Source organism: Passer montanus, unplaced genomic scaffold, assembly GCF_014805655.1.
Source record: "Passer montanus isolate IOZ18808 unplaced genomic scaffold, ASM1480565v1 scaffold174, whole genome shotgun sequence".
Lineage (NCBI taxonomy): Eukaryota > Metazoa > Chordata > Aves > Passeriformes > Passeridae > Passer > Passer montanus.
The window spans coordinates 354,725-415,672 of NW_024364715.1; the positions used below are offsets into that span (position 1 = coordinate 354,725).

Consider the following 60,948-nt stretch of genomic DNA (forward strand, 5'->3'; position numbering starts at 1 on the left):
CAGAGAAACTGGCTGCACGCAAAGCGTTGTCACAATGTTTTGACAAAACCGACAAGGTAAACAAGCGAGTTCCATTTTTATTCCTGATTCCTTCTGCTGTTGCCATCTTCTTTGCCGCTTGCAACAATGAAAGAGAGTTTCTGCCCAGAGCTTTTTTTTTTTTTTGTGGTTCCTTTTACTCTGCTTGCTTGCACATGATTTAGCTCACTGGCACCGCAAAATGTGCGTGGGTTGCGAGCGTGGCAAGGAGATACGTATATAGAGTTTAAAGCTAGTTAAGGTTAATTTAAATGGACTTCCAAAATTATAACCTTTTTTAAAAGCTCGTATTCCCCAGAGCCTAATCGTTGGGCCTGCAGTTCATGGTATTTTTTTCTTCTCTGAAGAGGTGCGTGTTGTGCTGGGATGGCAGAGGGCGATGGCACAGGAAGGATGCTCCTCTGGTGTGGCAGCTCTCCGGAAGCTCCGCAGCTGGAGCCGGGCTGCCTGCTCTGCTCTGCTCTGCCCCCAGCAGAGGCTCCCGTTCGTGCCAGATGGTCCTGGGTCCGCTCTGGGAGTTTCTCTTAGCCTGCCTATCCTCCTTTGCTTGTCGTCTTTCCAAAGCATTTCAGTTACCGACGGGGTGTGTGTTAGCAGCACTGCCGTCTGGGAGAAAGGCAGCTCACATCAGGGTCTGCAGGCATCCCACTTCTTGTGAATTACAAGTGGGCCACGAGGCTTTTCTGGGCTGTGTGTTGCTTGTTGTTAGTGCAGAACAGCTGCAGATAGCAGAGAGAAGTAAAGGCCAGATCATCCATTTGCAGGGGGTTCACAGGGTTACTTTTCCAATGGCATTCTGGATATTTTACTGCAGTTTGCTTGGCATAGAAGTTGCTGCTGGAGGAGTACATTAGAAGGGAAAGGATGAGCAGGTTGGTGTTGGGGCAGGCGTGGTGCTGTCACTAACAAAAGCATTTCCTGAGCCGGCAGACTAAGCTGGGTGAGGGAGTTTGACAGGGGAGGAGCTCCCAGCAGTCCCAGCAAAGGTGTTCTCTGTCTGGAGGGTGGGAAAAGGCTATCGGAGCAAGGTGGGAGTTGGGATGTGGCAGAGATGGATGGCCAAGGTACACCTGGGCTGCCGTGCAAGTGCTTCAGCATCAGCACAGGTACGGCACTCAAAGAAGCCCTGGGAGCCTGATGACAGTGGCTGTGTGCCACAAGCAGCTGCGGGGTGTCAGGCAGCTGGTCCCAAGGGATCATGGAGCAGCAGACCCTCAGCTCCCCAGCTGGGGTAGCTCTGCTGGTCCCCACTGTAGCAGTTTGGTGGCTGAAGCCAGATGAGCATTTTGTGTTTTGGAAGAGTCAAAGCATGTCACTCCCACCTCTATAAAAGTAGTAACCGGTTGTGTAGCCTGTTTGAGGCAAAATATCACAGGGGAGGGAGAGCTAAAGTCATACAGCAAGAAACGAGGCGTGTTTTCACAGAAAAATGTCAACTGGAGATTAAGTGAAAAAAGATAAAGATAGAGGACTTTCGGCCTCACTATCTGTCTTTTGAATGTTTACTGATTAAAACAAGACAGAGTGAATGGCTGGATATCCCCAAACAATGCTTCACTGTCCCCCTGCAGATCGATACTGCTGGCACTCCTTCACCTGGAGATGGGATCTGGTCCTGAGCTTTCTGCTCTGGAAGGCATCATGGCCAGCCAAGGTGGAGTCTGCTCAGGCTGGCCATGGGTTTTGCCTGCATGTGGGTGTTGTCTTATTTTGGGGGACCACAATCACTTGGGCTGTGGCAGTACCTCTGCAGCTTGAGCTGGGCGTGTGGTTTGGTAGGAAATTCTACTGTCCCTGTGTGAGGTACCTTGGAGCAGCCTAAGAGCACAAGCCCTGATACAGTTTGGGTTTAATTAAGACAAGTTTTACCAACCCATGGGCATTAGGTTTATCATGATGAGCTAGAGCTTGCAGGAGAGTGAAATATCCAAAACACGGTAACGTAGCTGTCAGGTCCTGAGCAGGGCCTGCTTTGCTTGTGAACTTGGTGACCCTGGCCATTTCCACACCTCCTCTTGAGGCTTGAGTTCATGACATGTGGTGAACCTCTGCTCCTTTCTGGATCAGCCTTCAGCTAGGAGGGTTTTTGGTTTGAATGGGAATCTGCTGGATCTCCCCAGCAGGAACTCAGTCTTAACTCAGATAATTCCTTGGTTTTGTTGGTGATCAGTTGGTCTGCTGTCCATCCTGACATTAGCTTTGCAAAAATATGCACCTTAGCCCTTTCTGAGTCTTGGGCCACCCAGCAGACTGAAGTGCAAAGAGGATTGGCTGCAACACTGGCAGTGGGAGTTTCTGCTGAGTCTCCCTGGCTGTGGCATTGAAGCATTTCTTTATTGAAACACTATCTTGAAATATGCAGGAAGCAAGAAAAAAATATGCAGGAAGCAAGAAAAACCAGCTTCATTCTTTCTGTCCGAGACTGGAGAGCTGAGAGGTGTGGATTTACATCTGCAGCGTGGAAGGATGTGCCCCTCTTGGCTGGGGAGACCTTGGAGGGAGGTGGCTGCTGCGGGAGCTGATCCAGTGCACGCCGCTGGGATGGCAAGTGCATGACTTGGAGAGATTTACATAGCTTTTTGGGAAAACCTCCTTGTGCTGAAATGTCATCCCAGTCATGATGTTGATTTCAATGGAGAATTGCTTGTGAAAGTGCCTTGCACGCTGTGTCTGAGGGCCCGTGACCGTGCTGACCCCGGTGGGTTTGGCTGTGTTCCTGAACACGGTGCAGAGACGTGCAGCAGCCCCGTGGGTGCAGCCTTGGGGCAAGAGATCGTGTCTTACTGACACATGGCAGCAGTTTGGGCTGGGAGGTGTTGCTGTCATGCTTGCAGGAAGGTCTGGGAGCTGAGCCTGGCCTCTCAGGCATCATCACCACTGTGCTCAGGGTTGATGCACGGGCCAGCATTGGCACGGGGGGTTTAGGGGTGGCTGCTGCAGGGCTGACCCTCCCAGTGTGGTTTGTGCTGATGTGGCTGGTGTTGAGATGAGGCTGGAGGAGGCTGTGTCCATACCATGGACCTGGGTAGTTTCTGTTGCTGGGAGTTGAGAGTCAGTAAATGAGCAGTGGTTGTTTTTTCTGTTACTGGCAAATGTCTTGATGTGTAACTTGGGCTCAAATTGATGTGTGCTCATTGAGGTTGGGCCATTAGAAGTTTGGGGGGTTTTGTTCACACTCTGAGTAGAAGGGCAGCTTGTCAGAGGGCAGGACAGTGGTTGTGCATTGGGCAGGACTTGTCTGTTGGGATGTCTGGGAGCAGCATTGTCATTTGAAAGGCAGCCACCTTGGTTTGGGTGTGTCTGTCCCCCGGCTTGTGCTTCCTCTAGTGTCTCCCTAGGGAATGCATTTTATTTCTCCGTGCTCCATCCTGGTTGCACAATAGTGAGCACGATGTAGGCTGCTGGCTTTATTGCCCACAGTCTGCTGAGGTTTGGAACTTGCCTGGGCTCACCTTTTGCCCAGGCATCTCATATGGGCAGGGGAGCTCAGACCAGCAGCTCCTGGGGAGTGAGTCTGCATCGGCACATCGGTGTCAGCCGGTCCAGGCTCCTCAAAACTCACCTAGGGGTCGAGAGGTGAGTGCTGGGATTTCAGGGACCAGCTCTTCTCTCTGCATTTGTCCAGCAGAAGCAGGTCCAGCTGGCTCACTTTTGGGCGAGCTGGGAAGGCTTGCCGATCTGTCAATACTTCAAGAAATGCCAGGGCTAGGAATCATGGAGAAAGGGTTTTGTGAAGTCTGGTATTTAAACCTCCCACTCGAGTGATGCTGAGGAGAGCTGGCAATGTAGCATTGGCTTATCAGAAGCTGTGTGGGCAGGTCAGCTTAAAAAAAATGTTGTGTGAGCAGCACCAGAGGTGAAGGAAAGAAGCTGGTGTCTTGTCAGGTGCAGAGTTTAAATGGGGTCAGAATTTCTTTTTATTAAAAAGATTGTTTTATTTAAATAATAAATGACAGTACGTTCACTGTTGCCAGGGGCTGCTGAAGGGCAACCAGGCAGGTCTGAGCGAATTAGGGACTAAAGGCTTTGAATTATTTTCTGTCATTAATAACTCTGAACTGAGCACTGCAGATTCATGTAAAAGCCATCTCTGCTTTCATGCATGTGAACAGTTTGGTTTGTGGATAGATCTGCTGCGATCAGAGGCTCATTCTATCTTTAAAAAAAAAAAAAGTTGGCTTCTGAGCTTCACCTGTCAATAAAAGTCCTGGAAAATGAGTCCTTGCAGGCTTCTGCAAGGCCATATGCAACTTATCTTGTCCAATGCAAGTCTCTAATTGGCGGTTTAAAGTCGTTTAAAAAAAAGAATCTGTTAACGGTCAGTCTATTTTTGGTTTAAAGATGGACTTTATATGGTCATAAAGTAAAATTCCTAGCTTAATTATGGGAATCAAAGTACATTGGCTTAATTGCACAAAGAACTGCACACAAGAGTGCAGAGAGGACACGCTTTACAAGTGATTATCTGCTGATGAAATACTATATGGAGCAACAAGTGAGGGCATTCCAGGCTCCAGAAAGCACCCTGAGGCCAGAACTGCTGAGCTGCTGGAGGAGAGATGGCACCAAATCTTTGTCCAATCGAAGAGAATTGGACATTTCTCTTGTCCAATGTGGACCAACTCTATTTTTGGAAATAAATAAGCATGGTCAGGGTTCATTCCCACCACAGCACTCACCGCCCTGCCTTGTGGAGAGTTGAAACTGGACAGGATTGAAGGGGTGATTTATAAGCAAAGCCTTGGTTGAGGAGTTGATTTGTGTTCTGGAGATGCTTCCAGAAGCTGGAAAAGCAGCTGTGGGAGGTCTGAATGGCACAGGATTTGGTGATGGGAAATGCAAGCCCCCAATGATTAGGAGATCCATCAAACTATCTCCCTGTTGATTGGACACAGAGACCTTGAAAGGTGTCAGAGTGCTTGGGGCAAGCCTGCATGCTCGAAGCTGAGATACCTGGGAAGCCAAACTGGGTGTCCAGGAAGGAGACAGAATTTAGGACGTGGCAGTGCCTCTTCCTAAAGTCTGCGTGTGTGCCTGGGAAAAGGCTGTGACAGGGAAGTGAACTGAAGGGCTGTGACTTCACAGCATTTCCACTCCAGCCCAGGTGTCCCCAGCCTGGTGGCACAGGGCGTGGGCAGGGTTTGGGGAGGACAGAGGCTGGGGGGAGGCTGAGGCTGTTGGGGCTGGAGGTTGGGAGCAGAGTTGTGTGCACAGGAGGGACTGGGCTGGAATAAGGAATGGGCACATCTGCACAACAGGGTGGAAACAGGAGACAAAAATAGTTGTTGTAGACTGCTCAGTGGTGAAAAAAGACCTCGTCACAACTGCTCTGATTGAAACATGGTGGGGGTGATGGAAATCAATAAGATACTGCATTACCTGCCATTGTAGCAGGTATGTTAGGTCATAAAGGAGGAACACTACATCTAAAAGGTTGCTGTAAAATCTGAGGAAATTGGAGTACTGACAATCAAACAGCCACATTTATGTTGGATATAAATTCTGTATTTTAATGACATAGACGTATTAGGAAGTTTTCTATTCCAGACAAAAGGAAAGTTGAGGATTTCATGAGCCCTGGGAAAAAAACCAGGCTCATGCATCTTCATAAACCTGTTAGAAAAAGTGAGTTCTATTATGACCATGCTACCTGGCCAGATTGTTTGGGAGAGAACTGGCTAACATTTTGGTGTAGCAAATTTATTGATTACTTAAAGGATCATTTCTTGTAACAGACTGATCTAGAGTTAGCTTTTGTTTAGGACTAAAGCATAAGATCTGATTCAAAATACAATTACAGCTGAGTTGTTAAGTAGCAGTGACCACATGGGGGTCACTGAATTGCAGGTTCAGCATTCTCAGGGGTAGAAGGTGCTGGACTAAAAGTGAGTCTTTTGTTCCAAAATATTGCATGGGAGAAGATCAGAAAAATGAATTCTTAGACTTCCCATAGATACCTGGGAAGGGTACTGGCATCCAGGTGAGGCAGAGCTCTGTCATGAAAGAAAGAAAGAACAACCCTAAAACTGTTGTTAAAAATAGTTATAAAGGAAGGGACTTCTGTTACTGGCATCCAGGTGAGGCAGAACTCTGTCATGAAAGAAAGAACAACCCTAAAACTGTTGTTAAAAATAGTTATAAAGGAAGGGACTTCTGGAGTTCAGGAAGATTCCACCCAAGGACAGAAGTCCAGCTCTTGAGGAGCAGACAGGAAGAGCCATGTGGAAGGGCAGGTAACCATGATTGGGAAATGAAGTAGTTTAGGAGGGGCTTTGCAGAGCTGGGGGCTTTGGGGAGCCAAATCTGTCTGAGGGACATCAGAGACGAGGCTGGGGAGAAAATCTGGCTGTGCAGGACTGAAGGCAGAATTCTGAAGGCAGAATTCACTTCCTGCACTACTTCTTGCCACTGAAGTGACTCCTCCATGTCATTCTGGAGCACAGGGCACGTTTGAGAGACTGCTGTCCTTTTGGGTGGAATAAGGAGCCTTCCTCTAAAACTCAAGTGAAGCAGAGATGATGGAGTAAAGTAGGAAATTCAAGTGGAGGAGCAACAGCTGTATCAAGGGGTTTTAAACAAGCTTGGGACTGAAATACTTAAAGGGACTAACAAAAACAGGGCTGTCAAAAAACAGCTTAGTATTCTCCATGACTAGATAATGTCCTAATGTCAGGTTATTCTTTTTTTTTTTAATTAAAGTATTCATTATGGCACTGGGAATTGCAGATCAGCAAAAACCCTGAACTCCAGTTTGAGAAGGTGAAGGTGAAGTGCTGCAGTTCTTCAGTGTGTGAGAGTTAGAAAGCAACATACTTTCTGCAGAGAAAGGGGGTTGGACCAGGTGATCCCTTCCAACCCAATCCATTCTTTGATTCTATGATCAGTCTGGTTTGCTGGGGCACCTACCAGAATGTCTGAACCCATTGGCAAACAACAGGAGAAAAAATAGGCTTGTAATGAGAAGAGAAATACTGCAGAGCCCTTCTTTGGTTGCAGTTGCTATTTGTCACTTGGGAAGCAAAAGGTAGACTAAAGTCTAGTTAGACAAGGTGATTAAAGGCTTCCAAGACTGCATCTTCAGCCTTTGAGCAAATGAGTTTCATTCAATGGTTTCATTAAACCCAAAGTTGCAAAGAAAGGTTGGTTTTCATGAAACATTTCTGGTGGATACCACTAGATCCAGGTTTGAGGGGAGAAACAAGCCCAGAATACTGGGTGATCTAGAGAAATCTAGATTTCTCCTGTAAAGCAACACCTCCAGTTCAAATTCCTGCCTTGAGCTGGACTTGCAGGTCTGCCAGATCCCAGACTGTGCCTCAGCAGCTGATATTGTGGCTATGTTTTGTTTTCTTCTTACTAAGAAAAAACTCAGAGGTCTTTACTTTTATAATGGGCAGAAAGGGAAGGAGGAGGAACAGAGGTCTGGGCAGCATCTTCCAGCTCTTGCCTAGGTCTGTCCTTGAGGGGGCATTGTTGATGTGTGCACATGCAGACTTGTGTTACCTCTCTTCCCAAGAGACCCAGGAGAACCCACAGGTAACTGGTGTCAGCCAGAGCACCCTTTTGCTGCTCTGGCTTAGTTTTAGGCTTCTTAAAAGTCCAGGAGTTATGGCAAATACCCTGGCTTCCCCCACCTTCCCTGTCTCCAGTAGATGATGGTACCAAAGAGTGAGTGTTTTGATAAGTCCTTGGAGTTTGCAATAGAAGCAGGATAACTGCAGGCACCAGGAGGTTTCAGTCAGAGTTTGTATTTAAAGACAAGGAGGAGAGTGGTTGGGCTGTATTGGAGAAGTGACCCCAGCCTGGCTGTGGCTGGAAAATTGAGAAGAGCATAAGGTTTGGTGCAGTGAGCATGGGGCTGACCTTGGGACGTGTGAGGCAACAGGCAACAGGGGGGGAAAAAAGAGTCATTTTTAATGCTCCGTCAGTATGCCAGGCTGTAAGTGAATTGTTCATCCAGGAGGAAGAACTGTGATTGTGGTAGCAGAGCAAATGAAGGGAAGGCGTGTAGCCTGCCACAGGAGTCCTGCACATTCCAGGTGTAGGTGCAGGTCTGGGAGGATGCTGAGCAGGAGCTCCTCTGTACCACAGCTCGTCAGACCCCCACAGTGTCCCTGTGCTGCTCTCCCTGGTAATCAGGTGGTTGTCACTGGCACAACCTTTGTCCCTACCCCTAGAAATCCATTAGATTGCTCACTTCTAGTTAAATTATACCAGCTGACTTTGAAGTTACTCAATATAAAACCGTCGTGGTATGCTTGCATGATAGTGTTTTGATGTAAGACAACAATTTCTTGTGCTCTCTCTTTAGGGATTTGGGCTTTGAGTTTCACTGGGGTGTGTTGTACGTACCCAACTGCACAGGATCAGGCCCATCTCTGTTTTCATATTTCACATCTGCGATTAGAGATGTTCTAGGAAACAAATTAGGAGATGGAGTTGTCTGTCCCAGGCTCGGGTGATCATAGCGACTTGTGCTAAAGGCTCTGTCCTCGTAGAGACCTGCACGGCTGCTTTGTGTAACTGCTGTCAGAGCTCTGGTTCTGGTCCTAGTGTTTTTTAATAAATGTACTGAGTATACTCGCCTTTAAATCCTGTTAGGTACTGATAATTATCGCTGGCATTCTGTACATTAGCTCTGTACTAGCATTCACATTGGACTAGGCTTAATAGCGTCAGTGTCTAAGATGACTTGAAAAAGGAAAATTAGTTTATACCCTTTTCGTGTGGTTCTACTCCATGTAGTGGGTGGTTTGTAGAAGTACCAGAAGTGCTACAATTGTCTTCCCCCTTTTACTTGCTGATTCTCTGCAGCAGAACATACAGATCTAAGTCTGTTTTTCCATCCTTTGGAGACACTGAGATATTATCAAGGTGAGGTCCATGGAGATACCCAGAAACCTGGGCCCTCACACAGACATAAGGCATCTTTTCCATTTGGTTGTTTGTTTTTTTTCTTCTACTGTCCATTCTCTAAGTTTTTGTTTGGTTTCTTTAAATGTAAAAAAGTTATTCCCTCACCTGTCAGTGCAACATCCTCTAAGATATTTGTGATCTTCCAAGAAAGGTAGACAGGATTGGAATAACTAATGCCAAAAATTGCCCATGGCAAGGGAGGGAAATCCTTGTTTTCAAGGCAAACCCCATCCAGACTTTTTTTAGCACACCACAAGGGTATAGATCCCAACTTTTTCTTTTCCAGGTGATCTTTAAGGCCAAGTAGCAGAGGGCAGCGTTTTGCCCTCCGGTGGGGTTCCGGTGCCGTGTGGCACCCGCGCTGTCCCGCAGGTCTGAGCCCCCGGCACCCCGGCATTTAGGGAACTCTGTGGGGTTGGCTTTCACCCTGTTCTCAATTTGGATCCCCAGGGCAGAAAAATTAGGACTTTCTCAGTTAAAGAAAAAAGCAAAAGTGAAGCAAAATCTCTGTAGAGTTGTGTTTCCCCACAGCAGTGACGGCCCCTCAGCACCCACTTCTGTTCAGCCAGGACGCCCGGGTCAGTCCTGCTGGGTTTTTAGCCATCTTGACCTCATGTTTGCAAATATTATTGGTAATATAATGCTCTATGTACAAATGTCTGTGTGGCTCATGTGTATGTTTCTGTGGTTCAAGTCAGCCACAGCCTTCTGGAATTTCATTGTACTTTGGTTAAATGTTGGACTTTTAACTCTTCTACTGTATGGCTTCTTGATTTCTCTTGTCCAATGTGGACCAACTCTATTTTTGGAAATAAATGAGCATGTAAATAAAATGAATGGGTTTATGCCACTTACAAGAAAATGCTTTATTTAAAATATACACTCAGTCTTGTATATTTTATGGTATCTCAGGGAGCAGCTGAGGCTCAGGCCCTGGCAGCCTTGTGCTGAGATACCATATTATGTACAAATTCACTTCCAAGTGCTTTTGGAAGCAGACTTCCCATCTCCTGAGCCAAACCCCCGTAGGACCAGCCTTGCAGAGGAGGGAGGGGGGAATCCAGAAACACGTAGTTTAAGGGGAGTAAAGGAAACAAACACGACTTTCCTCTCAACACAAGGCTTCTGGTTTGAGGTGTCCAGGTGCCAGAGACACTGCTGGGTGCAGGGATGCCATGGGTCGGTTCTCAGCTCCCACCTGGGAGCACAATGACATCTCTTTTTTTTATTTTTTTTTTAATTCTCCATATAAACCAATATTTACCAGTAATCCTGTGTTTCTGTTTTTGTTTTTTGGCAGACTTTTACCAGTAAATATCGGTTTATTCCTGAAACCAGAAGCCCTAAACATACCTTTGTTTATAAGGTCAGTTGGCATTTTGTCTCTCTCATTCCCCACTCCCCCCCAGTACAACCCAGCAGGTGGTTGAAAGGTACCAAGTTCTCTTTCTAGTTTTCCTGCTCTGCATCTCTGGGAACTGGAGCCCACAGGACCTAGAGCCTTCTATTGGTAATGTAGATCCGAGTTTACAAATTGTTCTTTTACCATTTTAAATCCTGCTTTTAAGGACAGAGGTCTTCCCACCTGCCCACCATGGGAACTGGTAGAAACCCCTAAATTGCTCCTCCTCTCCAAAGCCTGCGGGTAGGTCTCTCACTAGCATCTTCAGGCTTGGGACTGAGAAAATAATTTATCCCAAAATATACACTAAAAACTGCCATTTCTGGTTTACTGTGAGCAGGACCGGGGGAGGGAAGGGTGGGAAAGGAGTTTGAAACTTACTTTTCTCCCCCTTTTTTCCTAGAAAGCAAATGTGACATGGGGAGGAGGGAGAGAATGTGAACATGGCCCTTCCTAAACTCGTTGTAAACTCCTCCTCCGAGGCTGGGAAAAAGGGCAAGTGAAAGATCTGATCCTTAAAAGGACATCACTGGGTGTCTGAGACCCCAAAAGCAGCTGGCAATTTTTAAGGACTCAAATTGCTTTTGGTTTATCCCAAGACAAATTGACATGGGAATGCTGAAGCCTCCTTTTTCCCCACAAGTATTTGCCACCCAAACACTGCACGTTTTGGTAATACCCCAGAAACAGAGAACCTGATGAGGGATAGAAAACGAGTTTACTGCACAGTCCTGACCAAATTTTTTCTCCCAAGCAAACAAAATGCAAAAAAAATCCCCAAACTAAAGCAAAGCCCTGACCCTCCCCCAAAAAACCTCCTAAAAAAGCAAGTCCAAGAGGATCTCAAATGCCCAGTCTGGTTTTGTCCTACATGGCTGACAGGGGTGTTTTGGCATAGCTGCAGCCCAACCATGTCCCTTTAAGGAGCACCGTGGCTCGTTTCCTCCTCACGACCCCGAGCTGAGGGTTTTGCTGTTCCTGATCAGAGCTCCTGCACCTTAGTTGGAGTCCAGAATGAGGGGAGCCCTTCCAGCTGTGCACTTTGAGCTGAAAACTACCTTTCCTCCCCTTTTGCAGCCTGGGTGGTTCTGATTGCTGGCAGTTCTGTAATACAACCTTAATCTGAGCAGTTGAGGCTGGTCCTACCTTATCTTCAGACGTCTTGCGGAGGACTCCTGTTGCCAGTTTGGTACTCAAAAGCTACACCCCACCACCAGAAGTCACTTTTTGTTTTTTCCAAAGGCAGTGATAGCTCACCCTCTCTAGCTCTAATGGAAAACCTGATAATTGCAATGCAACTTTCTAATAAATTGTTCATATATTCATAATTCCGTTGCAATCCCAAATTGGAGAAGAGATCTGTTAAAGGTATATATTAGTCTAGATTTTTCTTATTGTAAATACTGTAATTTTATAATACTGTCAATATTTTATTAACTTAGAAATATTTAACAGAGTTTAATCTATGGTAGTTGATTCATTTATAGGTTTATGTTGCAGCCAATTACATTCTAATGTAAGATTAACTTTCAGCATGTAAACTTTGAGTGAATATATCTTTGGAAAGATTAAGAGAGAAAACTCTCACTCTTAATCTGTAGTATTTATCCCCAATTCCCAGTTGGGAATTATTTAACGAAATATTAGGAGGTTTTGAGAGCTCAATAATCTAATAACTGCAGTTGGATTTGAAAACTTGAATTTTGAGATGTACCTGGCTCTTTGACCCTGTGAAAAGTTCGTTTCAGTACCTGACCTCTCTAGCACAGAAGTCTTTATTTTGAGCAAAGGGACACTGTCAGATCAATTTTAGTTTCTTGCTTTTGGGGGGAAAAAGAAACCACAAAATGCAGCCCTGTGGCATGCGTGTGAATTCCGTTTGGATCGCAAGGGGAGCAGCTCCTCTCCTGGTGTTTTTGTCCCTGGCCAGGGCACCTCCATCCCCGCGGCCGGGCAGGGCCGGCGCTCGGGAGATGGAAAAAGTGCACAAAGGCTCAAACGTGATGATTTTTGACCAAAGCGTTTGCTTTTTAAAAATTGAAATCTCTCTCTCTCTTTTCACCTGATGGTGTCCCTTTAGCATCATAAAGATGTTCATGTTCTCTGAAAACCGTGAGAAGTGATTTTCTTTTCAAGGCAGGGGAGAATTGGTCTGTCGTTACAACTTGCATAAAAAATACCAAAAATATCTTGAGGGTTTTCACAGGTGTTGGTATTTTTTGAGTGTAAAAGTTAATCTTGATTAGAGATGTGCCAATCTTTACTGCTTTCCTGTAGTGTTGTTACACTTAGGCATTTCAGTTCACTTACAAATATATACTGTAACAGTATACTTTGTACAGATTTATTTAAAATTTATTTGAAAACTGAAATAAAGTAGGCAGAAAATAAAGATATTTATTTTTCATTTGACTATGTAAGAAGGTATCATTCTTTTGGTTTTAGTGCACTGGTGTACCAAGCCTCAGAACCACTGCTTTCTCCAGCTCATAGGATGCTTTTCCAGACTGTGGATACGTGTATGTGTACTGCTGTGTTGATAAGTAAATGCCAACGATGGAGTTCGTTGCTTTTATACATCCCAAAGAGAAGTTCTCCACCGTTCCCTGTCTGTTTTCTGACCGAAAAGGCGTGTGTTTGTGAACAGTGTTCACGCCAGCTCTGCCATCCCACCCTCACATCAGCTCACACCAATGCCAGGATGGGAGGAGTTGCCTGCGTACCTTCCCCAAACACCCCGGGCCGCAGTGGCATCGTCAGGGAGCAGTTCAAACCTGTGTCCTTTGGGCTTTGTGTAAAGCAAATGCAGAACAAGAAAAATCGAGATGTTAAATCCATTAGAAAACCAATTCCTTATTGTACAGTAGTATGGAGATCTCTAGTCAACCTGCCATTAATAATAGATTCTTATTTTTTGAATGATCTATTTAAAAGAACAGCAAGCATTGTATTTGCTAGTAAATCTGAAGTGTTTACATGGAATTACTAAATAAATTATTTGATCTAAGATGGCTCTTATCAGTGCTGATTTTTAATAATGGAAATTCGGTTTGGCAGCTGCTTTTTTAGTTTGTGCTGTTCTTTAAAATCTTCCAAAGCAGTTTTTTGGGTTTTTTTTTTTCGCTGCATCCTTGTGGTTCAAATTAGGTTCTGAGGAAGAGGCAAACCACGCCTCTCCCTGCAAGGCCTGACAGGAGTGCTAGCTCATGTTTTCCAACCTCTTCCATGAGGCTTTCCCTTCACATCCCAGCCAGCAGGATGCTCTGAGCCCAAAGCCCTGCAGCACTCGCTGCTGCTGCTCGTAGGGCTGGGGCCTGGAGATGCAGGATGGGGGTTTTACAGCATACAGCTTTGGGATAGAAGTAGAACATCCTCCTGTGAGGTAATGAGTTATCACACTCAGTTCCAGCGAGACTCGGTCCTGCTTCCTGCCGCTCCAAGGCTGCTGGAACACCCTGTGCTCCCTGCTCAGGGGCCCTGGGTCCGCAGAAGCAGATGAAGGCTTTGGATCATCAGCAAAGCCAAAGGCAAATTCAGGGGCTCTCACCCCTTGCAAGCCCCAAGGGCTGCTCTCTGCCTGGGGAGCGGGCTGTGCAGCCCCCAAGCTCTCTGCAGCCCCGGGGCCGGGGCCGGTGCTGCCCTGCCTTGGCTGCAGGGGCTGCAGGTGCACAGCGGCAGCAGGGAGAGGCTGCATGCAGCAATCCCTGTGCCAGGAGCAGCAGCAGAGCAGGCAGGCGTTGCAAATGCCGAGCGTGGCCACACCGTGTCCCCCTGCAAGCGCCGCAGCCGCCGCTGTTCTCCCTCCCGGCGCTCGGACGTGGGCAATGAAGCCATCAATAATGCACCTGTCCCCGCAGCCCCGCTCCCAGCCCGCCGCGGACCAGCGCTGAGTCACCCCATGTTTAATTCAGCGCTCTCAGCCCTGGCTACAAACCCAGCCAGCGAATACATTATGCACTAGCTGAAATTCTTGTTGGACATGGATTTCACGCTTCATGTTCGGGGCAGGATTGCCGGCGCACCCCACGCTCGCTCTGCCGGCTGGGGAGGGGGGAGCCCGGACCCTGCTCCGTGTACATGGACAGTGTGTCCCCCAGCCTTCCCCTGCCCCTTCCCTCGCCTCTCTTTCCCTTGCTGGTTTGGAAAGGGTTGAAATATCCATCCCTGGGCCCTGCAGCACCACCCCAGCTCTCCCTGGGCTTTTCACTGCAGCAGCTCACCCATCAGACCACGCTGTTTCCACCAGAAATTATTCTGCTCTCTCTTACTCCTCTGAATAGCATATTTACACACATCTCTATCTCCTTTGTGAGCTAGCCCACGGTTATTATGAGCAGTATATTCCTAGAAATTTGCTTTCTGGTTTGGGGGGAATAGAGCACTGATGAAATTGCTCCATTTGTCTGAGTAACATCAGGAAACTTACCTGGGCTTCTCCAAGCTGATACCCACTGGCCAATGGTGGGTGCTTGAGAAGAAGCAGGAAACAGCTGCTCTTTACCTTGCCAAGCTGTGAAAGGCCCTTATTTTGGAAGAAAACACTTCCTCTTTAGCTTAATTTCCCACTCCAAACCAAACTCTCTATAGCACACGGGAACGACCCTGAGCATTGATCCCACTGCTTCTCATGTCTCCGCTGCTCATTTTATGCTTAAAACAAAAACTAAACTGATATGTCAGACAAAAACTCTGGTCACAAAGTTTTGGGGTTAGTAATTGTTCAAATTTGTTTTCAGTGGATGGGGCAATGCTCCAGTGACTCAGATATGGAGCATCCTGAGCTGGCCTTGCCTCACAGGATGGCTCCCAACCAAAGCAATTCCTTCCATGCTGGTTTGGTTGGCATTGCAGAGAGCCTGAGATTTTTTCTGGGAATTGGCTGATAATAATTATTCAAGATAAAAAGAAATGCCCCAGGGTGGCATTCCTGACCTAGGGAAACACAGAAGGTATTTTTGCTGCTTCCACCACTTCTGCTGACATGGAGAAGTGACTCAAAAGCCAACTGGTAGCTGCCCAATCCTTCCCAGTCCTGCCATGCAGGTGTTGGGAAGAGAGACTGCTCTGGATTTCCAGGAATGCGTATTTGCAATCAAGAGGCATAGACATGAACTTGATCCATCTTCTAAGAGCTTCCCTTTCAACCCAGCAGAGCATGGGAACTGTGAAAGGAATACTTGAATATCTCATCCTGGATTTGTTTCTCCAAGTCTAAAATACAGAGATGCTGAAAGTGGGGAATTTTATAACATCCCCAATATTCAAGTTGGCCTGGGAATCAAAAGCCAAGGCAAGGACAGAGGGTGATTTCTGCTGCCAGGCAAGGAGCAAGGCAGCGTGACTCCTGGGGAGCCATTGCTCTGCACGCCCTGGGCAAGCTGGGACTCAGATGGGGCCAGCTGCTCCAGAGCCTTTGGGGGCAGCTGCTGTCCTCAGACTGCTGTCAGGCAGGGACTGCTGGGGAAACTGTCTCCAAAGCTCGGTGCCAAGGGATGCCTGGAAGAGCTTGACCTGCCAAGGATGCCCTGGGAGAGCCACAAACACAGTGGGAAGGAGGAGGGGACTGGTTTTGAGCAGCAGAACCCAGCTCAGCTCTACTTGCCCTACAAGGGACGTTGCTTCTCTGTGCCTCTCTTTGCTCTTCCTCCCAGAAGTGTCTCCCTGAGCCAGCCTGCATCCATCAGAGCCAGAGCAAACATTGCCAGGACTGACCAGAAGGACTGAACCCTACTAAAACTGGAAGCAGGAGATGCCCACAGTGCCTCTCCCTGCCATGTGAGACAGTAACAATGCCTGGAACATCCAGCACAGCTCACAGCCCAGGATTCCCAGCTGAGGCTGTTCATCTTGGTCTTGGGTTGAACCTGCAGAGCATCTCCCAGGAATGGTCATGGAAAAGCACCTTGCCACGCCCTGCACGCTGCACTGGCTGAGGGCTGGAATGACATCCTGGCCATCACAAGGACAGTCAATGGCCCAGTGTGGTGCTGAGCTCCCACCAGCACAGGAGGAGCTGCTCCACCCCAGAGCAATTCCTGCTCTTAGAGGGTCCCTGAGGGAAGTCAGATTTGCCCCCACCCCTCGCTTTGCCAATCAGGGAATCTATCCCAAGATAATCTAATGCAGCTGAAAGATCCTGTTGCTCCTCAAAAAAAACCAAACCTCTAGCAGCAATAGAGCAGTTGTGGCTGCCCCATACCTGGGAGTGTTCCAGGCCAGGTTGGATGGGCCTGGAGCAGCCTGGTCTAGAGGAAGATGTCCCTGCCCATGGCAGGGAGGAGGAGCAAGATGAGTTTAATGTCCCTTCCAAACCCAAACCATTCCATGATTCCATGAACAGCAACAGCTTTCCCTCCAGCTGGTGGTTCCCCCTGACCTGAGGGAACCCTGCTGAGGGTTTGCCCTGGCTCACAGCAGACACCGAGGTCCCCACAGACTTTGTGCCCAACACAGTGCTTTGACCAGAGGCTGCAAGACAGGAGTGTGCCCCCAAAACCCCCCAGCCCAGAGCTGTGGTGGAGGCACAGCACGAAGGGGCTGCAGACACCTCCTCACTGTGCTGAGCACTCTGAAATAACAGGGTGTGCAGGAAGAGCTCAGGCCCGTGGGGGAGCAGCAGGGATGAAGGGAATCCCTGTGCCCAGCTTTGATGTGCCCTGGCCCTGCTTCTCCTTCCAACAGCCCGTGGCACTAAGTGCTCCTAATCTTGCATTTTCTGTGGTGAATTTCTCTTCATTTTCAGCCTGCAGCTTGAGGATTTCTCAGCAAGCTGCTGCTTCTCTGTGATAGAATTAGTGACAGCAGGGACAGCAGTAGTAATTATTCAGTGACCTAGAAATGACCTTTTGATTTTAAAAATCCATGGCTCTACTAAGGGCTAAACATTCACGAACCTAAAGAAGCTCCTGAAGCACCAACATCTGGGCAATAGCAAAACACCTGGGAAAGGTGATCAAGGAGGGAGAAGCCCCAGGAAGTGTCTCAGTGAATGAAGGATCCTGTTTGGAACCAGGACATGTACCCTTGAGCCCTGCTGGTGGCACAGCCTGTGTGCCTCCATGGGCTGTGGTGACCCCTGGCTTTTTGGGAAGCAGGAGGCATTACCCAGTCCATCCCCCAGAACAGCTGTGGGCACATGTCCCCTAGATGTGGAACTGCTGGTGGCACCAGCACTGCCCCATTTGTCAGTCTTACAGCCCCAGACCTTCCTGCCCGTGTGCTGGCACACAGCTGGCACCAGCCTTGGCTCTGGAGGAGACGCCATGAGGAACAGGCAGAAAAAAACCTTCTCACCTCTCATGGTCTCTTGGTCTGCTCCCAGACCTCCAGCTCCCCGTGCCTCTGAACAGGGCACACGTTGGGTGTCCTGAGCTCTGCTGGCCTTCACCCAGACTCACTCCCTACAACGTGGGCTTCTGCCCTGCTTTGGGCCATGACGGGCAGTGGGATGCTTGATGAGCTTCCTAGGAGATCTCCTAAGATCTCCCAACACCTTAAACTCCCACCTGCTACCTGAGCCCCTCTGGGGAGGAGGAGATGAACCTGGGACTAGGGGCCTGGTGATCTGTGTGTCCCCAGCTGTTCAGCCCCTGCTGGAAGGGAAATCTCAGTCTCCCAGGGATGAGTCAGGAAGCCAGATGAAGGATAAAAATTTCTAGTGCTCTTTTTCACTTTCTATCACAAATGTGCCCAGTGAGGCTTCTTGTGGGCTTCTGGGCCAGCACCCCAGCTCACCTCTAAGGCTCAGCCCAGTCCTGCCAGGAACACGTGCAGGTCAGGTCCTGCCAAGTGAGCAGAGCTCCCAAACTCCCTTGCAGGTGGTTGGAAAGGTGCAGCCTGAGCCTGGTGATGGGCAGACACACACAGACCCTGCTGGGAACTGGGACTGCTGGAGATGAGTGGGGCACCCAGATCAGCTGGGTGAAGCTGGATGCACCTCTCAGCTCTCCAGAAAGCTGAGCCTGAGGAAGAGGAGCATGAGGAAGGCAGTGGAGTGCTGAGTCCCTCTGGTGTAGAGCTGGGTTGGGGCCCCACTTCAGTCAGAACAGAACTGGCTTTTTGGCTTTTTCACTTTCCAGTTGTGCCCCCTGAGGTCTTTCTGCCCAGACAGATCCTTGACAGAAAATGGGAATCAATGATTCAGAAAAATACAAACCATCTGTGCAGCAACGTCACAGCAGAGACCACTTCACACGTGTGAGCCCTCAACAGACCTGCTCCCCAGGGAAAAACAGAGTTAGCTGCAATTTTTTTAATGACACTGCTATTTTGAAAGGAATAACTCATATAATAATAATAGTAATTGCTTCCTGTGCATGCCCAGCACGTGTGCTTTGAGCTCAAGTAGAATATTAATAGTAATTAATTAGAGCCCCTCTGACAGCAGCCAGTGTCAGGAGGGGACACCCACTGGTGTCAGCTCAGGAAGCAGGCTCTGCCTCTGCCCTGTTCTCTCCATACCTATATTCACCAGCCAAGCCTGTGCTCAGCACCTTTCCTTCACCCCAGAGGTCTCCAGGGCGATCCTGGGGCTCAGGGACTCTCACTCCATGAGGCTGCAGGAAGCAGCCCAGGGTGGAGCCAAGTCCCAGTATCTTACAAAAAAAGCTTGGCTACTAAACGCTTCTCTGTCTATTCTAGAAAAGTTGATTTCCTGTTCAAAACAATGTGGTGAATCTCACCTAATGTCCCCACTGGAACGTTTGGCTTAAACAGCTTTGAAATTTGTTTAAAAGCTGGTTTTCCACTCATTTTAGCAGGCAATCCTGAGCAAGCCATGTGCAAACCCAGCACTCCTAAGCTCAGCTCAGGGAGCCCCAGGAAGATGTGGAGAGGAAAGGAAAGGTTTGGGCTGGGGGGTAAGAGGAGATGGAGCCCACCAGGGGCTTTGGCTCTCCCAAACATCAGAGACCAGCAGGTCTTGCCCTCCAACCCCTGACAACCTGCAGGGCTCCCTGCTCTTTGCTCCTGACCTTTGGCAGCTGGATCTGGCTCTCCTGAAGTGCCTGTGTCTTTTCTGACTCTGACTCCTTTCAGCTTTTTTTAAATCCTTTTCTTTTTTCCTGCATTTTAAATCTTTTTCTCCAATTTCAGCATCTCTAAAGGATGAGTGAAGCCAACTGCTGTGAGTTCTGCTGTCAAACAGCTATTTACTAAGCACCAAACCACACTGTTGTGAGTATTGAAAAAAATACATATCAGAGCTTTTCAGGTCTCTAATCCAGCCAAGCACAAAGGATTTGGGGATTTCAGCAGTTCCTGGGCAGTCCTGGGCTCTTCTTCCAACCAGACATACAAAACCATGAGCGTAAAGATCCACCAAAGTTGTGTCCAAACCCAACAGCACCCAAATAAAACCATCACCTGTGCCTGTTTCCCAACACCTCCTGACAGGAACAGGGCCTTCTTTCTGTTTCCCAGCTGATTTTGGCTGGCACAGAGGTTTCTCAGCAGTGCATGAAGACCACACGTTCTGCCAAGGCTTCAGCCCATCAAAACACCCCAGCCCAAATGCAATGCTCTTTAATTCTGCCCAGAGCTCCCTGACACATCGAATGGTTGTGAGATTAAATTAAATGCTTGTTTTTTAAAATAAATCCCAGAGAAAAGTACAAATCCATTTACAAGATTTATGTTTGATTCAATCAGGCTCCAAGCCTCGAGAGGTGGAGGTGATAACACTTTCCTGTGCAGCCTATTAGATTAATCAGCTATAAAATATTGTGGGTTTAGTGGACAGTTCTCTAGGGGTTGGATTGGCATTCACAAAATCCAGGTTCTTCTCCCAGAGGGTGGTGGGCACTGAACAGGCTCCCCAGGGCACTGGTCATGACCTCAAGCCTGGCAGAGCTCCAGGAGCTCTGGGACAACGCCCTGAGGCACAGGGTGGCATTGCTGGTGTGTCCTGTGCAAGGCCAGGAGTTGGATTTGATGATCCTTGTGGGTCCCTTCCAACTCAGCATGTTCTGTGATCCTATGATTCTTTGAGGTATTATTTTCACAATGTTTTTTTACATTCTTCCTGGCTGAGGGCTCCTCTCTGTCTCTCCCAGGCTTGCTTCCAGGGAAGCAGGCCATCTCTCCCAGGAGCACCCTGTCCCTCTCACTGCCACCCCAGCTCGCTCCTGCACAGGGTGGGACAGCTTTAAATGTTTCTGTCTGCTGAGACCTCTCCTGTACCCACTCCCAGCAGGGTTTAACACCCTGAGCACCTGCAGGGCCAGGAGCAGGGGCAGTGCCAGCCACTCTGTGCCCACCAGCCTCATGGCTTCAGCCCCCTGACGGGCTTGGGATGGCTCCAGGGGGTGGGACAGGCCCAGCAGTGCCCCCACAGTCCCACTGTGCCAGCAGTGGTCAAATCCATAACATCACTCTCAATATCTGCTTCTGGGGAACAACCACAACAGCCTGGGCAGCACCTGGAGCAAGGCAGGAGCCCCCAGGACAGCACCAGACACCTCCTGAACGAAGCCCCTGTGGGCAGGTCCCCCAGGAGAGCAGCCTGGAGCCCCAAATTCCCCCTCTGACTTCTCTGCCCAGAGCAGTGGAGCTGCCTCAGGAGGAAATGGGCCCAGCAGGCAGCGTGACAGGGCAGGGGGAAGCAGAGACAAGGCACTGTCAAAAGAGACACTAATTAGTGCTAATTGCAAATAATCAGCCAAACCTAGGAGCGTGAGGGAGCCCAGTCCTGGCACAGGCAGCAGCCCTGGCTGGAGTGAGGAGGGCACGTGCCAGGCAGGTTGTGATGGGAGAATCCCAGAGATGGGGACCCCATTGCCTCCCACCCCATCACTGCTCTTCCCACACCCCACCCAGCCAGAAATTCCCACGTGCTGCAGCACGTGCTGCACTCTAACTCCTCTCCTGTGTCCCCTGAAGCAATTCCCAAGGACAGAGTGTTCATGTTACTCATCTTGGGAGACCCTGCTGCAAAGCCCAGGATGGGCCTCTGGCTGCTCCACAGGCAGGGGGATTTGCTGGAAGATGATCCCAGGAGAAGCTGGGAGATGCCACATCATAAAGCGAGCCTTGTCCCTGTCCTCCCACCACCCTGGGCTCACCCAGCTGGGATTCTCAGGGCACAGGGATCCTCCTGTGAGCGGTCTTTTCTCCCTGCAGAGTTAAACCCATTTTCTCTAGGTATGTGCAGGTGTCACTAACATTACAGCACAAGCTTTCTGCCATCTGCAGTCAATTTTTCCTCCCCAGAGGCCACCCTCCTTCAGTTCTCCATCCCCTACACCTGCAGCACTCCCAGCTCCCACTGCTTTGGCCCTGGATCCTCAGGAAGCTCTGTGCTCAGAGCGGATCTCCAAGCATGGCACCAAGACCTGCAGCTGCCCTGTGGCCCTGGATAAGCTCCCACATCCTGCCCCGAGCCCCAGGGTGCCTCTCTGAGACATCCTGGGTCCTGCAGAGTGCTGTGACAACACCAGCATGGAATTTGTTCTCCTCCATCCTCGTGAAGTGCTTCTCCATCTTCATTACCTGGCTGTCCTCACCCCTGCAGCCCATGGCTGTCCTCACTCCTTCAAGCTTCGTTTGGCCCTCACCCAAATCCCACACGCTTCCTTCCTCACCCATTCCCTGCAGATTTTCCCAGAAGACACAGAACGCCTCCATCCCTGCCCAGCTCTGGAATACAAAGCAGGGCACAGGTGCTCCAGGGGAGCAGCAGAGCAGGGTCCAGCCGGGTCCTGGCAGGGCTGTGCCTCGTGTCTCAGCACTTGCAGCGGGCAGCAGCCAGGACCCTCCTGCAGCGAGCGGGGGCACCGCGGGCTCTGGGGATGCTCCGCTCACCCCGCTGCACCCGGCAGGGCGGAGACCCCTTGGCAGACCCCTCTGAAAGAGCCTGAAAGAAAAGTTCAATCCTCTGTGCCCTGCTAGTAAACTCCCATTCATGCATGACTTCTCAAATGCCTTTTGAGAGCTTTCCTTTGCTTTCTGTGCCAGCAATGACTCAGGCTTAGATGTGCATTGTCAGGCAATCCGGAGCTGGCGTCTAGCTAGGAAACACCATTCGTTCAGCAAGAGCAATATTTAAGTGCCCTCTGGTGGTAACTCCCTGCGCCTCGCTGGGATTTCCTCCTCTCCCTTCTGCCCGGGGTCTTCCCCGGGCCATCCGTGCCGGGGGCAGGACATTCCCTGCTCGCTTCCCGGCGTTTCCCATCCCCTTCCCGGCCGGTTCTGCGGCAGAGCCCCGGCGTGTCCCCTTCCCTGCCTGCTGCAGGCCGGGCCAGCCCGGAGCTGAGCTCCTGGCCTACTTTGCTGCCCACGTGTCAGCTCATCCTGCCTGGCTGAGGATGCTCGGGCACAGCAGCGCCTTCCCCACCGTCTGAGTAAAAACTGTTGGTCCCCAACATCTCAGTAAAAGCTGACCTCAGGGTGGTCCAGCTCCCCTGAGCTGCGTGAGAGCGGTGGCCAGGCAGGAGAGCAGCCCTGAAGCTGCTCCCCAGCACAGGAGGCTGCAGGGATGGTTCACCCGAGGTACCAGCCCCAGAGGTGCTGCAGAAAAATGGTTTTATAACACGGCTTTTCCTGAAACTCCTTCTGCAACTCGCTGCTCTACTTAATTGCTATAAAATACCTTGCAGTGCCACTGTATTTTCCTCAGCATCTTAGAAATACCTGCTCAGTAGCTTCAACTGCGGGGGGGAGAAAGGGAATATGACAGAAAATATCTGTCATAAAATAGCCACAGCTGGATCAAAATCCAGGCTGGACATTTCTTTAAGCATGAAACAGACATTTTAATGACGAGGTCGTGCCCTTCAGCTCCCCTGGCACATCTACAGTGACTCTTCCTGCTCTGCCCCACAAGAGGGGCAGAAAGAGGAAATGCAAAGCAAAAGTGAGGCTAAGGGGGAATATATCCCCAATCTGGGATCCTGCAGACCCTGGGCAGAGGCTGGAGGTGTGCTGGTGGGATGGAGCATCCCGGGAGCTCCCTCCTGCCCCAGGGCAGAGGGGCACAGAGGGGCACAGTGACCCACCAGCCCCCTCCCTCAGCCCCCGGTGTGGGCTGCACAGTCCCACCCCTGTGCACATCCCTCCTCTCTCACACCAATCCCTGCGGGAAATGTTCTCACCTGCCCCGCTCAGCCCCCTAGGTGGCAGTGGCCGCACTCAGGAAGGTGCAGAGCTGTCACCTGTGGGTCACTGTGGGTTGGTTTGACGGCAAAAGCAGGAGTGACCCTTCCTATCCACCTTTGCTCTGCCAGGAGCTTTCATTCTGCAGGAAGGAATTGGCTGCCTGAAAGCCTCATAAATTGGGGGCAAGGCTGACAATGCTTCATTTCTGTGTGCACTGCTGCTGGCACTCAGATGGATGCTCACATGAAATATGTCTCTGTGTGTGTCTCTGTGTGTGTTTGTGTGTGTGAAGCACCAGCCCAGGACTGTGAAATAAAGTTGCCTGAAGCTGACCTCTAATTTGTCTTTCAGCCAGCTCAACAAACTCCCTGTGTCCCACAGGAGCAGCTCAGCTCACAGCAGTTCTGAAAATTCAAAGAAGCTGTGTAGCTGTTTAAATATAGGCTAAAGCAGTTATTTAAGTACTTAGCATTCTTCTGCCCCATACAATAAATCAGCTTATTCTGCAAACTGTGCTGTTCTCACCTTGATCTTCGCTGGCTGGGCTCAGCCCTGGTGTTCACTGTCCAGGTGCTGGGGGCAGGACACCCTTGGTGCCCACGTGGTGAATGCTCCCAGTGGGACAGGAGAAATGCACATGTGTGTCCTGGCTCAACACCAAAACCAGCAAACCGAGCCACCTCCAGGGACAGCTGGCAACCTCTGCAGGTTTTCTGTCCTTTACATGGACACCCAGCAGCGCCTGCTCCTGCCCACCTTGCCCACCTGCCCCAAGCTCACCCTGGCATTTCTGTGCCCCGTGGCAGAATCACACACCTGCAGACTGCCTGCCTTGGCAGGGACCTTTGTAGGCTCTGAGCCCCACTCAGCCATGAGAGCCCCTTGACCATGACCTTGTCCAGGTGGCTTTGAATAACTCCAGGGATGGAGATTCCATAACTCCTGTGTACTTAGATCCTCCAGTGTTTCCATTTGTGCCATTGTCCCTTCTCCTGTCACTGGTAAGAGCTGTCACCGATAAGAGCTGGATCCTTCCTCTTTCCACCCCCCCTTCAGGTATTTATACACACAGGTAAGGTCCCCCTGAGCCTTCCCTTCTCCAGGCTGGACAGTCCCAGCTCTCTCATGGGATGTGTTGCAGTCCCTCCACCCACTCTGTGGCTCTCTCCACTGGACTGTCTTCAGTTTCTCCTGTCTCTCCCTGTGCTGGGAAGACCAGCACTGGACACACACTCCAGATGTGAATTTCCACATGGGGAATCAAACAGTGATGATTTTCTTGTTCTTCATGTGCCTGGAAGTGATATCCAGGATTAGCTGCTGCCATTCCAGGGATGGGGTGATGCAGACCAACCTGTAGTTCCCTGGATCCTTCTTCTTGACTTAAAGACAGGAGTGACATTTGCTTTCCTGTGGGCTTTGGGTGCTTCTCTGCCTTATCCAATGGGACTCTTACAAGCAGACCTATGAAGAGGCTGAATTCTGCTCTCACAAAGTTCAGGGCTGTGCTCTTGCTTTTCACCCTCCTTCCCTTCAGGATTCTGAATTGTACAGTCCCTGTCTCACTCATGACCTTCAGGATGAGGCACCTGACACTCCAGTCTCTCAGACAGGTGTTTCCAGCCCAAACCAGTCTAACCAGCTGTGGACCCTCCGTGTTTTCACCTCCCAAAGCCAAATGGCAGCTGTGTCCAGAATGTCACTCCGTGCTGACCAGGACTGAGCTTCCCTCGTGTCACTGAAGCTGAGGAGACCAAGCCCTGCTCCCCAAGAAGCCAGGCTGCAACCAGGGATCAGGTCTCACCCTCCTGGGAGTCCTGGGACAGACAGGGCTGATAACACCTTGGACTGACTGTCTGGCTGCTCAGGAGCACCAGGGCACAGGAAAATGGCCCGTGGGCTCTTGGCTCCCCTTGGTGCTGTGTCCTGTGGCTTTGGGGATGGTGACAGTGCAGGGGAGCGGTCACAGCGAGCAGGCAGAGTTCTGCTTCCAACAGCAGCAGCAGTATCAGCCTGGTCTCCACCTTGGAACAGCTCTGTGTTTAATTAAAATCATTAAAAACATGGCACTATGAGCAGATGAGGGCTGTTCAGAGCCCACAGGTGAGAGCTGGCTGTTGCCTGCTGCTGGCCTGGAGAGGGTGAGGAGGAGCTCTCCTCTGCCCTGCTCTGGGTGGGTGGCACAGCTGTCTCTGCGCTGGGGTGGTGATCAGGATCCCCACGGCTCTGGTTTTGCAGAGTTTCTCGTGCAGCTGCTGACCTGGGAGTGAAGCCAAGCCTGATGGATGCACACGGAGTCCCTGTGCCCGAGCCAGGCTGAGCCCCTGGGAGCTGCTGGCCTTTCCTCCTGGAGCTGGGGCGGCTGGAAAAAGAGGGGACAGAAGTCAGAAGTGTTGCTGGCACCATGTGGACTGGAGGGCTGTGGTCAGCCTCTGCCCAGGACTTGCTGACACCTGATGCTGGTGCAAGGCACAGAGATTATATCTGTGCCTATTCCTAATGCAGCTTCTTTGCCCAGTGCTTTACACTCCTGCTCCCTGCAGAGCAGTCTGTACCTTCCAGACAAAAGACAAAATAAAGCTATGGGAGACAAACAAAAGATTGACTTTTGCTTTCCAGGACCAGCAATCCAAGGGTGATGCATCTTCCTTGTTTGCTGCACTCTGCTGAGAGGTTCCCTGCAGTGAGGTTCTGCAAGCTGAGGAGGGGACACTTGTGTCACTGCCAGAGCCTCCTTCCCTGTGTGCCCTTTCTGCCCAGACTGCTGCATCACCTTGGGCTCCACGTGGCACAACTCCACTGTCCAGCATCCCTGGGGTTTGCTATGGTTTCCTCTGCTCACCCCGCAGCCCCTCCCAAAGCACCTATGCTGTCACTGCAAAAAATAATGCTGTTTTTCCTCCCTCCCTTCACTGTCAGACTGTTTTACATCAGCTACCACTTCCTCCAGTTCCATGTATTTTTTGATGTGGAGCAGTGTCTCATAAACCACTCTAAGGAGCCATTGTAATTCCAGAGAAATGCAATGCTCCTGGAAAGGAGCTTGTAAACCCACTGTTATTTTCTTCCCTAATTGCAATTTCAGTGACTCATCCCTGGTGCCACACTGCAGTGCACAGCCATTGTGTGGATTTTTACCCAATCTTGAGCAGTCACAATTCACTGCTCAAGTTTTCAGGCCACCCAAGCCATTAGGAAAATAAATGTAAACTAAAATCCTGCTGGTACAGTTGGCTGGCAGAGCAGCAGAGCCCCTTGGGACAGCAGCAGAAGGGAAAGGCATTCAGTGCTCTCCAAAGCTGCTGTGGCCAATGTGGCTGAGCTAGCGTGAGCTGCTGCCTGAACGTGTGCTGTTTGAACAAGAGCTGATTGTCTCCTTTCCCCTTTCCCATTCCCTTCTTCTCCCCAGCTCCATTCCTCAGGTCTAAAGCTCTATCTCAACTCTATTCCTTCTCCTCCTCCCCTCTATCCCACCCCCTTTCCCTTTTTCTCCCCATCCTGATCCCACTCCCCACCTTTACCCCGTCCCTTTTCCTGCCCCATCTAACCCCACCTCAGCCCCCATCACTTTCATCCCCACCCCATCCCCATCCCACTGCCCTCTTTTCACATCCTCCTCCCTATCCCTCACCCCATCCCATCCCCATTCTGTTCCTGTCTCATCCCATTCCCATCCCCTCCTACCCCTCTACTCCTGTTTGCAGTCCCCAAAGCCTTTCCCAGCCTCCCCACACCCACCCACTCTCCAGGGGAGGTTTCTGGACACATCTCCTGGGAGGATGACAGCGACAGCACTGGGCATCTCCTGCAGGAGAGGAGGGATGGCCTGGCACATGGACCAGAGCTCAGTCCTCCCATCTGCAGAGGATACAAAGCTTCCCTGGGAGCTCTTGGCCCTGGCCCTGCTCAGGCTGTGGATTCACTCTTCAGGATCACATTGGCCTGTTTGTACAAGATCCACAATCCTGCTTTTGCCAGGGCCATTCCCACCCTTTCTCCTTTCTCCCAGCTGAGGAACGAAGATGCTGACATTGGCCACGAGTTTGGCAGGAGAGCACAGGGGCTGCCCTGCTACTCCCAATGGCCAACCTCAATTCCAGGGCACCAAAGCCTTTTGTCAACCAACACAACCCCCAGGGAGGAGCTGGCTGTGTTTGCCCTCTCTGTGCCAAGGAGCTGCTGCCTGCCATGGTGCAGCTCTGCCGTCGGGCCCTGTGAGATGGCTGAGCACAGCTGAAGCATCCCTGCAGAGCAAACTGGACTGCTCTGGGCTCCCAGGCCAGGCAGCACGTCCAGGTGGGGCTGGGGAGGCTGGAGAGGAGCCTCCCCTCCCTTGGGCTTCCGTGCCCTGCTTGTCTGAAGTCCAGGCTGGTGGCCATGGCACAATGTCACCAAGAAGACAATTGTGCAGCTCAGGTTCTCACCAGGTTCAGCACCATTTGGGATGAAGTTGAGCTGAGGCCTCATTGTCACCTCCCAGGACTTAAAGGGGCTTGTAAAAAAGAAGGAGAGTGATAATTTACACAGGCACAGAGTGATGGGACATGGGGGAATGGTTTTAAACTAAGAGAGAAGAGATTTAGATTAGATATTGGGAAAAAATTCTCCCCTGTGAGGGTGGTGAAGACTGCAGAAGCTGAGGCTGCCCCATCCCTGGAAGTGTTCAAGGTTACATTGGACAGGGCTTGGAGCACCCTGCTCTAGTGGAAGGTGTTCCTGCCATGGCAGGGGAGTGGGACAAGATGGCCTTTAATGCTTCTTTCAACCCAAACCATGCCATGACTCTGCGATCCCATTTCAGTGACACATTCTCTGGCTCTGCCCCACAGTGAGCTGGAGAGATTGGAGCTTTGTGACCAAGCTGGCAAACTGTGCCAGTGTCTCTGAGGCAGCACAAGTGGGAGTAAAGGGACACCCCCGGCCAGCCTGGGCAGTGTGGCCAAACTGGGCTAACAGGACCCGGCCACAGGCTCGCCAGCCCTCCTGTGGCAGTGCTGCAGGGGCAAACACAGCTGGCAGTGCTGCAGGGGCAAGCACAGCTGGCAGTGCTGCAGGGGCTGAGGGAAGGGAACAGAGCTCACCTGGCAGAGCAATGCACAGCCACAAACCCTCCCTGGTGTTTGCACCAGACTGCAGCACAAAGGGAGCTGAGCTGTGGGTTTGGAGCACGGCAGGTGGAGAAGAGGGAGCCCTGCCCCACCAAAGGCTGCAGAACAGCTGTGAGCAGAGCTGCAGGCAGCTGCAGCACGGCAGGACGGGCTGCAGGAGCGATCCAGGCCCCTGAATATTCACAGCTGTGTCATTAGGGGGTGCCAGTGCATCGCTGCAGAGCTGGCCTGGCCCCTCACCTGTCCCAGCAGGGCACAGGGCGTCCTGAGGCTGTGGGATGCTGTCAGGATTGCACAATCCAAATTCCTTCTTGGGAAGTTTAAGCTCCAGAGCCTGCCCAGCTGTGAAGCCACAGGATTGGAGCAGCAGATGCAAAGCTCAGCTGCTGCTGAGAATACATCCTAGGCTGATTTCAGCCTTCACCTCCCTCCATCATCTTTCTGTGGCAGGAGGTTTTCCCAGGGCTGTGTGACAGCACAGCAATGCTGTTCCCACCAGAAAAGGGAATTCAAGCACAGAAGCTGCTGAGCCAAATCCCTCCAGCACAGCCAAGGCTGAAATTACCTGGGTCCTGCTGCTGGGAGGTGGAAAGCCAGAGCTGGAAACAAACCCAAACACCTACAAATACAGAGGTGAGCTTTTCCTGTGCCCTCAAGCTACTAAATTGCTGCTGAGGCATCTGGAGATGAGGTCAGTGTGCAGCAGTGGGGGCTGGCTGGGCAGGGGCTGGCACAGCCCTTGTACACAAGGAGAGATGCCCACATGCTGTCCCATGGGATTTCCAGCTCAGGAATGGGATTCACAGCTCCAAGGGAAGGGCCCTGCCAGTGGCCAGGGTGCAATTCCACAAGGGTCTGATTTCAGCAGGTCCCGTGGGGCAGGGCTGGCTGTGGGGCAGTGCCAGCAGAGGGGCTGTAGCAGTTCGTGTGGGTGTCCTGTGGGGTTTGGGATTGCTTGAGTCCAAATCCCTTGGCTAATGTTACAGGGAGCTTCCAGCATCAGTCACAGGGCTCGAGGCAGTTCACTCATGCAGTTTGGAGCCCTGGGACAGAGGAGGATTGCTCTCCAGGTGTGGCCATGCCCAGCTCTTCCAGGACCAGGGCCAAACCCCTGGATCATTCCAGCAAAACCCTGAACAAAATCAAGGTCCGAAGAGAGCTGCTGTTGAACAGCCTCACATGCCCCTGCAGACCTGGGGGTGTCCCAGGGAAACCCAGCTCAGAATTTGCTCTGAGTGTGTTGAGAGGTGGGACTTTGGGTCATTGTTCTTCTCCTTTCCTTTCCTTTCCTTTCCTTTCCCTCCCAGTGTGGGCCATCCCAGACAGATGAATTTGAGGAGGGAGGGAGATATTTCTGTCTTGCATGGCATTGATCTAAGGCTTAATTATTTAAGATCTTGCAAAACACTTGGCATTCTTGGGATAAAATGCTTTGTAGGAAGCACAAGGCACTGTTATGAAAGCATTGATGTTTTTGCCTCCTCTCTCCTTTGTGGGAGCCAAGGGCTCCTGGTACCACAGGACACCTGCAGCTGTCTGCTCTAAAGGGTCACAGAATCACAGAATGGCTTGGGTTGGAGAGAGAACTTGAAAATCATCCCAGGTTGCTCTAAGCCCCATGCAACCTGGCCTTGGGCACTGCCAGGGATCCAGGGGTAGCCACAGCTTCTCTGGGCACCCTGTGCCAGGGCCTGTCCACCCTCCCAGCAAAGAATATTTTCCTAATACCTAATCTAAACCTAAGCCCTCTGACTCTGAACCCACTCCCCCTTGTCCTGTCACTACATGCTCTTGTAAATAGTCTTGCCCCATCTTTCCTGTAAGTTCCTGTGAAGGTGGTGATTTGCCTACTGGCAGCAAAGACTGCAAACACTAAGATATAATTCCCTCTGTCTCATCTGTCCCCTTTCCCAGCCATCAAGCAGGTCAAACCCCTGCTGAGGCCTCACCCTGCACCCCCTCCCCTGCCTGGCTGCCTGTGGAGCACTGCACCCACGTGGGCACGTGCCATCCTCCACCCCACTCTGCAGTGGCCACCCCAAGCACTGATGCAGTGGAATATCCCTTTGGCCAGCTGGGATCACCTGTCCTGCCCGTGTCTCCTCCCCACTCACCTGGCTTCCTTGGCACAAGCAGCAGGAGAAGCAGCACAGGCCTTGGCTCTGTGCAAGCTCTGCTCAGCAATAACAAAAACATCTCTATATCATCAAGGCTGTGTTCAGCACAAATACAAAACACAGCACACTGGGAAGAAAATAACTCTACTCCAGCCAAACCCAGCACATTCCACCCCATATTCCATACCCTTTACACCATTCCAGGTCCCACACGATTCAGTAGAACTTCAATAGCCACCACCCCCCTTCCCATTCTTTGATCTAACACACAGATATCATTCCCTTAGTCTATGGACCACTCTGGAAAATGTTTATAAAGCATCAGCAAAATGCCTGTTAATTCATTTAGTCCATGGCTTTGAGCTCCATCTGTTCTGGTGGTGACTCAGGACAGCAGAGGTGCTGGGTAGGGGGAGTTACTGGGCACCAAAGGCAGCTCAGGTCAGGTCACTGCTGCCTTGCCACTGCTTCTTGGGAGGCTTCTCCTGCTTTGGGTTGAATGGTGCCTGTTTTAGTAATTCCTGAAACACACAACTCAAATCATGGCTTACAACAATTTCCAGATCCATTGCAACTTCCATCCCTGGTCCTGTTGGGCCAGGTTTCCTGACTTATCATTGCACTGAACTCCTGCCTTTGTCCCCAGCCTGGCTTCCCCAAGGGGCTCCTGCCAGAGTGCCCATTAGTGAGGTCACATCCCAGTCCTCCTCAGGCAGCAGGGCACAGCTGCCCCTCCGTGGGCTGCCCCTGCTGCAGCCTGGGCTCTGAGCCACAGGACACAGCCCTCCCTGCATTTCTCCAGCGTGGGTCCTCCCCAGGGGCTGCAGCTCCTCACCAGCTGCTCCAGCCTGGATCTCCCCAGGGGTCACAGCTCTGCAGCAAACCTGCTGCAGCTCAGCCCCACGGGATTGTTCTCCTTCAGGCACCCCCTGCCAGGGCACGGGCTGCTCCACGGCCTGCAGTGGATGTGTGCTCCCTGCTGGGCCCATGCACACATCCCAGCCCCTCCAGCTCAGGTCCACGCTGCAGCTCCAGCCTGGCCAGCACAGACACAGAGCACTGCCCTGGCCAGCTGCCAGCCCAGGCCCATGCTGTGGCTGCTATCAAAGTGTTCCCAGGCATGATCCAGTGGGGTGATAAGCACTAGAGCAGCAGTGAAAGCAAAAAGCAGCCACTAATGAGCACTAGGCTCTAATATACAGTCAGGGAAGTGACCCCCATGGCAAGCACAGGAGCCAGCTGAACAGCACCAGCAGCTATAAATCCAGTGGAGCACATCCCAGTTCTGCCAGCCACACCGGAGTGCAGGGAGCATCCGTGGGTTTGAGATTCATCCCAAGCCTCTCTCAGCCTGGTACAGCAGGAGGAGAGTGATGGCTCCAGCCTCCCCTGCACAGGCACCTTGGTAAGGGGGTCCTTGAGCCTTGGACCTTGCCAGGTGATCTGCTCTCTTTCCATTCATGTTCAGCCTGCCTCTTGACAATGTTTTGCTTTCCCACACCCAAATGTAACAGCCTTCCTATCTTACCTACCAGCATAAATCTCACTTTACTGAGTGGGAGTGAGAGATAAGCACGAAGCAGGCAAAGATCAAAGGACACTGAGTGTAAGGAAGAGCAGAAACCCAAGCGTTCAGAACGACCTGCTCCAAAGCCCTGGGACCTTGGAGCAGAAGAGCAGATCAGCTTCAGGACCTTCCTGCACAGGGTTGGGCACATGGGCTGTGTGACTGCTTTCTCACTGCTCCAGAACATGGAGCTTCCCAGCCCTTGGAGAGGGGGCAGAGAGGGAGGTGCTGCCACTAAAACTCCATTTCACCTGCAGACAGGACAGCTGAGACCAGGAGCACTTGGAGGGTTTTGTAAATCAGTGGGAGGCACAGCAGAACCCATCCTGAGCAAGGAGGGAAGAACTGTGGGAGAGAAGTGGTGGTTCACAGAGAGAAGTGGAAGTTCTACTGAACTTCTCTCCCAGTAACAGCGCAGGGCTTAGGTTCACCCAGATGAGCTGGGACAGATGTGAAGGGACATTGAATCAGTTCAACAGATCTGTGCCACAGATCACTGTGGATCTGAACTTTCAAGCCATGAAATTTGATCAAGCAAGTCAGGAAAATTTCCCAATAGTGAAGGTGATAGGTAAGAAAGACCTTTGTCCCAGACAGGGCTTGGGATTTCAGGACAGAGAGTGAAGATCCAGGGATTTTATCCTCCAGGCAGCATTTTCTTTTTGAGCTGTTACTCTGATCTTGATCTGCTCACAAGGTCCTAAACATGTTTTTGTGGAGGCACTGGCATGTGATAGGAAGGCAGGCACAGGCTGGTGGGAGTCTGGGCATGGAGCAGGATCTCTTGAGCTGGCACCGTCACAGAGACAAGGACAGGGACATCTCCTCCCTGATCCCTTCTGCCCTGTAGGCATCTCCACCAAAACCAATCACCAACAAAGCCCTGCCTGCAACTTGCAATGTCACAGAACCCTTGCAAAGACAGTGGGGTGTTTCACAAGGCTTTTGCAACGGGCTTTACCAAATTGCTGTGTGGAAAGAGGTGTGAAACCAGCAGGAATGGGGGCAAGCAGCCACCACAGTGACCTTGCCCTCTGCTGTTCCTGCTCACCTGCTCTCCACAGCCTGTTGTGCTGTCCAGGTCCAGCTCCTGCCCTCGTCCTTGGCAAGGTCAGCTCCTTCCCTCTGGCTGCTGTTGTTCAGGCAATCGGAAAGAAAAAAAGTAAACAACAAAGACAAAAGCTTTGATTATGGAGCCTCTGAGTTTGCCAGGCACAGGGAGGGCTGGGGGGAGATAAATGTTACTAAACCAGAGTTTCCAGGCAGCACAGGCTTCCCAGTAAACAGGATTCACACCTCCCTTCCCACATCTGCTAATAATGGTGGGTCATGTCAGGGAACAGGAGAAAGGAAGGAATAAAACCACTAGTAGAAATGCAAAGGGTGCAAAGCCTGTTCTGTCCTCCAAAATCTCAGGCACCATGTTCAAACCATTCCATTCCCGTGTCCCAGGAGTTCCCTGCCCTCAGCTGCAGCCACCCCACACACGGCAGGGAAGCCTTTCTGGGAGCCCAGTGAACCCATCAGCTCAGCACGTGTAACGCCTCCAGGGCTCTCCCACACCCTCAGGTGGCTTCTGGGGGTGTGCTAACACACCTGGTGTAAACTGGGTGAATGTGCCTTCCGCACGTCCTTGCTCAGTGTCCTGCCTCTCCTTTTTCCAGGGGAGAGCTGGCTTGTCTTCTCCTTGTAGGAGCTAAATCCCAATTTGTTGTATGGCATTCCCTACCAGCCTTGTTCCCAGGGTAACGACAGCTGCACCTAGAAATTAGTGTGTGATTTCTGCTGGAGGGACCATAAGAGCCATAAACCCAGCCTGCATTAGTATTTAAAGTATGTGCAAACTGCTCATAAGGATATGTAAGGATCAAGTGTCCTTTGAAGATTTTAATGAAGCCAAGCAATGTTTTCCAAGCTGTTTTCCCAGTTAATGTTTAACAGGACAATAATGTGTGCCCACTGGCACTGGAGTCAAGGACCAGGACGAGTTCCGTGCTGCTCAGCAGAACAAGGTGTATTCCTTCTGCTGTGAGGTCCTGGCTGGGCAGCTTCATCTCCAAAGGCATATGGAAATGACATTGTAGGGTGAGGAAACAGTGGGATGGAATTGTCTGCAGCTCCAGGGCAGCAGAGCAGCAGCCCCAGCTCGTGCCCACGCGTGCAGTGCCTTCCCCTGGCCCCTCCATGCCAGCCCTCCCCTTCCTCACCATGGAGTGTGAGCCACATGGACCCACTGGGGTGGCACAAAACGATCCAGAGGAGTTTTTTGGTTGGTTGGTTGGGTTTTTTCCCCACTCTCTGGAGCAAACTGCCTCCTGGGAGGTTCTGCCAGATGTCGGGGTGCTGCAGCATGTCCAGAGAAGGGAAGGGAGCTGGGGAAGGGTCTGAAGCACAGGTCTGACGAGGAGCAGCCGAGGGAGCTCAGGGGGCTCAGCCTGCAGAAAAGGAAGCTCAGGGGGGTCCTTCTCCCACCCTACAGCTCCCTGACAGGAGATTGTGCCCAGGGGGGAGTTGGCCTCTTCTCCCAGGCAATAAGTGACAGCATTAGAGGGGATGGTTTCAAGTGGCACCAGGGGAGGTTTAGGCTGGATATTGGGGAAAATTTCTTCACCAGAAGGGTGTTCAGGCATTGGAACAGGCTGCCCACAGCAGTGGTGGGGTCACCACCCATGGAGGGTTTAACAGGCATGTGGATGTGGCACCTGGGGACATGGTTTAGTGGTGGCCTTGACAGTGCTGGAGGAATGATTGAATTCAATGATCTCAGAGGGCTTTTCCAGCTCCAATGGTTCTGTGATTCTGTGTGAGGAGGGCAGCACAGCTGGGGCAGATGAGGCTGGGGAATGGTGGTGCTTCACTGCCTGCATCCAGGGAACTGCAGCCTCTTCTTGGTGCCCTGGAAGGGCTCTTGAATGTCTCCCACACCTCCCACCAGCCAGCAGGTTTCATTTGGGATACCCTTGGGTGCTGGGTGAGTTCTAGGGGTAGCTGTGTATCCTGTTTTTCTCTCACCCAAGAATATAGCACGTCATGTAACTAATTTAAATAATTTCTTCCTGGTTGAGCCTCATTAGGGACCCAGCATTACGCTGGCCTGATTAGATCTACTAATCGATGGTGGGGAAAAAGAAGCTGGTTTCAGCACACGCGGCAGCACAGGAGCAGGATCATGCTGCTCCACTCCCTGGAGACCCCCAGGGTCCCAGCCACATTCCCACCAGGATCCCCAAGCCCACCACACACCCCTCAGGCACAGCGTCCCTCCACTGGTGGGACACCGCTGGCCACCACGGTGAGTCACGGTCATGTGCCAGGGGCAGGGGCGGTGACTGAACGCTCCGACCTGCGTCCTTGACCTATTTTATCTGGGCAAACCCGTAACTGCTTTCCCAGGCTCTGTGCCTGGACCCTCTCCTACGCACGTGTCCCGCTATCAGCAGAAGGCGACAGCGCCCGTGCAAAGGTCCCGGTGGCCAGCCAGGTGTCCCGTCCAGCCCGCGGGGAGGGGAAGCAGGGCGGGTTTGGGGGGCTCTGGGGCCCGGCCCAGCCCCTGCCGTGCCCGGGGGTCCCCGGTGGGGCCAAGGCTCTCCGGGTCCCAGTGCTGCTGGCCCCGGTCCTGAGCAGGCTGAGGCTGCCCCCGGTGCCTCCCGTGCCCCCCGTCCGTCCTTGGTTCAACCCCGAACAGCCCCGCTCAGCTGCCGGGACCCCCTGCCCGCGGCACGGCCCCGGACACCGGCCGGGACAACCGGGACAGAGGCACGGACGGGGACACGCAGAGGAACAGGGGCAGTGACAGCAGCTGGGCCAGGGACAGGAGCAGGAATGGAGACAGCGACAGTGGCAGTAGGTGTGACAGGGATGGCGCTGGGACAGGAACAGTGGCAGCAGCTGGGACAGGAACAGGGCACGGACAGAGACAAGGGCCACAGCTGTGACAGGGACGGGGCAGGGAGAGGTACAGGGACAGAGACAGGGGCAGTAACTGGAACAGGGACAACGACTGGGGCAGGGACAACGACTGGGACAGGGGCAATAGCTGGGAGAGGGACAGGGGCAAGAACAGTAGCTGGGACAGGGAAGGGACAACGACAGGGACAGGGGACACTAGCTGGGACAGGGTAGGGACAGAGACAAGAGCAGAACCTGGGACAGGGGCAATAGCTGGGACAGGGAGGGTCGGGACAGAGAGAAGAGCAGAACCTGGGACAGGGACAACGACAGGGACAGGGGCAATAGCTGGGACAGGGTAGGGACAGAGACAAGAGCAGAACCTGGGACAGGGGCAATAGCTGGGACAGGGACGGGGTAGGGACAGGGAGAGAGACAAGAGCAGAACCTGGGACAGGGACAATAGCTGGGATAGGGATGGAGTAGGGGTAGGGACGGGGACAGAGACAAGAGCAGCAGCTGGGACAGGGACAATAGCTGGGACAGGGACAGGGACAAGAACAGTAGCTGCGACTGGGGAGGGACAACGACAGGGACAGGGGCAGTAGCTGGGACAGGGACAAGAGCAGAACCTGGGACAGGGACAACGACAGGGACAGGGGCAGCAGCTGGGACGGGGACAGGGACAAGAACAGTAGCTGCGACAGGGGAGGGACAATGACAGGGACAATGACCGGGACAATGACCGGGCCAGGGCCCGGGGCTGCTCCGGTCGCTCCTCGGCCACGCCCCACTCGCGGCCACGCCCCTTGGGGCGGGGCCCGGGCCGTGACGTGCCCGCCCCGTCGGGGGGCGTGGCCTGTCTCCAGGGCCAGGGCCCGGGGCTGCCCCGGTCGCTCCTCGGCCACGCCCCACTCGCGGCCACGCCCCTTGGGGCGGGGCCCGGGCCGTGACGTGCCCGCCCCGTCGGGGGGCGTGGCCTGTCTCCCGTGACGTCACCGTGCCGCGGGGTGCGCAGCAGGTGCGGGCGGCGGCGCGAGACGCGCAGGGCGCAGGTACCGGGGCTGCGTGAGGGGCCGGGGCCTGGGCCGGGCTCGGCTCGGCTCGGCTCGGCGCGGCGCGGCTCGGGTGGGGGCGCGGGGCTGATGGGGACGCGGAGGATGAGGAGGAGGATGAGGAGGAGGAGGATGGGGAGGAAGGCTCGCCGCGGTGACGGGCCGGACCCGCGCGGTCCCTGGCAGCCCGCGGTGGTGACCGCGGCACGGCTGGTACCCATGCTCGGGCTGGTCCAGTGTAGAGAGGTGCGGCAGCGCTCGGAGTAAAAATAATAGTGCTGTTTAAACATCGTGTGGTTTAAAGCCATTATGGTTGTCCTGGATTAATGCTTTCTGTTGCTGTAGCTGGGGACGCCTCATTTGGATAATTAAATGTCACGGTGAAACAGGAGAATGAGGGGCGGAGAGCACTCGTGTCCTCTGTGTCGCATGGATGTGCCACCCCGGCAGCGGGTCCCTCTCTGCCCCCCTCGTCCCAGCTTCGTGTTTAGCTTTGGCTGAAAGGGAAAAAAGAGGTGCCTTTGCTTTTGATGCCTCTACTACGAGACGTGTGTGAACAGCCTGGTTGTAAATAGGGTAAGTTTGGGTAAGGTAGTGAGTGTGGGTGAGTTATAATGACTGTGCTGAGCAGCTGCCTTCTCCTTGTGCTGTGTAAATACAGTTATAGGATACAAGGTGTGGGAAGTGCTGCTGTGCTAGCAGTGGGGTATTTCTCATCAGTTGCTTAAATAATAAGTGACTCTTCCTAGAAGTTTTTGATGATGATGATAATAATATTACTATATCAGGTAGACTGAGGAGGAGGCTGAAAACACTGAGACTTTATAAATTTTTCTGATCGTATTTCAGTGCTTTTTGGGGGCAGTCAGGGATTAATGTGCATGTTAGATAATAATCTTCTGCTGTGCAGAATAGTGGTTTTACCAAGCACAGGAACTTCAGAACCACGAAGTCTGCTACACTCTTCCCCTTATTCACATGCTGTAAAGGCTGTCTTTGTCAAATACTGATTTGTCATTCCCCAAATGGTGTGAGAGCTGTAACTGATAATCTGCAGACACTGGTGGGTGTCCTTGCAGCAGAGGTCGAAGAGGAGACTGTCCTGTAGAGGAGAGGCTCTGACATGGCTGGGGGCTCTGTGTCTGAGCAGACCCTGCCAGGCGGTGCCCTGGTGTCAGTCAGAGCAGAGAGCTCTGCTCTTCTGCTGCCCTGTGTCCCCCCGGGCCATGGTACATTTAAAATTGGCAGTGGTTTGCTGCTCAGAAAACCAGAGGTGTTCAGTGACTGTGAGCAGAGATGTTCCTGCTCGTAGCATTGCACTGGGATGACAGAGGAGTACCTGGAGGCCTTTGTGTGCCCTAAACAGAGGAGCTGCCTGTTCTGGGGTACTTCTGTGCAGCATCAGATGAATATCTTGCCTGATTTTCTTTTTCTATGAGGGCAGAGCAAGTTAGGGTAACTCTGGATGTTCAAGAAACAGGTCTGCATTTCTCCTGTGTCCCCTGTTTGTGATCTCTCTGTGGCACGGATGGAAGCTTGTCAGGGCTCCCTGAAAACTTCTCGTGGGCACTGGAGCCTTGAATGGGCAGGTTCACTCATTCTCTGCTGTCAGTATTGATATTTTCTACTCTCTGGGTCGTGTATCCTGCCTTTCTCAACTTCCTGCTGCTGACCTCAAACCCGATGGCTCAATGAGCAGAAAATAGCAGCGTCATTTCTGGGAATAGGGGAAGATAGGAAGGACCCGAGCCATTGAAGCAAACGGCCAGCCTTGCCAGGCCTGGCATCCTGCCTGCCTTCCACAGGGAGCCTGCTCAGCCGGCGTGGGAGAGGCTGCCTTCCCCAGGATTCCTGCTGAGGGGCAGGCAAAGGCTGGGCTGCCCTCCCAGCTGTATCCTGGGAGCTCTTCCCAGCCGGGATCCCCTTGTGTGGAAGTGCCCTGTCCTGGGAGGGAGCAGTGCTGTGCTCCAGTGAGACTGCAGAAGCTTTGGGGAATGGACCTCCTTGGAAGCATCTAGTCTGTTGTGTTCCTTATGCTGAACAAAAGCTGCTCTTTCTGTCACTTAAATATCAGAGAAAGAGATTTCCACTCTAGGATTCTAATGTATTCTTGAGGTATTATTTGGTCTTACCAGCTATTGAGGACAGTCCCTTGATGTGTGGAAGTTTTTCAGCCCCTGACAAGGTAAGACAAAGGTTTCTTGGTTTGGTGACCACTGGGAGAATCTGGGAGTGGCTGTGACAAGCAGACATTAAAGAGGATTTTTGCATACGCCCTACAGGCAAAATAAAGCATCATGTTAGAGCCACATGAAAGATATGGAAAAGCAGAAAAAGTGAGAAAACAACATGGAGGGGGGCGAAGAAATCTCAGTCTCATTCCATTTTCCAGCCTATCATGGAAATCTCTTTCTGAGTAATGAGATCTCAGCTGCAGAAAATGCCTGTATTTCTGTCTGCACACAGCAGCATAGCCGTGCCTTGGGAGCTGTGTGCTGCTGCCAGCGTGCTTCTGCTTGAGGTGCTAGAAAATCATCATGCTCTGGGTGCTATCTCCCACTTAATCCACCAGTGCTTCGGAGCTGGGGAAGTGTTCCTGAAAGACTGCTGCTGTTCCATGGCTGGAATGCTGCCAGAACACCATCTGAATAACATACAAATGTATTATCTGTGCTTACTAATTTTCTTGCCAGTCAAACTGTTTGTTTCACGTTCTCTTTTCACTTAGACCGACAAAGCTGCTTGCTTTAACTGTTATTTGCAGGTCTAGTTTTACAGGACAATCAGATGTTTTCATTGAGTTTTTTGTTGTTTTGATATTTGTTGCACTTTTAAACAGTCAGTACACCACTTTAACAGCAAATTATGGTCATGTATTTCCAGAATTATCTAAGGCAATACATTATACAAACACTTGAACAAGAGCAGTGCATGCAAAAGCATTCAAAACCTGAAATCAAGATGTTGATGCTTCTCTCCGAAATTATTTCTGTAAAGGACTTTGCTTTTTGGTGTATTTTGCCCAGGCACTGCTGTACCTGGACAGAGTCTCACCTGGTGTGTCAGCAACAAGTACCATGGCTGACACCACCTGAGGGGCTGTGAAGTGATGCTTTCCATCTTTGTTAGTTCCTGGTGTTAAAGTATATTTCATCTAAAGGTTTTCTAAAACCTTTCTTCAGATGTCTGAAAAACTGGACAATTTCCCTCCCATAAAGCTGCAGTGCACATAATAGCAGGGCATTGGATTTGGGGTTTTTCCCACTAATGCTTTTCTTGCAGGGACGAAGTCAGCTTCATACTTTCCTTCTGCCATGCAGAACCTGTAGGTAGACAGGGGCAGGCAGTAAGTGATGGGTAGTGTTTCTGAAGAGGTTTGTGTTGGTAACAATTGATGAGACATTGAAATTTGTCTGAAGAAGGAAAATCCTGGCACAAAATCCTGTGTGGGTGTGAGGGTGCATTGGTAAGAGTTCTGTGGAGATCTGTGACTGTGAAGCTCCACAAGGGATGTTGCCTCTGAGGCAACAATTGTCAGCATGACAGCCCTTTAGCACTGATCAAATCCTGGTTTCTGAAACCAAAATCACCTGGAAGTGTGCATATGGTTTTGCCAAGAAGCCAGGGCAGACAGTGGGGCTGGGGAGCTGGGACTATTTGTAGAGACACCAGTGTCAGCCTCAAACATCATTTCACTTTCCATTTTCACACATGGGCAGACTTCAGATCTCTGGAGGGCTTGGAGGATACCAGGAGGAGGGAATACCTGGCTCAGGAAGGTTAAATGCTTGTTCTTCCAAACCACTGCTCACTGCACAGAGCTGCCTGTTCTGGTGGCTTCAGCCACAGGAGCAGCAGCAGTTGTTTTTGTGCAGGAGATGCCTGACAGCCACTCAACTGAACACGAGGAACTGTCCCTCTTCCCAAGGACTGTGAGTGTCCTGGGGTCAGGACACCTCTTAAGGAAATGGGCTTGAACAGAGGTTTTAGCTCTTCCTTTCACAGCACAAAGCTAGGCTTTTTGCTTTTGCCTAGACCTGCATTTTGGAAATTAAAGTAGTTTCAAACAGCTTTTGTCAGAAAAGGTGGAGGCAGCTCTTGTTCCCCCTCAGCTATTAGTCTAGGCTGATGGAGCTACCTGGTGAAGTGGGAGGGCAAATCAGGGAGGAAGCTTTTCCTGGAAGCAAACTGAGCAAGAATGGCATCTCTTACAATTTTATCCTTAACATACCTTTCATACAATCACTAAATGGAGCTGACAAATAAGCTGGTAAGAGGGAAACACGGAGCCAGTGCCATTTAAAAGCCACTTGTGCTCTCTTTCATTTGGATACTGTTCATATGAAATGTAATTTAAATGCTAGGCTGGTTGCCAGGAGCTGGATTGTTGATGTTAAATGTACTTTCCATTAGAGCTCTGTATTGGAAAACTACTTCCTAGCGCTGCAGGCATTGGAAGGGGTGGGTTACATCAGGGTGCCCCAGTTGTCCTTCTCAGGGTCTGCCCTCCATCTTCATCTCTGCAAAGACCAGCTGAATCAATACCTGCCATACCCAAAACGTGATTCCTCCTGACCACAGCAGCACGAGGTGCAATGCTTGTTCTGCTGTCCTAAAAACAAGCAACTTCTCACCTTTAAATTCCAGAAATCTGCTAATTGCTTTTGGATCATTGTGGGGGGTTTTCTTCTGTGTTCCAGACTGCTCATTTTCTTTGGTTTGTTTGTTTGTTTAATTTACTAATCCCCCATTTGTTTTCATAGGGCTGTTTCTTGCACTGTTCCGTGTGCAAGAGAAGGCATTTCACCCTGTTTCAGCACCCTGGTTAGATTGTCCTCTCACCACTATGCACAGTTCTTTATTTAATGGATTTGCCTGCACTGGAGATTGCATTTGAAGGATCTGACTTGCAGGCAGCTGTCTGTAGACCAGCTACTAATCCAGCTGCCAGTGGATTAGTAGCTGTGACTACTGTGTAAAAATACAGATGTTTTTATGAGTGCTCTCCTCAGTTTTGCCAAGGTAACAAGGTACCAACAGGTAGAAGCAGATTCCTACTGCTCCCCCATCATTTAGGCAACAATTATGGTGGCCATAATTAGTCTGACCCCAAGAGATGTTTGGGAGTGCCAGCCTTCTACGTGGCCTTTTGGAGGAAGGAAAAAGGGTGAAACTGGGTCATCTTGGCAGGCTCCGAGGGGGCTTTGTTTGGGCACCCCTTGTGCTAACAGAAAAATGTTCTTCCAATGTGCTTTCCCTTATTCTCTTCATTTTTGGTTATTTTCATGTATCATGTTACCCTCTGACCTAAAGTCCTCCCTGTGCAGGCCAGGGTGTGCCATAGGGCTGCACTTACAGAGTGACGTAGCCAAGAGCCATCTAAATTAGGCTTCCTGTTCCTTTGCTCCTAGTTTTAGAGGTGGCAACTTGTGGATGGTGAGCCTTCCCCAGGCTGAAGCTGAGGCTTTTCCAGGAAGAGGCTGTGTGTTGTTCTGGGTGAGCTGTACGTGTGCAGTGCCAGGCTCTGCAGCAGCTATTCCCACTTGGAAGGAGCTCGCAGTTGCAGTGACGTACAGCGCAACTTGAGCTCTGTTTTTAGCTTGATGGATGGCAAGAGCTGCCCTGGGAGTGGGCTGGGAAAGGGGTGGGAAGCAGGAGACAGCTGTGGCACTGTGCAGAGAGAGTCTGCCTGCTTCCTCCCAGACAAATGGTGACACTAAAAGGCACGGTGATGGCCGGAAAGAATAATCAAGGAATGTTGTAGGTTCTGTTGAAGCACACAGTCTTCAGCTCAGGAGAGATGTCTGAAAAAAGAAAATTATAATAAATTCATGATTGTGCTGGAAGAGGAGGATCAGGAGCAATGACTGACTAGTTCTGCAGCAGCTGCCTTGGTTTGCTGGCCTTGTACAAGGCAGTAAGTGTGAAGCAATCAGAAGTCTTTTCAAAGCCTAATGGTGAAATTTGTTTCTCTAAGGACCGGTTGCCAAAATAGACAAGCTAAATATATATCTGTGTGTAGTGAATTCAAAGCATTATAGTTCTGTACTTGCACCTTTTGCTAAGCCTTAGCCAGAGCCAGGTTACAGCTGTAGAGGGACTGATATTCTCCCATAGGATGGTGGTTCTTGCCTGTTGGTGCCTCTGTGTGTACATACACATCTGGGGTCATGTGCATTTCCTATACAACACCATACTTCAGTGACTTCTGCTTTGCAGACCTTTTGCAGCCTTCTGGCTGGGGTATGGTAAGCAGCTTGTTTAAAAATGAAACCCTGCTCTTGGGGTAGGGGAAATGATGTTTACTTAGCAGTGTGGAACAAAGGAGTTTGAATGTAACTTAAGAAAACAATGATGTACCAATGAACTTGCCCCTTAGCAAAAGTACTGATGCGGTGGGGAGGAGGAACAGGAACGTGGTTTGCCATTCTCTTCAGATGGATTAGCAATTTCTCTGTTGTTAAACAGCAGCAGACAGGGCAAATGCTTAGTGACAGTCAAGGAAGTCTCTTTGTTTGCAAGGAAATCTCTTTGTGAGGCTGTGCAGGGACCATTGAGCTCTGTAGTGGCTCTTCCTGCTGGACCTCCTGCAGTGCCATGGAAGGCAAAGGGCTTTACTGGTGGCTGGCTTCCTTCTTCTGAGCTTTGCCTCTGAGAGGTGCTGACCAGGAAAGCCACAGATACAAGTTCTCATGCAACCTCACAGGGGCTGATCCTGGTTGCAGCTCACACAGAATTACTGGCTGGGGTGAGAACCCACAGCAAAGCTTGGTGATACGTTTGACTAAGAGCTCAGGTATGTCTCTGAAAAGTATCTGCTTCATGATTCAAAACCCTGCCATGCAAACACATACCCATGGGAGTAAATAGGGCTAGGAAGTGTATAAAGTCATGTACGAGGTCATGAGACTGAAGGAAATTTCAGTGTTGTCACACAGCTCAAAAAGGGCAAGGAGGAATGTGTGTACGTGTAGCGATGACTGGCAGTGAAACTGGGGGAAAAGGAAAGATTCTTTCCAAGAACTTAGGCTCCACAGCTCCCACCTGGGTTTGCTGAATGCCTTGATGAATTCTTCAGGAGTTTTCTCACTCATCACAGACAAATCCTCAGTGGCTGCTGAAAGTGTTCATGCTGGACACTCTCTTTTATCTCTTGCCTAATCTCAGTTATGTTACTTTACCCTCAGTTGTGGAATATGCTCTTCTTAGTCTCCATCTTTTCCTCTGTTCTGTTGTTCTGCTGTCTCTGCCCAGCTGTCAGGAGGTTCTGGCCAGTTTTCCCCTCGGTACCTCTCCCATATCAGCAGATGAAATCTCAGTTACTGCCTCCACTCCAAACCGGTCTTCTCTTCCAAAATTGTTTTGACATGGCTAACACGGAGCTGGTAAACAAAGAACATGAGTGGTTCTTTCTTGTTCCCTGTGCTGCCACTTCCCTGTTTGCTCAAGCCACTGGATTTTTAACTCCTTCTGACCATTTCACAGACCTTTCTGCAGACCTGCTGATGTGCTGGTTTTTTTGTTCACCCACCATGTCTGTTGGTTTTAACCAGGCTGTCTTCTTACCACACTCTTTCAGGGATTTCTGAGCTGTACCAGGTACACCTGATCCCCATCTCAGCTCTTTGCCTGGTGCTTCCACTGGCTCCAAAGGGATTCTGGCTGTTCCCTTGCACAGAGGCCAGGCAGGCTCCCTGCTTGGCTACCAAAGGGAGTGAATGGCCAGCCCTGATGGAGAAAGGTGGCCCCCAGCAGTCCCAGCACGAGTCCCCTTGGGAGCAGTGGAGTGGCTGAGTTTGTTACAATTTGCTGACTGAATTTGAGTTCACAGCATCTGTTAAACCTTGCTTCAGCACTAAAATGCCAGTGATAATGAATGTGGGTAAATGAATTTATGCATCTGAAGGGACAGAAAGGAAGACTGACCTTCCCTTGGAAGCGTGGACTGAGTTGACCATCCTCTTGGGCAGAAGGACCTTGAAAACTGAAGTAATCCAGGTGCATCTGCTGGAGCTGGACAGTGCTCATTGAAGCAAGATAAGCCCAGGGAGTGCTTAAGGTTTATGAACAAAACATGGTCTGTTGTTTGCTGCCTTTGGATGCCTTGTGTGTGTGTGTATATAAAAACACATGTATTTGTACCTAGGGTGTGAAATTACACCCTTGAACAGAGAAGGGGGACATGGATGGAGAGGTTGTCCCCTGTCCAAGGAGCAGGCAATGGGCTGGGGCTCTTTGATCTGGAACAGGGCGTTCCCACATGCCACCTCCCAGGTTTGGTGCATCCCTAAATTCAGGAGGGTGAGCTGCTGCAGTCGCCCTGATGGGGCAGGAGGCAGTTTTCCACAAGGCAGGCAGCAGCCCTGGATTCCCTCGTGCCAGGAGCAGGCATGGAAGGTGTACATGGGGTCAGGGAGGCTGAGCAAACCAGGGCCTTCACAGGGCTGGCTGGGCCGTGTCTGGGCACCAAATGGTTCCTCTGCAGCACGCAGTGGTCTGTGGGTATACACACACACTCACTCTGGCCTTGTTCTTCCCTGGAAACTTGCTTTTCGATGTTATTTTGGGACAATTTTCTGGGTTAGATGAGCATTAGTGGCCTGGTATGTCCCAGTTCTCTAATTGATTGCATTGAAGTGAGTTGTAGGGCTGGCTGCCTGCCTTTCCCTGCCCCCCGAAGGAAGAATTTCCTTGCTGGAGACTTGGTAGGGGCGTTGCATTGCAGTGCAGCGTTAAAGAGCCTTGAGTTAAGTGTATGTTGTGCTTGTCAGTTCTAAAGTGAGCAGTGAAGTGGTCTGGCTGGCCTCACAGTGGGGAAAAAAAAACAAATCATAAATAAAATTCCTGTAATCCCTGGCATTTGCTTAAGCAGTTAAAACTCTTGACAAAGCCATTAAAAGGCATCGTCTGCAGGGTATAGCACTGCCTTAGCAGTTAGCTGGGACAACTTCTTTGTGAAGGGAAGAGGAGGGACAGACACTGATCTCTTCACTCTGTGACTAGTGACAGGACCCAGGGAATGGCTGGAACTGTGTCAGGGCAGGATTAGATTGGGTATCAGGAAAAGGTTCTTTGCCCAGAGGGTACTGGGGGCACTGAGCAGGGAATGGTCACAGCCCCCAGGCTGCCAGAGCTCCAGGGGCTCCTGGACAATGCTCCCAGGCACAGGGTGGGGCTGTCGGGGTGTCTGTGCAGAACCAGGCAGTGAACTGGAGGGTCCTTGTCCAACTCGGCATGGCAGTGATCCTGTGGCTGTGCCTGGCACACAAGAGGAGCGCTAGGATGAATTCAGGTGAGTGACAGCTGCAGCCTGCGAGCCTCAAGGGCTCCTCGCTGTCCCGCAGGGGGTTGGCAGCCCTGTCCCCTTGGAGCAGCCCCTGGGTCGCAGGCACAGCGTGGGATCAGCCGGGCTGCGTGCGCGGTGCCGCTTGGCACCATCGTGCTGCCGACCTCCGGGCAGGAGCAGCGTGTAAACGAGCGAGAGCCTCGGGATCCGCGCCGGGCTGGGATCCGTGCTCGGCTGGGGATCCGCGCCGGGCTGGGGATCCGCGCCGGGCTGGGATCCGCGCCGGGCTCGGGATCCGTGCTCGGCTCGGGATCCGTGCTCGGCTGGGGATCCGTGCTCGGCTGGGGATCCGTGCTCGGCTGGCGGGATCCGCGCCGGGCTGGGATCCGCACCGGGCTGGGATCCGCGCTCGGCTGGGGATCCGTGCTCGGCTGGGTTCCAGCCGCGCTGGGCTCCGCTCGCCGAGCCGGGCTGGAACCCCCCGGGCTGCCTCAGCCCCAGCTGCTGGGTGTGCCCGTGGTTCCTGCTGCCGTCCCCCAGGGTGGGAGCGAGTGCTGAGCAGTCGGCCCGGGCCGGCTCCGTGCCCGTCCCGGTGCCATCCCGAGGGGATGCTGCTGGCCAGCCCCGCTCTGCCTCGGCGAGCCCGGCCGCGGCAGTGTGCTCCTGGTGTTCTCCCTGTGCCGTGGGGGCGGAGGTGGGTAGCAAAGGGGAACTGGTGATCTGTCTGCACCCTGTGATCGGGGAAGGAAATGGCAGGGTTCAGCTGCTTCAGCCAGGAAGGTTCCTGAATTTGTAGGATATTAACATACACTTATGTTTTGCAGACAGGGAGAAGCTTCAGGAGCCTAATGTAAGAAATGGTTTGCTTAGTCATGCTGCTTAGAGGTTCATTAAAATTGCAGCATTGTGACAGTCTTGTCTTCTGGTGGCGGTGCCATGAGTAATGCATAACATGGGCTTCATGAGCATCAACTCTCTGAGGTATCTTTAATGTTGCTTTTTGAATGAGGCTGAGCCGAGGCCCTAATTTCTTGTGGCTGCTTAATGATTCAGTTGTGTATGACTGGAAGACTATACAACGTGCTGGGGTACAGTGTCATCAGGAAATTATTCATATACAGCCTTGCTCCAGAGTGGTCTGGAGGCTTTAACAATTAGCAGAAGTGTAATGGACATTTGTGTTCACTCCTTCTCCTGTCAAAGCTATCAAATATGCCTGGAACAGGCTGCATTTTTCTATTGTTTTCCTTTCCAATATTGACAGAAACAGGAAATAACCACTTCTGAATCTCTCTTAAAAGCATTTTAATTCATGAGTGGAAGCAGAGGGTTTTGCTTTGCTGCTGCAAGACTTAGGGTGAATAGCTGATGCATGACTGGAAGGCAGAGTGTTACTCCTGCTCAGCTAAGCTTGTGTCACTTAGAGAAATCACTTCAACTCCCTCCCTGCCCCTGTGATAGGGTTAAAAATAAATTTGCTGCTTGATGAGGTATTGTGAAGTCTGTTTCTCACACAACGTAGGGCCCTTGGAGAGCAGTGTGAAATGGAGCTCAGATGGTCATGGATGAGCAGACAAAAGCAAACCAGTTGTCCTGTTTGTTTCCCTCTTTTGCAGGACAGATTCTGCATCCCACATGAGCTACGATAATCCTCCACCGTACCCCGGCCCGGGCCCGACTGCCCCGTACCCACCCTATGCACAGCAGCCAGGGGGGCCCCCTGGCCCCTACCCTGGCTATCCCCCCGGGCCCTACCAGCCAGGCCAGCCAGGCTACCAAGGATATCCCCAGTATGGATGGCAGAACGCGCCGCCACCGCCGCCAGGACCGGTGTACGCAGACGGGCCGAAAAACACAGGTATGGCTGAGCAGCTGCAGCACCTGGCAGGGACACTGTTTGCCTCACATGAGTGCACGCTGACCTTGAGGGAAAGTGTTCACCTGGCCCTAATGGCCTTGGAGGAGGTGGAGACTTGTTTGAAGTGGCCATTTTGTTTACAGCTTGTTTTCGTGCTTTGTTTTGCTGTAGTGTCTCTCACAGTTCTCTCTCTGGTTGTTGGAGAATACTGCTGAGCATCCTTACTGCTGATTCCTCAAGGGAATCCTTATGCTGAGGTTGTTTCACAGGCTTTAGATTTGCCACAACTCTCATTCCACCTGTCTCTTGGTTGATAATTTTCAGCCAAAGGCTGCACAGTTAAAGCTTATAATATGCAAATGTACAATTCCTATGAATTAATGGGCCTAGGTTTTCTTGAGCCCATCAGTATCTGCCCAAGTGATCTACTCATTCCTGGGCATTTTGTTTTTTCTTGAAGTTATTATCATTCTGTGGAAAAAGCCAGATTTTTGGGGAAGGGAGGGAGGATGGTGCACCTTCCCTCTGGCAGCTGGCTGGTCCGTCTGTGTGCCATCCCCACAGTATGGCACACTGGTGTGCCCTGGCACCTGCTGCTCTCCTGGGGCTTGCTGCAGGCTCAGATTGCCAGAGCAGAGGCAGAGAAGATGATTAAAGGACCAGAGCTTCTCCTTTCTGTGAGGAGAAGCTGAGAGAGGTGGGACTGTTCAGTGGGTTTGAACAGTGTGATGTGGGTCTATCAGGAGGGCCCAAATTTTAGCAGTGAACAACTGGTGTGAGGGAATAAGAACCTGAATTGAGGGCAAATCATGAGTTCAACTTCCTCTGTAACAGAGTGAGAGCCCTGCCTTGGAGGAGGAGGAGGCAGCAGCATGGTGATGCTTCCCACCACTTCCACCACATGGACTTGAAGTGTAATCAGGGTTTTCCCTGGGGTTTTGGGGTGGCTAAGAGATGTTTCTTAGTACTAGGCAGGGGACGACTCCTTGTTTCCCATGTTGAACATCTTTGGTTGGTGCCAGTGTTGCTTGTTTGCTGTAGCCACACAAAGAGATGTGCTGGCAGGGGCTGAGGGGACACAGGGGCTGTGGCTTTGAGGCAGTTCTGCTGCCTTGGAAGCTTGAAGGATCTCATATCAAACTGGATCAGGGAACTGATGGCACTGGATGTCCTCTGCTCTTCTCACAAACCTGTGGACCAGCACCAAGAAACTGGAGGGGACAAGCAGTCAAGTGTTTGAGTGTCTTTCACTGAGAGCCCAGGCTTGTTCTGCAGGAGGTTTGATTTTCTTTAGCCTAAGCTAACACACTGCAGAAGCAGCAGTCTAACCCATAAATCAAAAACTTCTGGTAAGTCTTGCCCTTGAGCTGCCTTCCTGCAGCTACAGGTGGTCTCTGAACCCGCCTTGGGAGCCTCTGATTTGCTCTGCTTTTGCAGAAGTAGATGTAAAAAAGGGATAGAATTATACAATGGTTTGAGTTGGAAGGAACTTAAAGATCAGCCTGTTCCAACCCCCTGCCCTGGGCAGGGACACCTTCCACTATCCCATCCAGCCTGGACTTGAACAATTATTGTGTTGGAGCAGCCACAGCTTCTCTGGGCACCCTGTGCCAGGGCCTTCCCACCCTCACAGGGAAGAATTTCTCCCCAAAATCCATCTAACCCTGCCTCCAAGTCCCCCCCCGGGCTGCTTTCCATCCATGCTCCACCCAGCCTGTGTTTGTGCTTGGGATTGCTCCAGGTGCAGGAGCTTCTGCTGGACCCAGCTGAACTTCATGAGATCACATTCCCCCACCTCTCCAGCCTGTCCAGGTCCCTCTGGATGGCACGTATTTATTTTAAACACATTTATTGATGTCTGCAAAGTGAAATCAGGGCTATAACTTTCCATTTGTCTGCAAAAGCTTTCTTTTTCTTCATTCTCCTTCTGTTAAACACCCTTCCCCCCCCGCCCCCTTGCTCCTTTTGGCCAGTCTGTCAAGCTGGAACCTGAGCTTTGTTCTCTGACACTGTAAAAGAGCTTTCAAAGGGGCTTTGTTTAGGAACTCCAGGAGTGTCTAGTTTAGAGTGGGTGTCTCTAAAAAAACTACTCTTTTATAAATCTGTTACACTAGTGCTATGTATCTGTTGGTGTGGCTGAACTTCTAATATAAAAAATTGACATCTAAATTTAATCAAGGCATTGCAGTCAGCCTAGCTGGTCCAGTGTGATTTCATGTGGCTTGTCAGTTCCTGTGGTGTTTCCAACAATTATCTGGGAAGAGCTACTGTGTGGATGCTTTCCTTTCAGAGCGGATGTTTTGCTCTCCTACGTGACTTTGCTTAATCTAATGAATTAAGCTACTCCAGGTAGTACATTAGTATTTCTGAGCAAGTGTGTGTCCACAGTGAAAACTAGGAAATTTGCTATACTCTGAATTCTATGCTTTACATTATTTGACTGTGTGGGCAGACTGCAAAGCGGGCTCTTATGTTGTAGATTGTAGCCAATGTGCTAATGTGTGGAAGTAATTATGTATCATATTTTAGTCTTGAGTGGATCACACAGGTGGAATAATTACTGTTGAGCTCTCAGAATCTGATGGTAAAGTAGCATTTTGTGGTGATGGTGTTGTTTCATCTTAATTTGTAGCCTGTCAGGAGTAGCAATGGACATGGGGCTGTCCCCCTGGCCCTTGGAGAAGTAAAAAATCTTCACATGCCTCACTTTCTGTATTAAAGCTGCATCTGAGATGTAACAGGGAAGCAGCTTAACCTGAGTGCTGCTAAGGGTAGGAAGGAGAAAGTTCTTGCTGTCCAGTGAGCAGTGACTGCAACAAATAGCTGAGAAAGGGATGTCACCACCTTTTCAGTATGCCTTTGGATAGGGGGACAAACCTAAAGGCTTGTTGGGGGAAGCTGCAGTCCAGAACAGCTCTGAACAAGGAGAGCACGTGTGTTCCCCTCTGGGCTGTCTGGGCAGGATTAGCAGCCACAAGGATGTCTGGGGTGCAGAAATCAGCTTGTGGTTAAGACAGTGGTGGGGCCCTATGACTGCCACGTGGCCACCCCCAAAGGGCACTGTGGGACAGGGAGCCTGCAGCTGATCCCAGTGCTCCTTGGCCCCTTCTCCCAGAGGGGATGGAGCACAAGCTTGCACCCCCTCAGAGTCACCCAGCTACCTCAGGGTGTGAAAGGCCTCAAAGCAAATGTTTTTTCTCCACATAAAGGAGCAGCAAGCTGGAGACTCACTGGTGACTGGCTGAGGTGGCACAGAAGCCCTCATGGGTTTGTTTTTTGGATGGATGGCTTTTAGGCTTCACCAGGTTACTGACACCAAAGTCTCCAAAGGAACCCCAGGTCTCACATCTTGCTAGGGCTGGCAACTGATTGCCCATTAGAAATAAACAGCTTGTCCTTTGCCTTCAGAGGTGCTGATGTGTGTGCTGGGCCTGAGGGACGTTGTTCTTAAGGGTGTCTGATTCAGCTTCCTAGCTCTGGGAGCTGACATGCTGATCCCTGTCTGCAGTTTTCCTGCTGCAGAGGCTGAGGGCTGACTCTGTGTCTGTCCACACAAAGTCCATGTGGGTGAGAGTTCCTGGAACAGGGCAGATGTGCCACAGTGCCTGCCCCAGATGTGCCTGCCCCAGAAGAAAGCTGGTAAACACACAGCTTTAGCAATGTGCTTCCTGTGTGCAGCGTTGTGTAGGGAGCAGGTTCTTCTTTACAGAAGGTGCTTGCTTAAGAGGAAGAAAACACCTCGTTCCAGAAGACATCTCATTTCCCCACCAGTATTTTCATTATTTGTTATCAGCTGGCGTAAGGAAACCACAGTAACTGCTGACTGGTCAGCTGGTACTTTCTTGTCTATGTAAATTAGAGGTGAAATGTAATGCAGCTGATAAAGGTATGCTTTAAAAAGAAGTGGAATGAACCAAAGTACAAAGTGACATACTAATTCTAAAAGCAGAAGCTGATGCTAGCAATTTGAGCAGTTTTACTTCTACCTCCACTCCCCTTTGATACATGCCAACATAATGGATGAGGCTGTTCCATGCTGTGCCAAAGGGAACCAGGCTCTGTCAGCAGGCACTGAAGGCAAACAGAGCTCAGGATTGCGTCTGAGCCATTGTACACACAGGGTGGAAATCTTATTTCTGGAAGTTGATTACTTGCAGCAAAGCCGGCTGCGATAAGAGTAATAGTCACAGTGATGCTGTCTGCCTCCTGATGTTTGTCCAGCTGCAGGATAAACAGGTCACCTAGATACAGCTCTGCCTGCTGCTGCAGGCCTGGATGGATTTTCCTCTTCACCTGCCTCTGTGTGGAAAGGAGGGGATTGGAATCGTGAGGCTCTCCAGTGCCTTTCAGTGGTTACCCCCCTTGCTTCCCAAACCATGTGGAGCTGAGCCTTCCCTGCCAGGAGTTAATTTGGAGGTCAGGCTTTCTCTCTCTGTCTAAGTAGTCTGTCAGAGCATTTAGTTCAACTGTTCCTGTACCTTCAGGAGCTGCAACTCCAGATGCTGGAGTCCTGCCAAAAAAAATAAATCTTACTTGGCAGTTGTCCTCTTATCTCCTTCTTTAGTGTGCTTTAAAACCCAGCGTTCTCTCCTCCAGGACTGCTGTATCATCCCTCCCTCTGTCCCTGGCTGCACAAGCAGCAGGGGCTGCTGGCTGGCAAACAGTGCAGTCCTGGGGCTGCTGTCTCAGCTCACCTCCACTGCTTCTCAGCCCCATGGAGGGAGTAATCTGATAAAAACCTGATGGAAAGAAAATTATTCCCTATTCAGGTCCAGTATCTGAAGTCATGCTGCAGACAAACTGGTCTCAGGAGGCCAAGGCTGGCTCCAGTGTGGGCTGATTTAAATGGGGCTGCTGTTCCAGTCCTTGTCAGCTGGCACCAGGCTGGGTGAGGAGCAAATTGTGCACAGCCTTTTCCCAGCACTGCACAGACTGTGGGACTTGGCCCTGTGGGGCTGCACAAGGAGGATCTCACTGGGGCACATTTCCTTTTGCTTTAAATTGGGCTTTGTCCCTCCTCCTGTCAGTCACCCAGAGCACGATTGCAAGACCTTTGTAAGATGAAGTTTGTGCTGTGTAAATCCCTCCAAGCCAGGTCTTGTTTAACTCTAGGACTGATTTTCAGTGTAAGCACTGATACAGGCTGAGGACTGAGCTGTTCTCAGCCCTGCAGCTGACTAGGTCAAAAACATCTTGCCTTAACAGTAAATTAAGATTTCACTGATTTAAAAAAAAAAATGTTGGAGAAAATTCTCAAAATCCGTAGTTTTGGGAGATGTCTCTCATCTGTTGTAGTCTAGAAGCAGGCTGGAGGGTCTGAAGCCCTGAATTATTGTACATTTGAACTGAGGGAAAGTTTGTTTCTCATATGACACGTCTCCTGTACACTTCTAACCTGTGTGCTGGGGGTTTTGTGCTTTGGAGAGCTGGCTGATGCCTGCTGACATCCTGCCAAGACCTGAGTACTCTACAGAAGGTGTGCTGACTCCTGTAAGGAATGCTTGTGCCTTTCAGAGAGGTTGAACCCTTCCCAGGCACATTGATACACCATAAATGCTGATTAGTATCACTTCCATTAACTCCAAGACCTCTTAATCCCATCCCTGTGTGTTCAGGTGAGGACACAAAACCTTTTCCAGCCATGAGCTTAGCAGTAGGAAAATCTTCTGCCTGGTTCCTGCTGAGCCCTCACCCGTGCCTGGCTCCAGGCTGCTGGGTGAGAGGGGAGCAGCTCTGCCCAGTGCAGTGTTGGCTCTGGAAAGTGCTCTCTTGGCTCACCTGCACAGTGATTTCCCTGAAATGTGTGGCCTGCTCAGCTTCCTGAAAGCTGGAACAGCTCTCTGGGGTGAGCCTGGGAGCTGCTCAGCCTTACAGGAACAGAAAGGCAGGAATTTTCCAAACCTGCTGAGCCCAGGCATGTGGCCATGGAAGAGGGAGAGGTGTGACACCTGGTCAGAGTAGTTGTGGATCAGTTGTTTCTGCTTGAGCCCAGGCTGAAATCTGGGCTGGGTCAGCAGTGGCTGTTGGTGACAGGATTTGGATTTGCAGGTGGACATGCCTGTGCTCTGTGGTATTTTCATTCTGTGACACTTGCTTTCTGCTCAGATGGCTCTGGCAGGAGCCATTTGTGTTTGGAGCTGGGAGTTGGGAAACTTGTTCTGAGCATTTTGCAGCTTTGGAAGATTTTTGCTTGGAAGTGGGCTATTGAATTTCCATCTGGCTCTGGTATCTGTTTCAGGAGTGTACTGAGGTATTTCCTGAAATCTGAGTGTGGTGTTGGTAGAGACCGTGCACACAGTGAAAGCCTCTGGGCAGGAAGGAGTTGGGGGGCTGGGAAATTACAGGCCTGAAGCTGTTAGACACAAGCAATACCCTCAGAGGAGAGAAAGAACAATTAAATGCCTTCCTTGCCAAGGGAGTTAGATCTCATCTGTGCCCAGGCTGTGCCCTGGAGGCTTGTGCAGAGAGAAGCCTTGGTGGCAACTCATATGGAAGTTTAGTCCCTGTTCCCCAGTCTTGCAATCTCTTCTGCACTTGCTTTCTGTGGGGGGTTTATTTCAGGAGAAGTGGAAGTCTGGGAGGTCACAGCTGGGTGGCCCTTCTTCCTGCAGCTCTGGGTCTGCAGACCAGAGTGTGCACCCCCAGGGACTCAGGGACATTTGATTTCCTGTTGCTGTCACTTCTGCATCCCTTGGATTCACTTGTGCTGACTTTCCCTTCTCTGGCCTCCATCCTGAACAGAAAGGCTTTCCAAGGACCTGGGTGAGAGTGATTTGAAGTAAAAGCAGATGCACAGGCTGACCTGACTTAGCACAAAATCATTCTAAGAGGTGGTGAGCAACATTTCTTGCTTGCTGAAGAAGAGAAAACAAAGCTCTTGGTGCAGAAGTGGCTTGTGATAAAACCCACTTAATTGACGAGTGGGAAGAGGCTTATGGATCCCTTCTGTGCTGTGCACTCCCCCCCAGATGAGACTCTGGTATTAAGTAATACTCCTGCCCTGACCAGCTGTTCCCATGGCAAACAGCCATTCTGGTACCACAGGAAGGATTTTGGGCTGCAGAAGCAATGATTGGTAAATCACCCACTGCTGCTTCCTCTCATGTGCCCCAGGCCTTGCCTCATAGCCAGGAGTGCAGGTGAAGGGTCTGTGCTGGCACACGGCTGGGCCAAAGGAGAATAAACTTCAGGGCACTGGGTTTGAGCCCTGCCACCTTAAGAGGGTGGTGGGTGCTGAGCTGTGCTCTGCCCAGGCACTGAGCCTGCCCCTTGCTGCCTCTCTGTGCCTGGATGTCATTCCTGTCATACCTGAGACACCCAGGCAAGGGCCTGGCCCCTGTGGTGTGCAGCAGGACTCCTGGGAGAGCTCAGGGGCTCTCAGGCACTGTCACCACCCGTGTAGGTGAGGTGGTACCTTGGCAGTGATGCCTGTGCCTGGATCCTGGGAGGGGATGGGCTGATTGTGGCATCAAAGCCCTTGTACTTCAATCCTTGTAGACCCAGTACAGCACTGCAGTGAGGGGCACTGCAGTCTTAAGGTCACTATTTTAGTTTGTGCCAAACTGGGTGAAAAGCACAGCTCATTCCTTTCCTTCATGGAGCTAATGATTAACGTATCAATTAGGTGTGAGAAGAAACAAAATGTATATGCTCAAGATAAAGCAGACTGTACATGAAATAAGAAGGTATTGTAGTATTTGTTTTAAAAACAAAGTGGGAGTTATTTGCACTGGTTTGTGCAGGCCACTGCTGTGTGATTACAGGGACTGATACCATTTTCAGGGTAAGCATGATTCATGGTGCTCTACGCTCTTTAAGGCTGATTAGGAGGTGGGAGGGTCTCTCAGTTTATACCTTCTCCCATCCTGTTTTAGGAAGAACAATGAAACCATCAAAAACTGAGCCTAGAACTGAGTGCTGTCTAGTGCCTCCAAGAGAAATCACCCTTGTTTCTCTTCTTTTTGGGACCACCAGGCTTCTGATCGTAGTGACAAAGACCCTTTGTGCTGTAGGGGGTGGTTGGAGTGCCCAACCTTGGCCAAAAGAGAGACACAAAGCAGCTGATGAGATCCCCAGTAAAGCTCACCATAGAAAACTGGATGGCTTCAGCTTGGAGGCACTCAGACACTGAGGAATATCACAAAAGCCACAGTTCCCTTCATTGAGAGATTTTGGATTGGGTTTGAATGTGGTGTTTGGGGTGTTGACATTGTGTTTGTACAGCACTGCATGGGCTGGGAGGAGTGGGTGAAGCTGCTACCACATGCTCTTGATGTCCTTCCTCAGGTACTTGTGTCACTCTGATAGTGCCCTCAAGCCAACAGTCAGGTGTCCAAAATTAGCAGATTGGTGTAGAGTGTCTCTAGGCTGGTGAGGGGCTGGGCTGGGAGCAGTTCATCCAGCCTGTCTTTGAGCTGGTTTTCAGCTTGCATGCTGTGGTAGCTGTGGCTGAACAGCTGACCACCCTTCAGCTGTCCTCTGCAAGCCTCACACCCAAATCAGAAAAGCTGTTTAATGCTGTATCTGTGGTTAAAATCTCTCTGGCAATTTGTGTGGTGACAGTGACAAATCTGCAACTCCTGAAGCATTGATGCGACTTCAAAGAAAGCTTCACAAACTCTGAGGAGGGGTGGCTGTCTCTCTTCGGAGCATTGCCCAGATGCTCTCCAGATATGAAAGTTCAGTGTTGATGGTGTGCACACTCAGACTGCAGCAGTGGCAGAGCTGCCCTTGAGATTTGCTCTCCTTGGAGAGGAGCTCTGCAGTGGAAGGCAGCAACCTCTCAAATGTGTATTTCAGGTGTTGGCTTTGGGGCATTCATTGAACTTGGAAGGTGTGTGGGTTTGAAGCACCACAGCTGCCTGCCATGGGGCAGAGGGTTTTCAGAGGGTTTCTGCAGAAAGGTGCTTTTGCCACAATGTGCTGCTGGTTTAAATGGCTTCCAGCTTTTAGCAGAAGAAAGAAGAGGGAAAAACATGAGCACTGTTTCTAACAGAAAGGCTCACCCCAAACCCACGGTGAGTCCTGGAAAAGCCTTGGCATGGCTGCTGTCCCTTGCCCTGTCCTGGTCCTGCCCCCAGCTGTTAGAGGGCAGCTGTGACTGTCCTTCGTCCAGCTCTGGGCAGCCCCTTCAGCACAAGCCATGGCAGCAGTGCCAGGGGCTGGCTGGCAGGGACAAGGTGATGCCTGTGGACACTGTGACCCCTTGAGCAGAGGGGCAGCGTCCAACAGGAGCCAGCTGAGAGCTGTGAGGAGAGCACCCAGCTCCCTCTGCTCAGGCCCAAGCTGGGGAAAGCCATTTCCTTCAATATTTCAGCAAGTGTTTCATAACAGCACTTTGTACATGCCTTGGACATGCTTTGTCGGCTGTAGCTTAAAACTTCTAATGGATTCATCATAAATACTTCAGGCAGACACTTCTTGCAGTCCTGGACAGCTGATTTTAACTGGCAAAGGGCAGCCTCCTCTGTGGTGTGGATCTGCATGTCTCAGGGCACTGGGGCTCTCAGTTTTGGGTATGGCAATGCTCTGGCAGCAGGAATCCAGCTCCCCATGGTTCAGAGGTGACAGCTTGAACCTGACAGGTGGTTGGGAGCCAGGGCTGTGTCAGGGCTCCAGCACAGGGATGTCACCATCTTACACAGGACTCTTGGAGCATTTAGTGTGTGTTTTACCTCCACTGATTGTAACAGGACCTTCTTAGAGCAAACAAACACACCAAAGAGCTGCTTGTTTAGAGCTCCTGGATCCACAAGGTAAATAAAGTCCAGACCAAGCCCCTGGGTCACCTCTCCATGGAGAGCAGGCAGGGCAGAGCTGCTGCCACGCTGCTGTGTAAGGTCAGGGCTCCAAGCCTCCACGTTCTCTTTGCAAGTGTTCCAGCGTGGCTTTGAGTGCAGGGAGGAGGGAGGGGCCTGACCAAAGTCCTGTCTGCCATGTGACATATTCCCCTTGGGATAGGATGGGATGGGTCTGTAGATGAAAGAGATGGGGATGAAAGAGGCAGCCGGGTGCCCGGCTCACAAGCCATGGACCTTGTTCTGCCCTCCTTGCGGGTGTGGCAGGGGCTGGCCCTGGGAACAGCCCTGCCCTGCAGGAGGAGGTCGTGCCGCCTTCCCCTGGCAGCAGCACAGGGCGCCGGGCTTCCATCAGGTCCTGCTCTGCTCCGGCTGGGAGGTGCCAGCCAGGGCTCTGCAGGGGTGGGCAGGGACAGCAGCACCTGAGGGAGGAGAGTGTGGCACCTCTCCGCTCCAGCACGGCCTGTCACAGCGCTGCCACCTCCTCCTGGGGCTGAAGGGAGAAGGGTGCCTCCATCCGGACATTCCTGGAGGACATTCCTGATATTGCTGTGACTGAATGGTCAGAGGGAGAGGGGACCGCAGTGCTGTGCTGGTGCCATGCAGGGGCTGCCCTGGAGCTGGGCTGTGCCTGGGCAGAGGATGCCTCTTCTCTTTTATTCCCCTTGATGAGAGAGAATCTGCCTGAGGCTCAGGCACAGGCTGTCCCCAAGCACAGACATTGGGGGACACAGGCCTTGGGGGATTCCCCCTCTCTGCCTCACTTGGGGGTGCCAGGGTTGTGGCATCGTGTAAGCTGGAGCACATCAGCCTCTGCCCATCGCTCTGCAGAGCTCAAGGAGTGACTGGGGAAGGATTTCCTAGGCACAAAGCAAGCCCATGGGAGAGCCAGGCTGGTGCCATGAGCTATGTGCTGCCCAGGCTTCTTTCTGCCTGTCCAGCACCAGCTGCCTGCCTGGCTTGGACTCCTGTGTGAGGGCACGTTTCCCACACAGACCACAGCAAAGAGAGCCAAGAAAGCTGTCAGGAAGGACAGTCACCCACCTGCCCTCGGTGCCATGAGCTGTGTGCTGCCCAGGCTTCTTTCTGCCTGCCAGCACGCTGTGTCCAGCACCAGCTGCCTGCCTGGCTTGGACTCCTGTGTGAGGGCACGTTTCCCACACAGACCACAGCAAAGAGAGCCAAGAAAGCTGTCAGGAAGGACAGTCATCCACCTGCCCTCAGACCAATGCGGTTCTGGGTGTGGCAGCCTGGGCTCAGTGAGGAGGAGCCAAAGATAAACTGTCCTAATTTGCCTCAGGAACTGGCACAAAGAGCAAGCAGCACAGCGGCCTCAAGTAGGAGACCCTCCCTGAGAGCTCCACCCGACCTGGGGCTCCCTCCCGTGTGCTCAGGCAGCTGGCAGTGTGCAGTACATCCCAGCAGGCTGCCAGGAGCCTCGGGGCAGAGATGGTTCCTGTTCATGAGGTGCTGCCTGCAGCCTTTGGGCACCTGCACTGCGCTGCCACCTCCTAGCCTGTGCCTCGGGTGAGCTGACAGGGCTGGGAGTCCCCTCACGGGGAGGAGGGACAGAGCTGGAACAAGGACTGCTCCCTGTGGGCCGAGTCCCTGTCGTGCTGGGGCAGGAGGCAGTTCTGTGTGTGGTAGGGCTGCAGCAGGGCCGGGGCCCAGCTCCTCCTTCAGGGGGGCTGAGCGGAGGGGCTGCAGGGTGCTGGGAGCTGTCCCGGGGGTCGGGCCGCCCCTGCTTCTTGTCCCGCTCGGTGCCTCACAGCCCTCTGTGCCCGCAGTGTACGTCGTGGAGGAGCGGCGGAGGGACGACACGGGCGAGAGCGCCTGCCTGACGGCGTGCTGGACCGCGCTCTGCTGCTGCTGCCTCTGGGACATGCTGACCTGACCGCTGCGCCCGCCCAGCGCTACGCAGGCTCCCCACTCCCGTCCCGACTTCTTTCTGTTACTGTAATCAACGCTCTGCTTTGCACAGCCAACAGTTCCCGTCTGTCCGTCCTAGCGCCTTGTCGGGGTGGGGGGTGCACTCCTTTATTTTAGTAAAGGAAAAAAAAAAATCCCTTTTTAACATTTCTAAGACTTTTGTTGTAACTTTGAAGAATGTGCTAATGGTGTATTTCAGCCAAGGGCATTCTGATGAAATGTATATTTACCAGTTGAGATTTTCCTAGCCCTAGAGACGAAGACATACGCAATAATTAAAGCCAACAGTTGATTTTTCTTCACTAGGCCCCGGCTGTTTCAGTGAATCTGTCTGCAGGGTGGGCATCCCCTCTGGTGCTGTCTTTGGCCTCCTGTGGGCACTGACTCTGTAGGTGGGAGTCCTTGGTCTGGCACCTCCAAGCCCCTCATCCCACCCAGGGCAGCACAGTCAGCTTTTTATCCTTTTGTTTTTCCCTTCTGGAGCCAGGGCCCTCTCCAGCAGCTGCTGGGACAGCAGAGCTGGGAGAAGCAGGGGCTGTGTGTGTGCCTCAGCAGCTCCTGGGGCAGGGCTGGTCCCCAGCTGCAAATCCATCATCCCACACTGCAGAGCAGAGGCTTGCAGGAGGTAAATTAATGGGTAAGAAGAGAAAAGCCATGGATTAATCTAGTGCTGAGGATTTAGAGCTGAAGCTGTTCCATGGCATGCCTGGCCAGAAAAGGGATACAAACCTTTTGTCTGCAGAAAAGTGGGGAAAACCTGCTGCTGGTTCCATGGGGTGTGTCCCACCCTGGTGCTCCCCCAGCCTTGGGAGCAAAGCCCCCCTGGTGTCTGACACACACCAGCTCTGCGTGGCACTGCCTGGAGAGCACCCAGGGACAAAGGACACGGCACTC

The 60,948-nt window shown here is 51.5% G+C and overlaps 1 protein-coding gene and 1 long non-coding RNA gene across 7 annotated transcripts in view; both read left to right on the forward strand.

Moving 5' to 3' along the window:
* The window catches only part of LOC120500034, a 19,268-nt gene extending 5,904 nt beyond the window's left edge, over positions 1 to 13,364 (forward strand). Inside the window, exons 2-4 of one of the 3 annotated variants that reach the window (XR_005627025.1) lie at positions 10,256 to 10,321; positions 10,409 to 11,725; positions 12,803 to 13,364. This is a non-coding gene — a long non-coding RNA (uncharacterized LOC120500034). Of the gene's footprint in view, positions 1 to 2,419; positions 6,020 to 6,116; positions 11,726 to 12,802 lie in introns of those variants that run through there. The other 2 variants (XR_005627023.1, XR_005627024.1) reach the window with 2 other exon arrangements.
* Positions 13,365 to 37,051: 23,687 nt separating this feature from the next.
* On the forward strand, positions 37,052 to 60,360 carry CYSTM1 (cysteine rich transmembrane module containing 1). Of its 4 annotated transcripts, none has more exons than XM_039704392.1 (3): positions 37,052 to 37,184; positions 48,087 to 48,328; positions 59,913 to 60,360. In XM_039704392.1, exons 2-3 carry the CDS (start codon positions 48,106 to 48,108, stop codon positions 60,017 to 60,019), a joined length of 330 nt encoding a protein of 109 aa, XP_039560326.1. In that variant the 5' UTR covers positions 37,052 to 37,184; positions 48,087 to 48,105; the 3' UTR covers positions 60,020 to 60,360. The 4 variants fall into 4 exon arrangements, with proteins under 4 accessions (XP_039560326.1, XP_039560328.1, XP_039560329.1 ...); XM_039704394.1 differs by having other exon boundaries at positions 37,126 to 37,180; XM_039704395.1 differs by lacking the exon at positions 37,052 to 37,184 and adding an exon at positions 37,313 to 37,430.
* The last annotated feature ends 588 nt before the right edge of the window (positions 60,361 to 60,948 follow it).

What these genes read in the sequence shown, in the direction of transcription:
- CYSTM1 (XM_039704392.1), top strand. Translation starts at nt 48,106, where the DNA reads ATGAGCTACGATAATCCTCCACCGTACCCCGGCCCGGGCCCGACTGCC. An exon ending in AGACGGGCCGAAAAACACAG is followed by an intron (nt 48,329 to 59,912) that starts GTATGGCTGAGC and finishes CTGTGCCCGCAG; the next exon opens with TGTACGTCGTGGAGGAGCGG.